This window comes from Sceloporus occidentalis, unplaced genomic scaffold (genome assembly GCF_023333645.1).
Source record: "Sceloporus occidentalis isolate IW3139 unplaced genomic scaffold, rSceOcc1.0.p SCAF_2, whole genome shotgun sequence".
Lineage (NCBI taxonomy): Eukaryota > Metazoa > Chordata > Lepidosauria > Squamata > Phrynosomatidae > Sceloporus > Sceloporus occidentalis.
Genome location: NW_028316982.1, coordinates 1,190,487 through 1,261,338, shown reverse-complemented (window position 1 = coordinate 1,261,338; position 70,852 = coordinate 1,190,487). Strand labels below are relative to the sequence as shown.

General features: G+C 46.7%; 1 protein-coding gene across 2 annotated transcripts; it reads left to right on the top strand.

Annotated features, from left to right (window-relative positions):
* The first annotated feature begins 17,009 nt into the window (after positions 1–17,009).
* Positions 17,010–70,649, top strand: ABCF3 (ATP binding cassette subfamily F member 3). 2 transcript variants are annotated; one of them, XM_089508553.1, is made up of 21 exons: positions 17,010–17,210; positions 23,349–23,496; positions 24,014–24,093; positions 31,164–31,216; positions 31,866–31,963; positions 39,430–39,552; positions 41,098–41,364; positions 41,490–41,570; positions 43,617–43,676; positions 44,274–44,330; positions 46,320–46,342; positions 47,463–47,518; positions 47,825–48,025; positions 56,211–56,287; positions 57,566–57,610; positions 58,738–58,870; positions 62,350–62,438; positions 64,099–64,190; positions 65,210–65,342; positions 68,799–68,886; positions 69,477–70,649. In XM_089508553.1, exons 1-21 carry the CDS (start codon positions 17,111–17,113, stop codon positions 69,633–69,635), a joined length of 2,163 nt encoding a protein of 720 aa, XP_089364679.1. In that variant the 5' UTR covers positions 17,010–17,110; the 3' UTR covers positions 69,636–70,649. The 2 variants fall into 2 exon arrangements, with proteins under 2 accessions (XP_089364679.1, XP_089364680.1); XM_089508554.1 differs by lacking the exons at positions 17,010–17,210; positions 23,349–23,496; positions 24,014–24,093; positions 31,164–31,216; positions 31,866–31,963 and adding an exon at positions 37,835–38,588.
* The last annotated feature ends 203 nt before the right edge of the window (positions 70,650–70,852 follow it).

Sequence of the window (70,852 nt, the reverse complement as noted above, 5' to 3'; positions counted from 1 at the left end):
GCAGTAAAAACGGTATGAAACTGGATTGTCTCTGGAGTGAGTTGGGTCCAAGACACACTGCAGAAATAATCCAGTTCAAAACCGTTTTAGCTGCCCTGGCTCAGTGCTAGGGAACCCTGGGAATTGAAGTTTTCTGAGAGATTGAGCCTTCTCTATCAGAAAGAGCTCTGCTGCCACAACAAACTACAGTTCCCAGGATTCCCTAGCAGTGAGCCAACGCACAGCCTCAGGGTCACAAGGCACACACTGAGCTTTTCTGGGGGGTGGGGGCAACCACTCCCCTGTCTGATTGGCTGAAAACCGTGAGCGTGACTCCAAGCAGGATTGGTTGCTCCGTAGCCTCTCGCTCTCGGGGCTGGCGCTGAACGCTCCCTGAATCTTCCCGGAATGGAGCCAGACGCGGAAATCAAACGGGAAGCACTTAAAAATCCCGATTTCCAGGAGAAACTCACAAAATTGGCAACGCTCTTAAGGACCTCCGAGGAAGGAGACCCCCCCCCCAAAAAAACTCCAAGGAAGTGCTGTAGGGCCCCCCTCCTGTGGCTCCATTTGCAAACTACAGCCTCCGGAGGAAGGAAACAGAAACTATTGCCTTTTGTACAGAGGCGGGATATAAATACATTTTATTAATAATAATAATAATAATAATAAAATAATTAAAATAATAATTTAATTTAATAATCATTTTCCGCATATTTCTCAGTAAAAAACATTAAAATGTTAAATACTCAATTTTCCTCCTCATGAAGCATTATTGTGCCTTTTCGCCAAAGTGGCTTCTCCCGGGGCTGGAACCGGTAACCCAGCTGCGCCACTTCTGGCCAGGTACGCCAGTGCGCCCTCATGGGGTCACCACTAGCCAGGCTTCTCCTGCTCTTCCGTCTCTGACCTCACTGGGAAAAGGCGCTTCATTTCTTGCTCTTGGCCGCCCTCCTGTGGCTGCTTTTGAGTTCTGCAGCCTCCTGAGGCAGAAAATACCAAATTAAAAAAATAATGAAATAAAAAATAAAATACAATTTAAAATTAACATTAAAAAATAAAATGAAGAAGAAAATAAAAGAAAACATAAATTAAAAAATCTAAAATAAAAAATAATATAATATAAAAATTAAATTAAAAATTAAATTAAAAATAAGAAATAAATTTAAACATAAAAAATAAATCAAATAACCAAAAAACGAAAGAGTAAAAACAAAAACATTATTTTGTGTCTCTTTATCCTTATTGCCTCTTGTCTCGTGTCATCCTCTTCTATTTTAATTATTTTCATCCTTCTTTACTTCTTTTTCTTTTACCTTCATTCCTCCTTTTTCTCCACATTTAGTTTTAACCTTCTTTTTTTCTTTATGTCTTGCCTTTTACATTCCTACTTTGCCTGTTTCATTCTATATTTCTTACTTCCGCCCTCCCTCATTTTATTTCCTGTTTTCATCAGTTTGTTTTATCTGAGCTTCTCTTTCATTTATTTCTTCCTTCTTATCCGCCTTTTCTTTCATTTTTCTCCTTCATTCTGTTTTTTAATTTCTTTTTGTATCAGTCTTTGCCCCATCTGATTTCTTTTATTTTACATTCCTTCTTCTTTTACTTAGAAGTTGGGTATAACACTTCAACATTTTATTTATTTATTTATTTATTTTGTTACACCTATGTTTTTTATTTTTATTTTATATTTTATTTCAATATTATTTTATTTTATTATATTTTTATTTTTCATTTTCCATTTTATATTTTACTTTTTGTTAAAATTTTATTTTATTTTTATTTCATTTCATTGTTATATTTCACTTTTTATTTTTATACTTTGCTTATATTTTTATTTCATTTTATGTTTAAATTAAACCAGGAGGTTTAGTCCTAATCCCTGGGGCTTTCTGGGAGCAGCTTCCACTTGTCCTCCTTGCCTTTCAATGTGGAGCAGGGCTGCTGTGGCTGGGTTTCCTAGTTCCCCCCCCCCCCCAAAGCGAAGGCTGCTGCTGGGGGCCAAGGAGGGGTCCCTCTCTGACCCCCAACTCTGGCCCTGGGAACCCCCTGCTATAGGGCTTCCCATCATTCAGGCCCAGCTTCCTGGGCTTCCCAAACTGGACCATGACCAGAGCAGTGGCTGATGTCTATGGCCAGGGGGCTTGCCTGAGCCTGAGCCAATGGCAGGCTCTGGGGACGCAACGTCATCAGTTGCCGGGCAAGGCAGGCATGGCACCTGGGAAAAACCAAACAAGGAGGCTTCTTCTTCCCATCCCTGGACAGCCTTCCAGGCTCCTCCATCAGGAGGAAGGCAGGCAGGCAGGCAGGAAGGGGACCTTCACCCCCCTTCTCTGAGAGCAAGACCCCTCTGGAATCCAAAGAGCATGCTATGAGCAGCATCCTCCGGGGCTCACCTTGGTCCCTTGGACCCACATTATAGCTCTAGGAGGCAGAGAAAGGCAGCATCCTCTGCTCAGGCCATTAAGCAGCTTCCCACATGGACCCCTCCCAGCCCCACGGAGAGAAGGATGGGGGCTTTTAAGGAGAGGATGGGTGGCCATGGGACGTACTAAAACAAAGGACAGTTCTTGCCCATAGGGAAAGCATACTTGCCCATAGAGATTCAATGGAGATTGCTTGCCCATAGGAAATAATGGAGATTGCTTGCCCATAGAGATTCATTGGAGATTGCTTGCCCTTTGGGAAACATAGTATTTACGTGCCCATAGGGAAACATAAGAAATTGCTTGCCCATAGGAAATAATGGAGATTGCTTACCCTTAGAGATTCATTGGAGATTGCTTGCCCTTTGGGAAACATAGTATTTACCTGCCCATAGGGAAACATAAGAAATTGCTTGCCCATAGGAAATAATGGAGATTGCTTGCCCATAGAGATTCAATGGAGATTGCTTGCCCATAGGAAATAATGGAGATTGCTTGCCCATAGAGATTCATTGGAGATTGCTTGCCCTTTGGGAAGCATAGTATTTACCTGCCTATAGGGAAACATAAGAAATTGCTTGCCCATAGGAAATAATGGAGATTGCTTGCCCATAGAGATTCAATGGAGATTGCTTGCCCATAGGAAATAATGGAGATTGCTTGCCCATAGAGATTCACTGGAGATTGCTTGCCCTTTGGGAAACATAGTATTTACCTGGCTATAGGGAAACATAAGAAATTGCTTGCCCATAGGAAATAATGGAGATTGCTTGCCCATAAAGATTCATTGGAGATTGCTTGCCCATAGGAAATAATGGAGATTGCTTGCCCATAGAGATTCATTGGAGATTGCTTGCCCTTTGGGAAACATAGTATTTACCTGGCTATAGGGAAACATAAGAAATTGCTTGCCCATAGGAAATAATGGAGATTGCTTGCCCTTAGAGATTCATTGGAGATTGCTTGCCCATAGGAAATAATGGAGATTGCTTGCCCATAGAGATTCATTGGAGATTGCTTGCCCTTTGGGAAACATAGTATTTACCTGGCTATAGGGAAACATAAGAAATTGCTTGCCCATAGGAAATAATGGAGATTGCTTGCCCATAAAGATTCATTGGAGATTGCTTGCCCATAGGAAATAATGGAGATTGCTTGCCCATAGAGATTCATTGGAGATTGCTTGCCCTTTGGGAAACATAGTATTTACCTGGCTATAGGGAAACATAAGAAATTGCTTGCCCATAGGAAATAATGGAGATTGCTTGCCCATAGAGATTCATTGGAGATTGCTTGCCCATAGGAAATAATGGAGATTGCTTGCCCATAGAGATTCATTGGAGATTGCTTGCCCTTTGGGAAACATAGTATTTACCTGGCTATAGGGAAACATAAGAAATTGCTTGCCCATAGGAAATAATGGAGATTGCTTGCCCATAAAGATTCATTGGAGATTGCTTGCCCATAGGAAATAATGGAGATTGCTTGCCCATAGAGATTCATTGGAGATTGCTTGCCCTTTGGGAAACATAGTATTTACCTGCCCATAGGGAAACATAAGAAATTGCTTGCCCATAGGAAATAATGGAGATTGCTTGCCCATAGAGATTCATTGGAGATTGCTTGCCCATAGGAAATAATGGAGATTGCTTGCCCATAGAGATTCATTGGAGATTGCTTGCCCTTTGGGAAGCATAGTATTTACCTGCCTATAGGGAAACATAAGAAATTGCTTGCCCATAGGAAATAATGGAGATTGCTTGCCCATAGAGATTCATTGGAGATTGCTTGCCCTTTGGGAAACATAGTATTTACCTGCCTATAGGGAAACAAAGAAATTGCTTGCCCATAGGAAATAGTGGAGATTGCTTGCCCATAAAGATTCATTGGAGATTGCTTGCCCATAGGAAATAATGGAGATTGCTTGCCCATAGAGATTCACTGGAGATTGTTTGCCCTTTGGGAAACATAGTATTTACCTGCCCATAGGGAAACATAAGAAATTGCTTGCCCATAGGAAATAATGGAGATTGCTTGCCCATAGAGATTCATTGGAGATTGCTTGCCCTTTGGGAAACATAGTATTTACCTGCCTATAGGGAAACAAAGAAATTGCTTGCCCATAGGAAATAGTGGAGATTGCTTGCCCATAAAGATTCATTGGAGATTGCTTGCCCATAGGAAATAATGGAGATTGCTTGCCCTTTGGGAAACATAGTATTTACGTGCCCATAGGGAAACATAAGAAATTGCTTGCCCATAGGAAATAATGGAGATTGCTTGCCCATAGAGATTCATTGGAGATTGCTTGCCCTTTGGGAAACATAGTATTTACCTGCCTATAGGGAAACAAAGAAATTGCTTGCCCATAGGAAATAGTGGAGATTGCTTGCCCATAAAGATTCATTGGAGATTGCTTGCCCATAGGAAATAATGGAGATTGCTTGCCCTTTGGGAAACATAGTATTTACGTGCCCATAGGGAAACATAAGAAATTGCTTGCCCATAGGAAATAATGGAGATTGCTTGCCCATAGAGATTCATTGGAGATTGCTTGCCCATAGGAAATAATGGACATTGCTTGCCCTTTGGGAAACATAGTATTTACGTGCCCATAGGGAAACATAAGAAATTGCTTGCCCATAGGAAATAATGGAGATTGCTTGCCCATAGAGATTCATTGGAGATTGCTTGCCCATAGGAAATAATGGACATTGCTTGCCCTTTGGGAAACATAGTATTTACGTGCCCATAGGGAAACATAAGAAATTGCTTGCCCATAGGAAATAATGGAGATTGCTTGCCCATAAAGATTCATTGGAGATTGCTTGCCCATAGGAAATAATGGAGATTGCTTGCCCATAGAGATTCATTGGAGATTGCTTGCCCTTTGGGAAGCATAGTATTTACCTGGCTATAGGGAAACATAAGAAATTGCTTGCCCATAGGAAATAATGGAGATTGCTTGCCCATAGAGATTCATTGGAGATTGCTTGCCCATAGGAAATAATGGAGATTGCTTGCCCATAGAGATTCACTGGAGATTGCTTGCCCTTTGGGAAACGTAGTATTTACCTGGCTATAGGGAAACATAAGAAATTGCTTGCCCATAGGAAATAATGGAGATTGCTTGCCCATAAAGATTCATTGGAGATTGCTTGCCCATAGGAAATAATGGACATTGCTTGCCCTTTGGGAAACATAGTATTTACGTGCCCATAGGGAAACATAAGAAATTGCTTGCCCATAGGAAATAATGGAGATTGCTTGCCCATAGAGATTCATTGGAGATTGCTTGCCCATAGGAAATAATGGAGATTGCTTGCCCATAGAGAATCATTGGAGATTGCTTGCCCATAGAGATTCATTGGAGATTGCTTGCCCTTTGGGAAACATAGTATTTACCTGCCCATAGGGAAACATAAGAAATTGCTTGCCCATAGGAAATAATGGAGATTGCTTGCCCATAGAGATTCATTGGAGATTGCTTGCCCATAGGAAATAATGGAGATTGCTTGCCCATAGAGATTCATTGGAGATTGCTTGCCCATAGGAAATAATGGAGATTGCTTGCCCATAGAGATTCATTGGAGATTGCTTGCCCATAGGAAATAATGGAGATTGCTTGCCCATAGAGATTCATTGGAGATTGCTTGCCCATAGGAAATAATGGAGATTGCTTGCCCATAGAGATTCATTGGAGATTGCTTGCCCATAGGAAATAATGGAGATTGCTTGCCCATAGAGATTCATTGGAGATTGCTTGCCCATAGGAAATAATGGAGATTGCTTGCCCATAGAGAATCATTGGAGATTGCTTGCCCATAGAGATTCATTGGAGATTGCTTGCCCATAGGAAATAATGGAGATTGCTTGCCCATAGAGATTCATTGGAGATTGTTTGCCCATAGGAAATAATGGAGATTGCTTGCCCTTTGGGAAACATAGTATTTACGTGCCCATAGGGAAACATAAGAAATTGCTTGCCCATAGGAAATAATGGAGATTGCTTGCCCATAGAGATTCACTGGAGATTGCTTGCCCTTTGGGAAACATAGTATTTACCTGCCCATAGGGAAACATAAGAAATTGCTTGCCCATAGGAAATAATGGAGATTGCTTGCCCATAGAGATTCACTGGAGATTGCTTGCCCTTTGGGAAACATAGCATTTACCTGCCCATAGGGAAACATAAGAAATTGCTTGCCCATAGGAAATAATGGAGATTGCTTGCCCATAGAGAATCATTGGAGATTGCTTGCCCATAGAGATTCATTGGAGATTGCTTGCCCTTAGGGAAACATAGTATTTACTTGCCCATAGGGAAACTTAGCTGACAAGGCACTCCTTGAGTCTCTTTTGAAGGCTTACGGAGTGGCAATAAGTGCAGCAAAACATTTGTTTTATGCTGCACGTATTGCGTCCGCGGAGTCGCGTCCGGCAGAGCTGTTCAGGGTAGTGAGGGAGCTGACACAACTGCCCCCCTCCCCGAACCCTATTTTAGAACCATCGGAAGCCTGCTGTGACGAATTTAACAACTTCTTCGCAGATAAAATCTCTCAGCTAAGGGCTGATCTCGACGCCAGTATTTCTCCAGATCCTATAAAAGAGGCTTCCAGAGCTTCCGTGGACTCCATTAAACTGGATCACTTTGAGTTTGTGAGTACCGAGGAAGTGGACAAGATTCCCCGAAGTGTTAGGAAGACAACATGCTCTCTCGATCCCTGTCCTTCATGGCTGGCGGCTCAGGGGGGGATGGCGGTAACTTCCATGTTACGCCGTATAATTAATTCATCCTTCAGGGAAGGGCGTTTTCCATCAAGCTTAAAATCAGCAGTAGTAAAACCTCTGCTAAAAAGCCCTCCCTGGACCCCCTGATTCGGAAGAATTATTGGCCTGTTTCGCTGCTGCCTTTTCTGGGGAAGGCGATCGAGAGAGCAGTTGCTTTCCAGCTTCGAGGGATCTTGGAAGAAACAGATTTTCTAGACCCATTTCAAACCAGCTTCCGAAGTTGAGACTGCCATGGTCGCCTTAGTCGATGATCTCCGTCTGGGCATGGACAGGGGAAGCGTGTCCCTGTTAGTGCTCTTAGACATCTCAGCGGCTTTCGATACCATTGACCATGGTATCCTTCTGGATCGCCTGGGGGAGTTAGGTATCGGGGGCACTGTGCTCCAGTGGTTCCGTTCCTACCTCTCGGGTAGATTCCAGATGGTGCAGCTGGGGGACGTCTGCTCCGATAAGAGGGCCCTTACATCTGGTGTCCCTCAAGGAGCCATTCTGTCCCCCATGCTATTTAACATTTACATGAAAACGCTGGGAGAGATCATCCGGAGACACGGGGTGCGGTGTTATCAGTACGCTGATGACACCCAAATATGCTTCTCTGTGTCTCCGACTGATGCAGTGACCAGGGATGGCATCTCTCCTCTAGATGCCTGTCTGGAGTTGGTAATGGGCTGGATGAGGAAAAACAAACTCAGCCTGAATCCAGAGAAAACGGAAGTACTAGTGATAGGCTCTCCCAGTCCGGGCGGCAAAATTTATCCTGAATGGGGTCACGCTCCCCCTGAAGGACTCAGTTCGCAGCTTGGGGGTGCTTCTGGACTTGTCGCTCCAACTGACATCTCAAGTGGATGTAACAGTCAGAAGCGCTTGTTATCAACTTTGGCTGATACGCCAGCTGCGACCCTACCTGGACCGGGGGGACCTTGAAACTGTAGTACATCTTCTCGATTGGATTTCTGTAATGCGCTCTACATGGGGCAACCCTTGTACCAAACCCGGAAGCTTCAATTAGTGCAGAACATGGCTGCGAGATTGGTTGCTGGATGTTCCAGGGCAGACCATGTAACACCTATCCTAAGAGATCTCCATTGGCTGCCTGTTCACTTCCGGGCACAATACAAGGTGTTGGTAATTACCTATAAAGCCCTAAATGGCTTGGGCCCAGGGTACTTGGAGGACTGCCTCTCCCCATATAATCCGCCCCGCACACTCAGGTCAGTCGGGAAGAATCTGCTGAAGGTCCCAACTGCGCAAGATGCGGCAACCTCACAAAGGGCCTTTTCCATCTCGGCCCCAAAAATGTGGAACAACCTTCCCAACGAGCTCCGTTTCACCACCTCCCTGGACCTTTTCAGAAAGAACCTTAAGACCTTTTCCTTTCACCAAGCTTCCCCCCCCCCCATGAGATGCGATATTATGCCCTCTCCCCCTTTTGTGAAACGACTTTTGCAATGTTTTTGGATCAATTCAACCAAGCTGGCTGTGTAATAGCTTTTAATGTGATATTTTTTACATTGTTTTTATCAATATGTATGTATTTTTATGTTGAAATTTTAATCTGTATGCCGCTTTGATCATCGCAGAAAAGCGGGATAAAAATAAAATCTATTATTGGCGGGTTACAGACCGCCATTTAGTATGTATTCTATACATACTAGGGTTAGGAAGGGGCGGTGCTAACCCTAGTACGTATAGAATACGTACAAGATGGCGGCGCCCTGTTCATACGGGTGCCGCCATCTTTACGTATCAGACGCTGTGCGTCCAAACGTGTCGCAGCGCTAATGACATCGCGAATGCGCCCCTGGCGCCTCGCAACGTCATTAGGGCGCCACAAGAAGACGCTCCATTTTGGAGCTTCTTTTTTGCTCCGTAACGGAGCCGCGCGGTTTGGCTGCGACGGCTCCCTTATGGAGCAAACGGTGGCGGCGGCAGACCGCCTCAAAGCAGCGGTCTATAACCCACCCTTATTATTATTATTATTATTATTAACATAATTATTAACATAACAAATTGCTTGCTCATAAGGAATAATGGAGATTGCTTGCCCATAGAGAAACATAGCAATCATTTGTCCTTAGGGAAACATAGTGTATAGATCAAGGGAAGTAATAGTTTCTCACCGTCTTTTTTATATCGTAGGGCCCAGAACTGGACACAGTATTCCAGGTGAAGACTAACCAAAGCAGAATACAGTGGCACTGTGACTTCCCTTGATCTAGACATGATACGTCTATTGATGCAGCCTTAAATCGCATTGGCCTTGTTAGCTGCCGTGTCACACTGTTGACTCATGTTGAATTTCTATTCTACTAGAATAATTATAATAACAACAATATTTATATCTGAGCTCCCCCTATTGGAGGATTGAGGCAGGTGTGGGCGGGGCTGGCAGTCCCTGGGCCCCAGTGGGGCTCCTCCCTTCCATGTTGGTTTCAAAAGTAACATGACGCACGTCCTGCGGTGCAAGAAACTTTAAGGAACTCCAGTGATAATAAGCACACAGGGCCCCGGTCCAACTTTCCCCCAACAAACAAAGGCCTCCCCTACCCAAGAGTTACGTCACTCTCTGGTGGAGGGCTGTTCTCCCGGCCTAGGGCATTCCCCAGCTGGTTCCCATCGATGTCTTTGGTCTTCAGCCTCTTCCACGCTCTCCTGCTCCTTCCTCTCTTCCTTCAGCAGCTCTCCCTCTCATCCCCATCTGGTTACAGCAGGTAACAGCAAACCAAAAAGAGAGATTCATGCAATAAAAAGCCATACAAAAACACACCCTTATTCACCACCATCCTCCAACCATCCCTCCCTCCCTCCCTCCCTTAAAAGACAGTAAAATCATAAAATTCACAACAACAATACAATACATTATAAAAAATGTAAGCCGGAGTGACCATATTAAGAAAGGGGGACAGGAAGATCAGATGGACAGTCCTATTCTTTAGGAGGTCAGTCTGGGAAGGCCCACCAGAAGAGATCCATTTTTATCGCCTTTTTAAAGGCGTCAAGAGATGTGATCTGACGGATCTCTTCCAGCAGGTCTTTCCACATTTTTGGAGCGACAGCAGAGAAGGTCCTCTGGGAAGTTGCCACCAATCTTGTTCTCTTGGCCTGCAATAGGTTCCTCCCAGAGGACCTGAGTGTGTGGGAAAGATGATAACCAGGCTAGGCTAGATTGTAATGACGCAGACTCTGACAGACGCAGGCCAATTGGAGTAGTGTGGGGGAATGGGAGATATAGCGTTAACAGAGTGGGAATGAAAGATGTCTCAAGTCTATCCCATCTTCTACCCACTCTGTTAGCCCGAAAGATCCCAGGGTCATTCCAACCATACCACAGACCCTTACCTTGCTCTTACGTAATGCCAGATCGGTAAAGAACAAATCCCATGTAATCCATGATTTGTTAGAAGAAGAGAACACTGACCTGGCCTGCTTTACCGAAACATGGCTGGGAGAGGACAGCAGCATAACCTGGGTCTGCGGTTCAGGAGAAGGTTAGGGAAAGTGGGCAAGGGGGGGAGTGACCTTGGTCTATAAGAATACCATCACTTTGACCGGGAGCCCTGTCCGGAAGACAGATTACATTGAGTGTGTTTACCTGACCCTGAAGGGTAGGGACAGTCTGGGGAGTCTGTTGGTTTACCGTCCACCCCATAATCTAACAGACTCCCTGGCCGAGCGGACCCTCCTGGTCTCGGAACTGGTGCTGGAGTCCCCCAGACTTCTTGTCTTGGGGGACCTCAACATCCCCTTCGAGGCTGGATCATCAGATCTTGCAGGGGCGGCTGGGGAGTTCATGACTTCCATGACAGCCATGGGCCTGTCCCAGTTAGTCTCGGGTCCGACACATTGTGCAGGTAACACACTCAATGGGGTCTTCTGTATGGAACAGGTAAGCCCATGGGTAGAGGTTATCAACACCTCTGCCCTGTCATGGATGGACCATTTCCTGGTCAAGATTGGCCTAAAAGCCACTACCCACACCCCCCTCGGGGTGGAGGATCCATTAAGCTGATCTGGCCCCAAAGGCTAAAGGAGCCTAAAAGGTTCAAGGAAGCCCTAGTGGGTTTTAAGGTTGGAAATGACGAAGATTCTGTTGATGGCCTGGTTCAGGGGTAGGCAACCTGCGGCCCGTGGGCCGGATGCGGCCCGGCAAGGCCTTGGGATCGGCCCCAGCCCGGTCCTGCCACTGATTGCCGCCGGAGCCTTTGGCCTCTTGCGTGAGGGCGTGGGGCCTTTGGCCTATCAGGAGGAGGTGGGCAAGGGGGGGCAAGTGGTGGGCAAGGGGGGCAATTGTCTATAGAAGCCTCAGAAACATGCATTTATATTTTAAAAAATTTTAAAATCAGCATTTTTTTTGCGTGTCCTCCATTTTTTATAAAAATGTCCTCCATTTGAAACTTTTGTCCTACATTTGTCCCGGTTTATTTATTTAATTAATTTTTTCAAAAAATTATTTAATTGTTTATTTTTTGGCTTTGGCCCCCCAGTTGTCTGAGGGACAGCAACCCGGCCCCCGGCTCAAATAGGTTGCCTACCCCTGGCCTGGTTGATACCTGGGATAATGACCTAACCAGGGCTATAGACAGCATCGCTCCCAAGTGTCCTCTCCGGCTCGTTTCAACTAAAAAAACCATGGTACACTCATGATCTTTGGAAAATGCATTATTTCCTATGGGCAAGCAATCTCCATTATTTCCTATGGGCAAGCAATTTCTTATGTTTCCCTATGAGCAGGTAAATATTATGTTTCCCAAAGGGCAAGCAATCTCCAATGAATCTCTATGGGCAAGCAATCTCCATTATTTCCTATGGGCAAGCAATTTCTTATGTTTCCCTATGGGCACGTAAATACTATGTTTCCCAAAGGGCAAGCAATCTCCATTATTTCCTATGGGCAAGCAATCTCCAATGAATCTTTATGGGCACGCATTCTCCATTATTTCCTATGGGCAAGCAATTTCTTATGTTTCCCTATAGGCAGGTAAATACTATGTTTCCCAAAGGGCAAGCAATCTCCAGTGAATCTCTATGGGCAAGCAATCTCCATTATTTCCTATGGGCAATGAATCTCTATGGGCAAGCAATCTCCATTATTTCCTATGGGCAAGCAATTTCTTATGTTTCCCTATGGGCAGGTAAATACTATGCTTCCCAAAGGGCAAGCAATCTCCAATGAATCTCTATGGGCAAGCAATCTCCATTATTTCCTATGGGCAAGCAATTTCTTATGTTTCCCTATGGGCACGTAAATACTATGTTTCCCAAAGGGCAAGCAATCTCCATTATTTCCTATGGGCAAACAATCTCCAATGAATCTCTATGGGCAAGCAATCTCCATTATTTCCTATGGGCAAGCAATTTCTTATGTTTCCGTATGGGCAGGTAAATACTATGCTTCCCAAAGGGCAAGCAATCTCCAATGAATCTCTATGGGCAAGCAATCTCCATTATTTCCTATGGGCAAGCAATCTCCAATGAATCTCTATGGGCAAGCAATCTCCATTATTTCCTATGGGCAAGCAATCTCCAATGAATCTCTATGGGCAAGCAATCTCCATTATTTCCTATGGGCAAGCAATTTCTTATGTTTCCCTATGGGCAGGTAAATACTATGTTTCCCAAAGGGCAAGCAATCTCCAATGAATCTCTAAGGGTAAGCAATCTCCATTATTTCCTATGGGCAAGCAATTTCTTATGTTTCCCTATGGGCACGTAAATACTATGCTTCCCAAAGGGCAAGCAATCTCCAATGAATCTCTATGGGCAAGCAATCTCCATTATTTCCTATGGGCAAGCAATCTCCAATGAATCTCTATGGACAAGTATGCTTTCCCTATGGGCAAGTACTGTATTTTGTTTTAGTACGTCCTGGTGGCCATGGCTCCCAGAGAGGAGGGCTGGGATGGGGGCTTCCTGCAGGGCAGAAAGTGGGACACACTCCTTCCTAGGCATGTAGTGGAATCTCCCTCCTTGGAGGTCTTTAAACAGAGGCTGGATGGCCATCTGTCAATGGGGATGCTTTGATTAGGATTTCCTGCATGGTAGAATGGGATTGGACTGGATGACCTTGTGGTCTCTTCCAACTGTAGGATTCTATGATTCTATGAATGAGAGACTTATAAATATGAAAGGGATCTAGGAGCCCATATAGACCACAAGTTGAACATGAGTGAGCAGTGAGATGCGGTAGCTAAAAAGGGCAATGCAATTTTAGGTTGCATCAATAAATGTATAGTGTCTAGATCAAGGGAAGTCATAGTGCCACTCTATTCTGCTTTGGTCAGACCCCACCTGGAATACTGTGTCCAGTTCTGGGCGCCACAATTCAAAAAGGACATTGAGAAACTGGAGCCATGTGTCCAAAGGAAGGCAACTAAAATGGGGAAGGGTCTGGAAACCATGAAGCCCTATGAGGAGAGATTTAGGGAGCTGGGGGTGTTTAGCCTGGAGAATATGTCATATTGAGGAGGGATCAAGCTTCTTTTCTGCTGCTCCAGAGAATAGGACCCAGAATAATAGATGCAAGCTACAAGAAAAGGGATTCCAGCTCAACATTAGGAGGAACTTTCTGACAAAGGGCTGTTTGACAGAGGAACACTATCCTTGCTTGGAGTGCAATGGCGTCTCCCTCTTTGGAGGTCTTTAAGCAGAGGCTGGATGGCCATCTGTCAATGGGGATGCTTTGATTGTGAGTTCCTGCATGGCAGAAGAAGGGGTTTGGACTGGATCAGGGCCCTTGGGGTCTGTTCCAACTCTACAATTTTATGATTCTATGCTAAAAAGATGGGCAAGAATCTGTTGGGGTGTGAGTACTATAGTAAAAACAACAACAGAGGTTTGAGGAATTTAACAAAACTTTACTTAACAGAAGTCTCAAAAAAAAACCCTGAAGCAAACAGAACAATATGAACAGCACAGTTCCAAATCCAGATACAGCACCATGCATACATTACCATGAGAGCAGGATTCAATGAATGCTCCCAAGACCCAGTAGATCCACAAGGCAATTATACCTTTCTAATTAGTTAATACAATCAGCTGTTTTACTTGGCTTATTAGCATGGTCTACACCTGCTTGCTCACTAGATTCTCATCCACTCACAACTTATTACCTGGACAGAATCCTCTTTGGGACTTCTGTCTTCATAAGCAGACTTACATCTCTGTGGGAAGGAGAACTGAGCAGTGCTGTAATATGTGTATCTAGTGGAAGTCCACTATTAGGTTGTGTCTGACGTAGGGGAGCTGTCAAAGTGACCGATGCGCAACGGGGCCATTGGCTGGAGCAGGATTCCCAAAGTGGGTGGTATGTCCCCTCAGGGGGCTGGAAAGGTCCAGGGGGCAGTGAGGGGGAAAGGGGGTGTCAGGGCTGTCAGTTAAAGTATTGGTGAGCAAAATAGCCAAGGGGATCCAATTGCCTTAAAGGCCATGCTGGGGATGAGGGTTGTGTGGGTTGAGGGTTCAGACTGTATATTTTAACCTTGTAAGCCGCCCTGGTTGCATTTTGTAGAGAGGCGGCATATAAATAGTTATTATTATTGTTATTATTATTATGCATGAAACTCCTTTTCAGGGTCCCTTAAACCCACCATGAAGCCTCACTGGACACAGCATTATTCCAGGTGAGGCCTGACCAAAGCAGAACAGAGTGGCACTATTACCTCCCTTGATCTAGACACTATATCTATTTTGATGCCGCCTAAAATCACATTGGCCTTTTCAGCTGCCGCATCACACTGTTGACTCCATGGGACTCAAATGGGGAACATCCATAATCCACAAAGCAGTGATGCCTTTGTTTCATTTCATTTATTTTGGCAAATAGACAGCATAGTTTAAAAAAATTGTTTTTTAAATATACATATATTACAATCCAATTGACCAGGTATAGTATATGCACAATTTAAAACCACTTCATCCATCATAAGAGGAAGTTGTGGGGAAACAAACAACCAAATATTTGACAACATTAGATGCCTTTATTGGACAAACCAAAATGCACACAATACACAATGCAAGCATTTGAAGCACTTCTGGCTTCTTCTTCTTCATGAGGCTTAGTTGTTGAAAGCCATGCGTTTATGATGATGTGAAGAGTCAAGATGGTTCTCAGGATGATCTGGAGGGAGTCCATGTCGGTGAAAGAGGCCACTCCTGTCTTTCGGCCAGGAGAAAGGAAGTCCGGGAATAGACTTTAAACTCCACAGAAAAGGGGAAATCCTTTGCCCTCTGGCTTTCTCTGTCCGGTGCAACAAGGCTTCCTGCATCTTCAGAGTCTCTCAAGGATCCTCTGTGCTGCTGCATTTGGAAAACCTTTAGGAGCTCTTTAGGTAAAACATGCCAAGGGCAAGCTCCATTCTTAACAAGTGTCACCTTTTGGGGTGGTTTCGTTATGTGTCTGCAAGTCGTTTCCAACTTATGGCAACCCGAAGGTGAGCCTGTCATGTTTTGGGGGGACAGTTTCTTTGGAGGGAGTTTGCCCTTGCCTTCCCTGAGGCTGAGAGAGTGTGACTTGCCCAAGATCACCCATTGGGTTCCCATGGCCAAGTGGGTCCATAGTCCAACACTCAAACTGTGTGGCTGCTCTCCATTTTACAGTACCAGTATAGAGATATAAAGAAGAGGTAAACGATACACAGAACAATATGCATGGAAGTAGATGAAAACGCATCAGCTCCTAAAACTATGATGAGGCCAGAATCTGCCGCCTGGAAACTCCTGCAAATGCGCTTCCAGGGCACAGCTCCAGCGCTGGCATCGAGTGCCTTAAACCGAAGATGCCAAAGGGAACCAAGACTGCTCTGTAGCCGAGTCCATCAGGGAGGCCATTGGCTGGCCAAGCGAAATGCAGCACAGTCTCCTTGATGCAAGCTTTGGGAGCTCCATGGCTCCTTCTTCTTCTTCTTCATCTTCTTCCTCTGGGAAGAAAAGGGCCACAAACCAAAGAGGAGAGGAAGAAGAAGGCAAAGCACAACCGGAGACGGTGGCCAGAGGCATCATGCAGATGCCGGCCCTTAGGAGTTCATCACGATCTGTCATGGTTTCCTTGCAACGTGCGCCATGGCCGTTCCCTTTTGTCTCTTTCCATTGGTTGTGGACAGCGCTGTGTGAATGCGGCCGAATAATAGCAAGACTCCTCATAATAGTAAGGATGATGTCTTTGCAGCGGGTCCCTCCTCCTTCTGTTCCTGCGGCAAAAGGCAGGTTTGCCAAGTCCATCTTCAAGGAATCCATCTCTTTCTCCTCCTGTCTGTTTGGTGACCTCTTTCTTCCCTGAGGAGGAAGAAGAGAAGCAGCCGCAGCAGCCATGGAGCTTCCAACCCTTGCTCAAGTCTACTGGGCCTTTCGGTTGGCCAACCAAGGCATCTCCCTTTGGCGGGTGTTTGCTTGCGGTTGCAAAATGGCCGCCACAGCTGCCCTGAACCATGCTTTCCATTCAGCCGCATCATGTGCTGCTCACTCCCAGGAGCTGCCTCTGGACACAAAAGAGGGGACACTATTCCCTGGGAGCTTCCAGGCATCTGGGTTCCAAGGAGAGTCAGGCTTCACCCTCAGAGGCTTCATTTCATGCCTTAGAATCAAAGGGACCCGGGGCTTTTAGCAGATTCCACCTCAAGATTAGGACTAGGAGCTTCCTGACAGGAAGAGCTGGTCAACACGGGAAGGCAGTTGGGGACTACGTTTCCCAGCCTCCTTCGCGGCGAGCCTACACAATGGCGCCGCAACGCCCGCTTTTCCTCCTCCTCCTTCCCCCGGCGGACTACGTTTCCCAGCGCCCTTCGCGGCGAGCCTACAAAATGGCGCCGCGTCGCCCGCTCTTCCGCCTCCTTCCCCCGTCGGACTACGTTTCCCGGTAAGCCCCGCGTGGTCGTTGTCGTCGGCGTGGCTCCGGTGCTCCGGGTGAGAGCGGGGAGGCGATGGCGATGGCGGCGTCGTCGTCGTCGTCGTCGTCCTGCGCGGAGATCCTTCGGCGGGAGTTCCCGGAGCTGGACGGGGAGATGTTCGAATACGTGACCGGTGAGTCCCCGGCGACTGAGGCCAAGCGGGCCTGGGCCTGCTGCCGCCTTGCCTCCGCCGGCTTTCCTTCGGGGCGGCCTTGCGATCCCCGCTGGTTCCTGCTGTTGCTTCCTCAGCGCAGAGCAGAAGCGGGCAGATCTGGCGCCTGCTGGCAAGGCCCTTCGACGCTCCGCAGCAGGCGAGGCGGTTCCGGAAAGCCTTGTGTCCCGCCAAGAGACCCTTCCAGCCAGCAGCCAGGGCATGCCTTCCTCCCCGGTTCCCGCTTAGCATCGGCCTCACCTCCTCCTCCGTCCTCCGTCATCCTCCTCCTCTTCTTCAGGCGGCTCTTTGGCCGCTTCCCCAGTCCTTTTGCCCGTATTGCCCTCCTAGAACCATAGAAGCCCAGACTTGGAAGAAGAGAGCCCCAGAAGGGCCTGATCCAGTCCCAGCCCTTTCTGCCGCCTCTCAAGGCATCCGCCTGCAGTGAGCCCTTCCCCACCAAGCAGCAGCATCCCATCCTGGCTCCGCCGGGCCTTTCGCCGCCCTCAGCCCAGCTTCCTTGGCTCTTTTCCATCCCAAAGCAAGCTCTTTCGGGCGGCTTTTAAAATTGCTCTAGTTATTGCCTTTATTCACAATAGTAAGAATACCGTGACCTTCATTTATATTTATTTATTTTAATCAACAAATATATTTATACTTGTTTATCCATATTTATCATCTATTTATTTTTAATAAATAAAATATTTATTTATTAAAATAAATACACAATAAATATAAATAAACAAATATAATTATAAATATTTATTTATTTCTATACTTCTTTGCTTATATTTATTTATAGCCACTTTAATAAATAGATTTCATTTGTATTTATTTTTATTTATACTTGTTTATTTATATTTGCTTACATTTACTTACTTTAATGAAAATATTATATTCTTTCATCTATAATTTATATAGTTCTTTTAATAAAATATTATTTATATTTGTTTACCTTTATTTTTATTTATTTGTTTTTAAAAATAAATATAATTTCTATCTGTTTATTTCTATTTATTAATTTATATTTATATTTATTTATATCCCATACTTTTCACAAAACTGGGACTTTTACAATATATTTTTTTAAAGTACAGTTAAAAGCATTCAAAAAACGCATAGAAAAGCATTAGAATCATAGAATCAAAGAGTTGGAAGAGACCACTAGGGCCATCCAGTCCAACCGCCTGCCATGCAGGAAATCCAAATCAAAGCATCCCTGACAGATGGCCATCCAGCCTCTGTTTAAAGGCCTCCAAGGAAGGAGACTCTATCACCCTCCGAGGAAGGAGTGCATTCCACTGTCGAACATCCCTTACTGTCAGGAAGTTCCTCCTAATGTTGAGGTGGAATCTCTTTTCCTGTAGCTTGCATCCATGGTTCCGGGTCCTGTTCTCTGGAGCAGCAGAAAACAAGCTTGCTCCCTCCTCAATATGACATCCTTTCAAATATTTAAACAGGGCTATCATATCACCTCTTAACCTTCTTTTCTCCAGGCTAAACATCCCCAGCTCCCTGAGTCGTTCCTCTTAGGGCAATCGTTCCTCATAGGAACCCTTCACCATTTTTGTCGCCTTCCTTTGGACACATGGCTCCAGTTTCTCAATGTCCTTTTTGAATTGTTCTGCCCCGAACTGGAGACAATATTATTCCAGGTGGGGCCTGACCAGAGCAGAATAGAACGGCACAATTACTTCTCTTGATCTAGACACTATACTTTTATTGATGCAGCCTAAAATTGCATTGGCCTTTTTAGCTGCCGCATCGCACTGTTGACTCATGTTCAACTTGTGGTCTACTTGGACTCCTAGATCCCTTTCACACGTAGTTTCATTCAGCCAGGTGTCTCCCATCCTATATCTGTGCTTTTCATTTTTCTGCCCTAAGTGCAATACCTTACATTTCTCTGTGTTGAATTTCATTTTGTTAGCTTTGGCCCAGCTTTCTAGTCTATTCAGGTCATTTTGAATCTTGATCCTGTCCTCTGGGGTATTAGCTATTCCCCCTAATTTGGTGTCATCTGCAAATTTGATAAGTATGCTCCCAATTCTGTCATCCAGGTCATTGATAAAGATGTTGAATAGCACTGGGCCCAGGACAGAACCCCACTGGACACTCCACTGGTCACTTACCTCCAGGATGAAAAGGAGCCATTGCTGACCATCCTTTGGGTTTGTCCGGTCAACCAATTACAGATCCATGTAACAGTTACTTTGTCTAGCCCACATTTTACAAGCTTGTTTGCAAGAATGCCATGGGAAACCTGTCAAAGGCCTTACTGAAATCAAGATCTACTACATCCACAGCATTCCCTTCATCTACCAAGATGGTCATTTTATCAAAGAAAGAGATAAGGTTTGTCTGGCATGACTTCTTTCTCTGAAACCCATGTTGACTTTTTGTGATGATGGCATTGCCTTCTAGATCTTCACAGACTCTCTGTTTAATGATCTGCTCCAGAATCTTTCCTGGGATTGATGTCAGACTAACTGGAGGATCATTGTTGAGATCCTCTTTCTTCCCCTTTTTGAAGATGGGGACAACGTTTGCCCTCCTCCATTCTGCTGGGACTTCTCCTGTTCTCCAGGAGTCCTCAAAGACTATTATTGCTAATGGCTCTGATATTACATTTGCCAGTTCTTTTAATGCCCTTGGATGGAGTTCATCTGGTCCTGGAGACTTAAATTCATTTAGATTAACAAGGTTTTCCTCTACTATCTCTTTACTTATTCTGTCCTCTGCTCCATTATCCTCAGGTTGAGCCCCTTTGCCTTTTCTGAGAAGACGGAGGCAAAGAAGGTCTTGAGGAATTCTGCCTTTTCTCTGTCTTCTGGTAGCATTTTGCCATCTTCTCCACGCAGTGACCCTACCCTTTCCTTTTTCTTCCTTTTGAACTATTAAAACACATTGAATGTCTGGACATAACACAGATTAAAAAGATCAAAGAAACAGTTATAACAATTGTTGTTCCTGCCTCAATCCATTTGTTTGTTTGTTTGTTTACTCCGAGGAGAGGAGCAAAAAATTGTTTTTATTAAATGTTTATTGAAATTTTATTAAATGTTCATTAAAATTTGAAAACAACACATTTAAAGTATTAAAAATAAATAAAAAGTAGCATACATACATACATACGAATCATCTAATTATCTGCTTGTGGAAACTGTGGCTGAACTCAGACGCCTACAATCTTGTTCAGTCCTTCTCCCTTACAGACCAACAATTCCGGTTGATCATGGAAATCTTTCACATTAAGGAGAGGATCAGAGTTCGAAATGAATTGGACAAATTGGAACATGTTCAGAGAAGGGTCACCAAAACGGTGAAGAGAAATCGTGAAGCCCTTTGAGGAGAGACTGAGGCCCGTGATAGAGGGGCCTAAAAGTGCGCACTCCACGCATGCTAGGGTTAAAAAGGGGCATCCTTTCCAGACGCCCCCAACCCTAGGGCACGCAGAGCGCGCACAAAATGGCGGCGGCCATTCCACACGGCCGTCGCCATGACTACATCACGACCGCGCCGCCTCTAAACGGGGCAGCGCAGTTGTGACATAGTGGGGCCGCGTGAGGGCGCCTAGTGCACCCTTTCCACGGCCCCGGAAGGATCTCCATTTCACACCTCCTTCCAGGTTTGCGTCGCTGGGCGCAGCCTTTACATGGCTGCACCCAGCAACGCAGAGGAGAAAGGGGCCAAGCGGTCCCTTTCTCCTCCTCCCTGCCGCCACAGGGTGTCCTTGGGGCTTGAAGCCCCAAGGACACCCCTTTCCAGGCCTCCGGGAAGCAGCCTTTTGCTGCTTCCCCGCGGCCTGGAAAGCGGCAGATTGGGGCCTCAGTGGCTGCCGCTCTGGCCACTGAGGCCCCGATCCGGTGGGGAAAGGGGTGGGTGCAGGCCGCCGCTTTTCAGCGGTCTGTAACGCTCCTGAGGGAGCGGGCGATGTTTAGTCTGGAGAAGAGATGCTTAAGAGGTGATATGATGTGAGCCCTGTTTAAGTATTAGAAGGGGTGTCATCTGGAGGAGGCAGTGAGCTTGTTTTCTGCTGCTCCAGAGAATAGGACACAACTGAGCAATGGATGCAAGCTCCAGGAAAAGAGATTCCAGCTCAACATTAGGAACTGTTCGTCAGTGGAACACACTCCTTCCTCAGATTGCAATTGAGTCTCCTTCCTTGGAGGTCTGGATGGCCCTCTGTCAGTGGGGATGCTTTGACTGAGAGTTCCTGCATGGCAGGGAGTTGGGCTGGATGGCCCTCGGGGTCTCTTCTAACTCTGTGATTCTATGATTCCATCACTAACCTGTTGCATTTCCCACTATCAAATAGCTCTTACTGTCAGGATGTTCTGCTGCTCCAGAGAGTAGAAAACGGAGCAATGGATGCAAGCTCCAGGAAAAGAGATTCCACCTGAACGTTAGGAGGACCTTCTTGATAGTAAGGGCTGTTTGACAATGAAACCCACTCCTTCCTCAGAGATTGTGGTGGAGTCTCCTTCCTTGGAGGTCTTCAAACGGAGGCTGGATGGCCATCTGTCAGGGAGTTCCTGCATGGCAGAAGGGGGTTAGACTGGATCAGGGTCCTTGGGTCTCTTCCAACTCTGTGATTCTATGTAATGCTTTGTGTGCTCAAATGCTGGATAATAGAAATGCTGGGAAAGAGACATGCTGTCAGACCTCTTTCTCAATGGCACAGATATGGCCTTTCCTCTTCCTAAGGCTTCTTCACTTGAGTATTGTTTTTTTTTTTTTCCCTGCATGAAAGTGTGCATTTACATTTTTCAGCCCTTGACCTCTTAAGATGAGGGATCTTGTGGAATGGACCCACGTTCCACTTATATGTATTGGAGAAGGGAAAGTGATGGGGGGAAATCCACGTAAATCTGATGGGATGCGGAAGTATTTTGTACTCAGGTTTGTACTCCTATTATGTGGAGTAGCTCATCAAGTATGTTGGTCTGTATATTCGTAGCTCAATATCTGACGCTCTGCTTTTCTTATGTCTGTCATTTGCACCAGATGATCCTAAACCTGTTTAAATGCCCTTGACTTCAGTTGGAAACGTCCTCTGAATGCCTGAACGTCCTCCAGCTGGTCCTTGTCGTTCCAGACTGATAAAGCGCTTGGCCGCTCACTTTCCCTCTTTGCCTTTTCCTCTTTCTCCAAGGGCTTGCTCTCTTCCTGGGAAACCCTTGTAGAATTCCTATTGGCCAAGACCAGTAGCAGGAAGGCACTGATCCTCAAACGGAGGCAGCTTGGGAAAGTAAATTACTCTTCTCCCTCCACATTCGCTGGGGCTGGGGGCATAGTACCCCCGTGAAAGTGAAAAGAACCAGCAAATAAATAAACAGTACTTTTTTAACCTGAGAGAACACCTCTCTAAGAATTTCTCGGTCCTCCGACAGAACTCTTTGCTCAACAGCTGCCAGAATTTGACCACAGAATCATGTTGCAGGGCCTACACATGCCTAGACACATGTGTTCTCTGGGAATCTTTAGCTCCTCCAGTGCAACTCTATGGTCACCTTCCATCAGAATTCCTCTGGTGGACCTAGAGATTCCTAGAGAAAGCATATTAATCAAATCTGCAAAAGTCAAAGCCACAAATGTATAGATAACTGAACCACGTTATAAACTACATAGACACGATCATACTTATTTTACTCTGGGTCAAATAACTATTCTTTAGTTCTGTTTTCATAATCGGTATTATAGTCTAGATATGCATTCTCACTGGAAGAGATGTTTGGTTGAGAATTTGGTTGAAAATTTAAGGCCCAGCCCAAAACAGCAAAAAATAGCTCTCAAAACAGTGACTTCTGGTTTCCAGAATGTCCTTTTCATGTCTGACAGTGAAAATGACAGTGGTATGTCCCACCAAGGATCAGGAGGACCCAAAATGGTTCTCTGGTCCTTGGAGCACCTCAACCTAAGGGTCAACAGATGAAGGCCCTGGGCGCTTTTCCTGCCCCATCCCTCTACCCCCATTGCTCCTGAGGAGAAGCAAGATGAGTATGTGGCTGACCAGTATGGGTTGAGTGAGGGCCCTGTTGGAACTGGTTACAGACCAAGACCAAAAATGTGGCCCAGGACTGGCCGATGCCTTAGTGGTCTTTTGTGTTCCCTTGGCAGGGATTCTGCATAGCGGCAGCGCAGACTTTGAATCAGTGGATGATCTGTTTGAAGCTGTTGGGGAGCTCTTGCAGGATGTCTCCAGAGACTCCAAAGATGATGAAGACATCCGCGCTATCTGCCAGCGAATGTATAATACCCTTCACCTGTAAGTTCTCTCTGGCGGACGTTGGGCAGATGGGAGGCCTCAGGTACTCTTCACGAGGAGCTATGAACAGGCCCAAGGGATGGAACTAATGCTGAGAACTTAATATATGAAGCTGCCTATGGGGATCCACATTGCCCTGTTAGAGAGCCTATGTAGTGTAGTAGGACTTGGAAAGACTAGGTTTCAGATCTGTGCTCAGCCATGGAAGCCCACTGGGCCACCTTGGACAAGTCACCCTGACGCTCAGCCTAGGCAGAAGGCAATGGGAAACCTCTGAATAAACTTTGCCAAGAAAACCAAGGCTGGAGTTACTGTAAGTTGACTTGAAGGTACTTAATAGCTAGTGTATACTGTGTGTGTATATCCTCCATTGCTTGACAGGTTTTAAGAACAAGATAATGGTCTATATGACTGTTATCCTGATCAGTTTTGCTTCAGACCCTTATAGGAATTTATAACATATGAGTGGAAGATAACATTTCTCAGACTACTCAGTTTATTCTTTTATGTCTTCCAGGGACAGTGAAAACTCTGGAAGTAACGCACAGGTTCTCCTGGATGCCCCAATTCAGATTTCTAAGATCGCAGACAGTTACGGTGAGTAGTACTAGCAGGCAAGGGCCTGTGGAACTATACCCTCCAGAGCATAAAAAGAGCAGAACTTGGAAAGTTTGTTTTTGAAGGACGACAACACTCAGAATCCACCAGCACCCATAGCCAATGGCCATGCTGTCTGTAGGATTTTGAGAACTGTAGTCCCAAAATAACTTTGCCAAGTGCTGTCTCAGTTTATTTCTTCTTCTCCTTTTTGCTGGGGTGAATGGAAGACCTTTCTGGAACGCTTTGGGGCCATTGCTGTTGGGAAGAGGTAGCTGCTAAGAAAGTCCAAATGTTGCCTTACAACCTGTGAAACTGTCTTTCCTTGCCCCCTGTGCCCATTGGGGCCCTTTTACACAGTACAATTGTAGCAGTCTGATTTCCCAGCAGAGAGGGTCCTGACCTCCTGTAGCCTGGGTTATGCACCTCCCATTTGCTCCTATAGGCAGGGACAAAGAAAAGAGACCGGCCCCTATATAGGGAGGAGCGAACCCCCCTGGGCCTCAGTCTTGTTCCTGCCTACGCTCCTAGCAGGTCACGCTCTTCTGCCAGCAAAGTTCGTCTTTTTCTTCCTTCGAAGCGGTCTGTTTTTTGGCTTGGCCTCCCTGCTCCCTCTCCCCCTGCCTTTCCCCCTCTTGGTGGTGGGCTATGGCAGATGACCCTAGGCTTACGGATGAAGGGACCTCCCTGGTTCAAGTTCCCCCCGCCCAGGGTCTACCGGCTCCCCAGGGAGATACGGTGGCAGAGGTAGAGCCAGGAGCTCAGCCAGAGGAGAGCTTGTCCCTCAGCCCCCATCCCTCCGTCTGGGCTGCCCAGGACCCCAAGACGTCGAGGAGGCCCCTGCTACACCCACCCGCTTCGAGGTGAGTTCCCTCAGGGAGCAGGGGGAATTCGTGCGGGCTGTGTTCGCCCACGAGGCGGCTAATCTCTTGGGGATGGGAGAGCTCCCCCTGGGGAGACAGACTGGGGGCCTTCCCGACCCCGCACCCCACCCCGGGGCTAGCGGAGCCTCCGCAGGCCCCCCCTCCATCGCACTCCTGTCGGTCAGGGGCCAAGGCAGAGCCTCCGCCCCTGCGGAGAGTGCACAGGGACCCGGGAGTGGGCCCTTCCTCCACACTCCCCAGTCGCCCCCCCTCCGTCGGCTTGGGGGGCCTTCAGGCCCTGGTGTCGGCGCTGGGGACCAGTTGGGTGTCCCAGCCGCAGCTAGCGGCGGCCCGCAAGCCGAGCCCCTGGCTGACTTCCCCGCTATGGAGCCTGCCCTTGGGGCGGCTCCATTCTACGACGAGGGCGGGAGCGCACCCTCGGACGGCGGGCGCCATTTTAGATCCGGCCATGGGGGCCACCATCTTGAGTGACCCGACGAGGGCCGCCATCTTGACCACGTGGATGGCGGCTGCCATCTTGGGGAGGTCCATGGGGGCCGCCATCTTGGAGGCGGCCGTGGGGGCCGCCATCTTGAGGACCCCCAGGCAGCCCCCACCTCCTCTGTCGCTCGCCCCCGAGCCAGCCGCGGCCCTGCGGAACCTTCCTCCGCCCAGCTAGGGCAGGCCGGGCTAGAATTAAGGAAGGCGCCCAGAGAGGAGGATGAAGTCTCTCTCTCTGACTCTGAGGCCGATTCTGGCGCCTTGCGCCCCCCCAAGAGGCGCAGGCGGCCCTCACGCCACTGCAGTCAAGCCGACCTGGCATCCTCAGACCTAGAGGGAGATGCTGAGGCAGAGGCCAGAGGTGATCTAGAAGAGGGTGAGTTGTCAGGGGATGAGGAGACCGGGGATCCAGATCCTCCAATTGTCTCGGCAGGTCTCTTTAAGGCAGATGATTCCCCCAGGCTACTCAAGAAGACCCTCAAAACTAGCTATTGCTCCTCCAGTGGAGAGCAAGACCCCCCAAGAGTCTGAGCTGCCCAGGGTGGGAGAGGGGCTATTCCCTGTCCCTTCCGCACCCATGGCTGAGATCCCTTGCCCAGCTAACCTCATGGAGGTCATTAAGGCCGAATGGGACAGGCCGGCTGTCTCGGGGCCATTCCCCAGCGCTCTGAAAAAGCTTTATAGCTTCCCTCCATCTGTGATGGAGAAGTTCCAGGTCCCGGTGGTGGATGCCCCCGTGTCCGCCTTAGTTTCCTCTGCCGTTTTTTGTAAGGACGGGGAGGACACTCTAAAGGTGCCAGAGGACAAAAAGGCAGAGACAGCTCTCAAAAAGGCTCATGAGGCCATGTCAGTGGCTATCAGAGTGGTGGCTGCAGCCTCCATAGTGGCCAGAGCCTCCCTCCAGTGGACGAGAGAGCTCCTCCAGGAAGTGCTGCTCCATAAGCCTCACCTCAGGCAGGGCCTGAATAAGATAGCTTTGGCGGCAGCTTACACAGCCGATGGGACATTGGACTCTGTCCAATACCGCGCCAGGGCCCAGGCAGTGGCGATCATGGTCCACCGCCAGCTCTGGCTCAAAAATTGGAATGTCGACGCCAAATCAAAGAACAATCTGGCTTTCACCCTCTTCCTTGGGGCTAAATTGTTTGGCGAGTCGCTCGACCAGGTCCTGATAGAAGATAAGGACAAGAGGAAGTCCTTGCCAGGGGGCCGCAAATCTGAGGCAAGGCCTAGGACTAGATCCAAAAGACGGTTTTTTTTGTTCCTCCAGACCCTTCTCCTCCCCTCCCTCCTCCTCCTCCTTCCAGTCCAGAGACTCCAGACCCTTCGGACAGCGTTGGAGTGACTCCAAATACCAGCCCAGACAGTCCCGCCCGCCTTTCCAACAGAGAGGCCAGTCCGGAGGCGGTAGAGGAGCAAAGAAGCAACACCAACCATGATGGGGCGCCCCAGGGGGGGGCCGGCTGAGACACTTTGTCACTATTTGGGAACAGTCCACAAAAGACCAGTGGGTGCTGAGCACCCTGAGATCGGGTTACCGCATAGAGTTCCGTCGCTTGCCCAGCGAGAGGTTCATCCCCTCCCCAAAGACAAAGGACTCAGCCAAACATCGCCTCCTGCTGGACGCCATCAAAGACTTGCTCCGCCTGGAAGCCATCGAGGAGGTCCCGACCTCTCAGTGGCACAGAGGCTGCTACTCCACTTTCTTTTTAGTGCCAAGAATGGTACCTGGAGGACGATTCTAAACTTAAGACGAATCAACTCTTTCGTAATCGTCAAGAAGTTCCGGATGGAGACTCTCAGATCAATCCTAGAGGCCCTTCAGCCCAGGGACTTTCTGTCCTCTCTAGACTTGTGGGATGCTTATTTTCATATTCCTATTCATCCAGACCACAGGCACTACCTGAGGTTTGCTTATGACAACCGCCACTTCCAATACAAGGCGTTGCCCTTCGGCCTGTCGTCAGCCCCGAGGGTATTCACAAAGGTTTTGGTGGCGCTAGTGTCTCACTGGAGGTCGAAGAGGATCCACGTCTACCCATACCTGGACGATCTCTTGATCCGGTCTCCGTCGCTACACCAGGGCCGGGCCGATGTCCGCCAGGTCCTTCGCTCCCTGGAGGACCACGGCTTCCTGGTCAACATGATAAAGAGCTCCACGGAACCGGCGCGTCAGATTCTCCACCTAGGGGCGTGCCTCGACACGGAGAGGGGTTTGATCTCCCTCACGCCAGAGAGGGTCCAAGCCATCTCCAGAGCGGTCGCCCAAGTTCTGGACCACCCCAGGGCCAGCATTTCCCTCCTGGCACATCTTCAGGGCCTCATGGTAGCAGCGAGGGAATGCGTCCCATGGACCAGATTCCATTCCAGGCCCCTCCAATGGTTCCTCCTCCCACACCAGGAGGCCATAGTGACAAGGTCCAACACCAAGACATTAGTTACACCTCTAGTTCTCGACTCGCTACGATGGTGGATCTCTCCGGCGATCCTCCGGGGTCGTCTAATCTGGTATCTCCAGAAGATTCAGATTACAACTGACACAAGTCTGAGAGGATGGGGGGCCCACTGCAGCCCTCAGATGGTTCAGGGGAGATGGTCGCCCAAGGAACAGGCCATGCCCATCAACTGGCTGGAGCTGAGGGCAGTCAGGCTAGCCCTTCTGGCCTTTCGCCAGTCAGTTCACAACAGGCCGGTCTTAATCAGGACAGACAATGTCACCACCAAAGCTCATATCAACCACGAGGGCGGGACAAGGTCGAGAGATCTGATGAGCGAGTCACGTCTCCTGTTTCAACGGGCCGAGGCCAACCTCATCTCCATCGAAGCGGAACACCTTCGAGGGGAGCTCAACTCAGTTGCGGACTGGCTGAGCAGATCAGACGTCGACCAGGGCGAATGGTCACTTCATCCGGAAGTGTTCCAACAGATAGCTCTCCAACCGGGTCAGCCACAGGTAGACATGTTCGCCTCTCCCATAAATGCAAAACTGCCCAGATTTGTGTCCCGGTTCCAGTCAGAGGGCACCGAAGTGGTCGACGCCCTCAATCTCCAGTGGCCCAGGACGCTGGTCTATGCCTTCCCCCCGCTCCCACTGCTGTCCAGGTTGGTGGCCAAGATCCGAAGAGACAACGCCGACGTGATCTTGGTGGCGCCAGCGTGGCCCAGGCGGGCGTGATTCTCCGAGATCCTGACCATGGTGTCAGCCTCCATGGCTCTTCCCCACCGCCAAGATCTCCTGAGTCAAGGCCAGATCCTACACCCCGCCCCGGAGTGGCTGAACCTTCACGCCTGGAGGCTGAATGCGACAGGTTACAGCAGTGCGGATACTCAGCGGAAGTAATAGTCTCCATCCTGGCTTTCAGGTGCACGTCAACCAACCGTATCTACGAGGCCACTTTCAGATCCTTCAAAAGATGGTGCAAGTTGAAGCACATCAGCTACCTCAATTTCTCTGTTTCAGACTTGCTCCAATTCCTTCAGGATGACATTAATAAACGCCTCAGGCCTAACACAGTCAGGAGACAGGTTCCGGCCGTCACCTCGGTGTTGCCCCACAAGAGGGCTTCAGTGATGGCGGCCCACCCTCACATTAGGAGGCTACTGAAGGGCGTCTCCAACAGGGCTCCACCCACCAGACATCGTTTCCCCACTTGGGATCTTCACACGGTCCTAAAGGCTCTGACCGTGGGGCCATTCGAACCTATCCGTGAGGTCTCCTTAAAACATCTCACCCTAAAGGTAATCTTCCTTACCGCCATTACCTCAGCTAGGCGGGTGTCGGAGCTCAGTGCTCTGTCAGTCCGTAAAGACCTGTGTATGTTTAGACCGGACTCTGTTTGCCTCCGGCCGGACCCTGCCTTTCTGCCAAAGGTTAATTCGTCCTTTCACATCTCACAGGACATTTTGCTGCCCTCGTTTTGTCCTAATACCCAAAAAGATTTAGAAAGGATCTGGCACACCTTGGATGTACGCAGGGCTCTCAAGGTTTACATCAAAAGGACTGCAGCGTTTAGAACATCCGAGGCCTTGTTTGTCTCCTTCCGCCAGGGGTCCTGGGGACGCAAGATATTGCTTTCCACACTGAGTAGATGGATCAGGACATGCATCATTGAGGCCTACAGGGCCCTAGATCTCACTCCCCCGGAGGGAGTGTTGGCCCGTTCCACGAGAAGTGCTTCCACTTCAGTGGCCCTTTTCACCAATGCCTCCTTGGCTGAGATTTGCTGGGCGGCAACATGGAAGTCTCCCTCCACCTTTATTAGACATTACAAGCTGGATGTGTTTCAATCCGCCGAGGCGGCCTTCAGTAGGAGGGTCCTCCAGCAGGTGGTAGCTGAGTCCGCAGGTTCTGTCTAGGCACCTCCCTCCCTTCTTGAGAGGGCTTTTGTAAATCCCAGATTACAGGAGGTCAGGACCCTCTCTGCTGGGAAAACGAATGTCGGGTACTTACCGTGATACGTTCATTTCCAGCAGAAGAGGGTCCTGGCATCCTGCCCACACTTGGTGCCACCCTGCAGCCCAGCTCGACCTGTTGATGGACCCCCAAGTTTCTCTGTTGGCTGGTTGTTTGTTCTCTATGAGGGCTGGTCTCATTGGAGACAGTCCTATAGGATAGTTTTGCCTATGTTCTCATTGTTACCGATTAAAGGTCTTGATTTTATCTGCTACTCGCTTGGCTTGTTATTGACTGAGGCCCAGGGGGGTTAGCTCCTCCCTATACAGGGGCCGGTCTCTTTTCTTTGTCCCTGCAGATGGGAGGTGCATAACCCAGGTTACAGCATGCCTGGACCCTCTTCTGCTGGAAATGAACGTATCACGGTAAGTACCCAACGTTCATTTCCATTCTAACTACTGTAATAACATCTTGGGGTTTGTAGTTTGCTGATGCAGTAGAGATCTCTGACTGAGAATTGTAAATGCCTCTCCCAGTATTCCATAATGTGTTGCCATGGCAGTTAAAGTGGAATAATACCACTGTAATTGTGCACTGTGACCAGGCTCCAGAAGTGAAGTAAGCTGTAAGCTGGCTGTAAGAAACTGGCCAAGACCAGTCTCTCTCTTTGCTTGAGGAGACACTCTGTGGATGTAGTCTCATCCTCATCTCCCTGTCATGTACCAGCATGACAGGTCAGAGATTTATGGGCACAACGGAAGAGCATTTGTGTATGCGTGTGTGCGCACACATGCATGTGTGCATCCAAGTATGGACAGAGTTCAGGAATGAAATAACCTATATGTTTTAAATGTATGTTTTAAACCTGCTTTGGAGGTTTGTAAACAGAGCTGGATAACCATTTGGCGGGAGTACTTTGATTGTGTCTTCCTGAATGGCAGAATGACATTGAACTGGATGGCCCTTGTGGTCTCTTCCAATTCTATTATTCTATGAATCTATGATATGTGTATTTAATTGTTTTTAACCATAGCTTTTAATAATAATATTGTCATTTATTCCTTTTTTAACTTTGGTAAAATAAGGCTTTAGCTTAATCTTATTCTAGGACTGTAGGCCGTACCTTTGAGCCCATCTTGGGAGAAAGGTGGGATATAAATTCAGCAATATGAGTAACTATGTCAAAGGCATTAGTTAAGATTTTATATCTCTTGTTCATGGGATATGGTGTTTTCCTAAGAGGAAGGTACTGGAGATTGGTGCTGTGCTGATGATGCTGGGGTTAGTTAGTTCACTGCCTCTTTTGTTTGCAGATTCCGGCTTGGACCTCATACCAGGGCTGCTGCTGAAAAGAAACTACAACTCGGTAAGGGCGTGGTAGGGTTAGAGGACCCTGTTGCTGTTGACTCCAGGTTGCTGAGATAACACAGCAGCTTGTACAGCTGGGATGACAAAGACCCTCCTTTCCTTTACTACGGCTCCCAGCATACATCACCATTAACTGTGCTGGTCACTGATGCTGAAATCTGCAGTTTGCTCACCTCTTCTCTAGAAGCTCTTTGGGTTCTAGCTTCTCCTGTTATGCTTTTTCCAGGAGAGATCATGTGGCACCTCTTCCTTCTTTTGATATGAAGACTAAGGGCATATCTGCACTATAAATATTATAACAGTTTGATACCATTATAACCATCAGCTCTCCTTCCTGTGGATCCTAGGATTTGTAGTTTAATGAGGCATTTAAGACTTCACTGTAGACAAGCACTAGATGTCTTCATTAGAGAATTCTGGGTATGACATCAAACTGTAGATCCTTATGTAGTGCAGCTGCCTCTTCAAACTGATCCTTTTGTTGTGACCACTACTCAAGACGCAAGGATCAGTTGTGTTGGTATTGTTGCTCTTGTAATTGTCATAACTGTACCAGTGAAACAAGGAGGTCCAGATAATTCAAGCTAGCAATTTGTTCTTTCGGAGATGATGACAGCTTCTAATGTTTGATCTTGCTCCATCTCCAGATGGTGAATGCCAAGAAGCTGGAGAAGGCAGAGGCTCGCCTCAAGGCAAAGCAGAACAAGAAGCAGGAACGAGATTCTTCCAAATCTGGCAACCCACTGTGAGTAAGGGGACTATTATATTCAAGCAAGAGGGCTTGGTTGCTGCTTCTCAAGAGCAGGGGTCATCCTAAGAGTCTGGCAGCAAGCAAATACAATGGACTCTCCACATTCGCTGGGCTTAGGGGCACAGGAGACCTGTGCAAGTGAAAAAAATACTTTTTTTTAACCTGAGAGAACACCTCTCTAGCAATCCCTGGGCCCTCCATGGCCATTCTGTGGCCAAGATCTGCCAGAGGTTGGCCATGAAATTGTGCTGAAGGACCTACAAATTGTTCTTTTTAGGAATCTCTAGTTCCTCCAGTGTGACCTCTGGCAGAAGTTGACAACAGAGAGTCACACTGGAGAACCTAGAGATTCCTAAAGAGAGCATATTAATCACATCATCTGTGAATTATCAAATCCATAAGTCAAAGCTACAAATATGGAGGGAACTGTACCTTGTTGCTGGAGTTGGGTAAAGTTTCCATTGATGTTGGGGGGGGGGGTGTTTGGGGTTTGGGGTATCATATCTTTTTCCTCTCCTTTGGCAATAAGCCCCATTTCCCAGCAGACGAGGGTCCTGACCTCCTGAATCATGGGTTATGCACCTCCCATTAGCTCTTGTAGGCAGGGACAAAGAAAAGACCGGCCCCCTATATAAGGAGGGGCTAACCCCCCTTGGGCCTCAGTCTTGTTCCTGCCTAAGCTCCTAGCAGGACGTACTTCTTCGCCAGCGAATACGTTTTCCTTCATCGAAGCGGTCAGCGTTGTTTTTTATTGGCCTCCCTCTTCCCTGCCTCCCTTCCCCTCTTGGTGGTGGGCTATGGCAGAGGACCCTAAAACACGGGTGAAGGGCCTCTCCAAGTGCAGGCTCCCCCAGCTCAGGGTCTGCCGGCGCAGCAGCGAGAGCCAGCAACAGAGGGAGAGGTAGAGGGCCAGCCAGAGGAGAGGGTTCCCCTCCATGGCAGTGATCAGGCCCCATCCTTCCGCCCGGGCCTCCCAGGTCCCCAAGGCGTAGAAGAGGCCCCGGCGCCAGCTGGTCTCACCGAGGTGAGTGCGGACCGGGAGCTAGGTGACTTTGTCAGGGCCATTTTCACCCGCGAGGCAGCGAGCTTTGGGGCTGGGAGACATTTCCCAGGCAAGGCAGGCCTGCCTATGCCCCTACAAGATGTGTCTCTTCGAGCCAGCAAGGTTTTTCCTTCTCCGAAAGTGGTTTGAGAGTTTTCTTGGCCTTCCCTTCTCCTCTCTCCTGCCTTTCCCCCCTTCTTTGGTGGTGGTTATGGCAGAGGACCCCAAGACCATGGGTGAAGGGCCATCCTTAACCCAGGTTTCCCTAGCTCAGGGTCTGCCAACTCAACAGAGGGAGCTGGCTTCAGAGGGAGACTCTGCAGCTTCTTCACTACTGCCACTCCAGTCCTTTTCTTCTCTTGCTGCCTTGGGAGCATGAAGAAGGGCTTAATATGGCAAGGGCTCCCAGGATTGGAGAAAGGTCTTGGCTTTGCCAATGACTCTCCCTCTCCTCCAGGTTGCCCCCCTTCTCATGGTGGGAGCACAGAAGATTTCTGCAAACAGCATTGCAGCATATGGGAGCCGTGGGAAGAGATGGTGAGGGGTATCCCCTCCATGTCTCTGTTTCTCCACATCACCTCTGCCCAGCCTGTTTAAGGCCAGTGATCAGTGATTAAACTGGCCAGAAGTCATGGAAACTTCCCTCCTCAACATCTCTGCCCAGCCAGAGTTCAGAGGACAGGCCAGCCAAAGCCATGGCAAAGGATTTCTCTGCATCACCTTTGCCCAGCCTGTTTAAAGCCAGGGATCAGTGAGGAAACTGGCCAGAAGTCATGGAAACCTCCCTCCTCAGCATCTCTGCCCAGCCAGAGTTCAGAGGACAGGCCAGCCAAAACCATGGCAAAGGATCCCTCTGCATCACCTCTGCCCAGCCTGTTTAAGGCCAAGGATCAGTGAAAAAACTGGTCGGAAGTTATGGAAACTTCCCTTCTCAACATCCCTGCTCAGCCCACTGGGGCCAGAGTACAGAGGACAGGCCAGCCAAAAGCCATGGCAAGGGATTTCTCTGCATCATCTCTGCACAGCTTAAAACAGGGCCAAGGTCAGAGAGGCAAGCCAGCCAGAAGACACAGGAGAACGGTGAGTACCAGGGGCCCTCTCTCTCCAGCCACCAAATAACCGTTGCCAGATCTAATGCCCTCGCTCAGGGCAGGCATGGCCCTGAGGCCTCTGCCATGGCCATTGCAGGCACTATGCCTAGCATAAGGTTTGGGACTCTGCCAGGGGGGCAGATGGGGGCATAAACCCTTGGTCTCCCCCTTCCTTCCCATCTCTGCCCCCAATAGCGCCCAGGACCCCAACAGGCGTGGGGGATCCTTTGCAGACTGGAAAACACACGGTGGTGTTGCCAGGGCTCCTACACTTTCATTTTGAATTCTTATAATGAGATGGTGTGTAAGGAGACAGAGGACCCCTCCTCTATGTTGTACAGCCGCATGGTTGTTAAGGAAGCTGGACTTGGCCTAGCAGGAGCTGAAGCTTCCAACTCTAAAATGGTCTTTTTGGCTGCCACAGAGCACCCCACAAAAATCACAAAATGGCTTCATGTCCTCCACAGAGAGAGCATGGCCTCTGCCACCCACTTCTAAACAGAGGCTGGAGGGCCATCTATTGGTTATGCTTTGATTGAGAGTTCCTGCATGGCAGAATGGGGTTGGACTGGATGTCCCTTGGGGTCTCTTCCAACCCAAAGATACTATGAGAAAACACATGGATACTAATCCTCCTGTGTTCCCTCCCAAATATTACAACAACAAAAAGGGTTAAACCTCTTGTGGATATCATGGGTGGAGAGTTCCCTTCACCCCCAATTGTGTTTGGCTGCCCCAAACTATGGCACTCTTGAGAGAGCAGCTTGAGCGCTTGGCCTCTCCTTTCCATCAGAGATTATCCTTCTCAGGATACAGACATACCTCAGGTAAATGGGGGGCCATGTCCCACAGCAGCCCCTCTGCCCTCCCCAGCTACCTATGCAAGTGGGAAGGGAGTTGAGGACCAAGCTGGCTTCTGTCTTGCAGCCAGGTTACTATAAAGCCTGCCTGAGATTGAAAGGGCTAAGCTTCTAACCCCAGCTTGAAGTTGGGGCTGTCTCAAACATAAATAAAACAAAGTGCCCTGTGAGTATCAGGGCTACACTACAGGCCATATGCAGCTATCTACCCATGGTTCCAAATGGTCTTCAGTCACTGCTAACTTAAGAGCAGTTTCCTCAGTGCCTGAAAAAGCTACTGCCCAGACAGCCTCCCTTGATGGGTCAAATAAAAGAGGGGAGAGCCCCCACACCAAGAGGTCTGGCGGCTCAGATTTACAAGAGATACTGGTTAACTTTTTCTGGTGTTCATTTATTACTGTTAGCCCAGAAAGTTTGAGTGGTGCTGTTTCTGCTCACCCCCCTCTCCTTTCTCCAGGCCAGAGAAGATGCCTGGAAACTAATTCAACAAGGGAAGGGGCTAGTCATAAGCCAACATGATGATTTTTCTTCCTTCCTCATGGGCCTCCATCTCTGTCTCCCTTGGGGCCAGAGCCTTTTTTGCCTTAGCTGGAACAGTCTAAGACAGGGGTAGGCAACCCTTTTGAGCCGGGGGCCGGGTTGCTGTCCCTCAGACAACTGGGGGGCCGAAGCCAAACAATAAATAATTAAATAATTTTTTAAAAATTAAATAAATAAATAAGCCAGGACAAACGTAGGACAAAATTTTCAAATGGAGGGCACTTTTTAAATAAAAAATGGAGGACACGCGAAAAAATTTCTTGATTTTTAAAAAAATGTTAAGATAAATGCATGTTTCTGAGGCTTCTATAGACAATTGCCCCACCATGCCCCTTGTGTGAGACGCCAAAGGCCCCGGCGGCAATCGGCGGCAGGATCGGGCTGGGGCCGGTCCCAAGACCTCGCCGGGCCGCATCCGGCCCGCGGGCCGCAGGTTGCCTACCCCTGGTCTAAGACATAAGATGACCATATGGTTCTACCTCCTTTGTTATCAGCCATAGCACTTCTCATTGAGAGCATAAGCTTTAACAATACAGGTTCATTTAAATGCTAAGGGTGGCTCAAGCAAGGAGAAGTCCTCTAGTCACTCAGTAGACCTCTAATGCTTACATGCATTGAGGATCTTTGGTAAAAACATCTCATGAGAGGTGATAGATATATTGGATTAAGGTGACCAACCAAGCTCCACTTTATTGTCATAATGGTTATGTTCCTGTTATAAAACACAGGGAACCTCAGTCAGCTAGCCTCAGGAGAGGTGGCTCCCCTTGCCTTCCCTTCTTTCATAGGAGAGATGTCTATTAAAGGGAAGAAGCTAAAAAACAAAAAACAAAAACAGTTTCTTCCATGAGCGGGTTCTCCCTCACTAATTCAGGGGGTTAAGAAAAATTCTTTTCAAAACAAACAAACAGCCTCCTCTCCATGGGGAAGAGACCCCCCCCTTCCTCCATGAGTGTTTTAAAACAATATAATCAGGGTTTTCTGCTAAGGGGTTGCTTCAAATCCCATTCAGACATCCTGCAGAGCCCTGAAGAGTCTGCCACAAAGATCACAATTACCTCTTACCTTGGCTAGATAGTTACTTTTTAAATAACAATGCCTGCTGATGGACTTGCCATTCAGCTGCTGCCTGGCTTTTAAGACCTATTTTAACTATGTCTATCATTCATATTGTGAGTTGGGTTCAATGACATGAAGGTTAATGCTGCCAATCTCTTTCTTTTAGCAGTCTCAGGGTGCTACACAATTCCTTTGCATATTGTTGGGCATGCCTTGATTGTGATTTCCTGCATGTCAGGGGGTTGGACTTGATGTCCCTTGTGGTCTCATCCAACTCCATGATTCTATGATTTTATTGCTATAAGGTTAGCTGCTGTGGGTGAGTGTCTTATCCCTGACTGGGATATGCCAAGGTCTGGCCCAAATAACACCATTGTCCACTGCCTTCTGAGGCTGGTAAAGTGGACTTCCTTGTTTTTTCTGCTAGCACAGCTTGTTTTCAAATTTTAAGTGGAGGTCAGACATTAACATTCCTCTTCGGAGTGTTAAGTCTTAATCGCTAGTGTAATTATCTTAATATCACCTTCATTGCTATAACCAGTTGACAAGGTGATCAGTGATAGGCTGGAAGCGGCCATAGGTCCAGATTAGATCAGGCTCCATTCTGATTGATCACATAATCCACCGCTTTAGACAAGTTCTCATCAACTGCTTCAGGTTTTCAGTGGCTGACCTGCTATAGTCCATCCAAGATGACATTAAGAAGGGACTTGACCCGACATGGTTATAAGGCAGGTGTCGGCCATCACGTCGGTTCTGCTCCATACAAGAGCAGCTAGAATGGCAGCCATCCTCACATTAATAGGCTATTGAAGAGAGTCCAACAGGGCCAGCCCACCAGACATCGTTTTCCAACCTGGGGTGTGAACACGGTCTTAAACGCGCTGACGGTTGGGCCGATCAAGTCCCTTCGGGAGGCCTCCCTCAAACACCTCTCCCTCAAGATCATCTTCCTCACAGCCATTACCTCCGCCAGACAGAGCTGGGGCCCTGTCAGTAGGTAAAGACTTGTGTATTTTTAGGCCGGTCTCAGTGTGCCTTCATCCAGATCCTATCTTCGTGCCTAGGGTCAACTCAGCCTTTCAGGTGTCAGGACATTCTCCTGCCTTCATTCTGCCCTGATCCTAAGAAGGACTTGGGAAAGACCTGGCACACATTGGATGTGAGCAGACCCCTCAAAATCTACATCAAGAGGACTTCAACCTTAAGGTCATCTGAAATGTTCTTTGTTTCCTTTCTTCCAGGCTCTTTGGGGTTCAAGGTATCTGCCTCGACTCTGAGTAGGTCGATCAGGTCTTATATTCAAGAGAGCTACCTTACTCTTGATGTCGCTCCACCTGAGGGGATGATGGCCTACTCTACGGGAAGTGCATCCACTTCGGCGGCCTGGTCACTAATGCCTCTCTAGCTGAGATTTGCAGGGCGGCGACATGGAAGTCGCTCTCCACCTTCATTAGACACTATAAGATGGATGTGTTCCAATCCGCTGAGGCGGCCTTCGGAGGGGAGTCCCCCAACAGGTGGTGGCTGGGTCCGCAGGTTCTAGCTAGGCACCTTCCCTCCCTGATTGAGAGGGCTTTGGTAAATCCCATGATTCAGGAGGTCAGGACCCTCTCTGCTTGGAAAATGAACGTTGGGTACTTACCGTGACACGTTCATTTCCAGCAGACGAGGGTCCTGGCATCCTGCCCACACGGGGTGCTGCCTGCGGTCCAGCCCGGCCTGTTGACTGTCTCTGCTTAATGTTTTCTGTTTGCTGGTTGTTTGTTTCTTTCAGAGGCCTGACTCCCCGGAGACGGCCCTTAGGGTTCATAATTGTTGTACTGTTTCTCACCAGTAAAGGTCCAGGTCTTGGTTTATTTGCTATTCACTTGGCTTGTTATTGACTGAGGCCCAAGGGGGGTTAGCCCCTCCTTATATAGGGGGCCGGTCTTTTCTTTGTCCCTGCCTACAGGAACTAATGGGAGGTGCATAACCCATGATTCAGGATGCCAGGACCCTCGTCTGCTGGAAATGAACGTGTCACGGTAAGTACCCAACGTTCGTTTCTCCTACACCAGTGGTTCTCAACCTTCCTAATGCTATGGCCCTTTAATACAGTACATCATGTTGTGGTGACCCCCCAACCATAAAATTGTGGTGTCTTGGTTCCTAAGACCATCGGAAATATGTATTTTCCAATGGTCTTAAGGTGACCCCTGTGAAAGTGTCGTTTGACCCCCCCCCCCCAAGGGGCTGTGACCCACTGTTTGAGAACCACTGTGCTACACAGAAACCCTGAAGAAAGAGATGACGCCAGCAAGAACTCTGAGGCAGGGAATGGGGGTGTTGAGCCAAATGCACTATGCCATGGAGCAGGTGATTTTGCTTGTTACTCTTAACCTTCCCACATATCCTGCTTGCAAAACATTTTAGAGGTTAAAAACCACCTAAAGCCATCCTAGACAAAACTGGCTGTATACATTAGAGCTGTATACATGTAGAGCTGTTGGGAATTGTCATTTTCCCATTCAGGCCATGGCTTGGAGACAGAGTGAGCAACAGTGGTAGCAGGGTGACCATGCGGAAGGAAGCAGTAGCAGCAGGTTGGCAAACGTGTGGAAGCAACACAGTTACATTTGTTTTCTCCAGATTTCTAAGCTGCTGGGGAGAAAAAGTTTGAGGACACAAAGCTTTGTTTTGTGGGCAGACATTCTGTCCCGCAAGCCCACACCTGCAGTGTGAAATGAGAAAGCCCAGAAGGAGGCTTACTGTCTCATTGAGAACTGGTGGTATTGTGCATGGGAAGGCCAGTGCATTCCAAGTAGTGGGAAGATGTTTTTGTGTTCCCCTGAGCTGAATGATCTTTTGTTTTGTGGCTGGAAACAGGGTGCTTGAAGAGGCATCTGCCAGCCAAGCTGCCAGCAAGAAAGAGACCCGCCTGGAGACGTCAGGAAAGAATAAGTCCTACGACGTGCGCATTGAAAACTTCGATGTGTCCTTCGGTGAGCGGTGAGTCCTAGTGAGCAGCCAAAATTGGGATGTAAAACAATTGGCTGTGGACAGGAATCTCTGAATGTAGACTTCATCCAGTAGGCTTATATTTTAGAGCAGACCTGGACAGGGCACAGAGAATATGTCTCACTCCTGCTGGAATAGCTGTTCTCTAAAGTGTGGCAGGCCATGTTTCAAAGTGCTTCTGCTTTCTCTTTACACTCTGTAAGACCTAGAACCTGGATTCCTAAAGGACTGCTGAGTCTGGGTAAACAGTCTAGTGTCCACTTGGTGCTTTGGTTGCAGTTCCCATCAGCATAAGTACTGTAGCCATTATTCAGGAAGTTGAATGTAAGCCTTGCTGCACTTGCATAATTGGAGAGGCTGTCGAGAGAACAGGAGCATCAAGAGAAATGACAGAGAAAATGACTGCGGAGAGAACCTCCTTGGTTGTGGATCCCAATTTATGGGATGGCTTTATGGTGGCAGGGAAGGATCGTTTTATTTTGTAGGACTTTTTAAAAAAACATTTATTTCTGTTCCACAAGGACTACTAAATCAACAGCAACAACAAAATGTTCAAATAAGCTTAGGATATAAGGGATACTTAACAGGCAATTTCATTAGAATAATTATCTGGATGCTGTTCATAATAGGGTAAGATTCAAGCAGAATGTGTTAAAAGGATGGACTGAAAGAGAAAGAAGAAACAAGGCACTAAGAACATTTTCATTAAGGCATCACACCCTAAAATGGAAAATTTAAGAAAGCACCGTGATTGCAATTTGTTCTTCATCCACTTGGTGAAGGGATTCTAATTACGAGGAATTAGGGGAGTGTTGTTGCCTGAGCTTCTGTGGGCAGTAGGACCCATCCAGGGAGTCCTTAAGCACTTCATTGGTGTTGCCCCAATTATTATCCTGTAGGAATTTGAATAGAAATAACTTTGCTACCTCTTTTTTATTCTGTTACTTTGTTTGTTGTTTTCTTGCCTGTGTATTATGTCTTCAGATACTGTATTCTGTTAGCCAATATAGGGGTGTTTTGCACCAAAGAAGGGGTGTATAAATTCATAACATAAACCAAAAAAAGGAAGAACTAATTTCTTGTAGGTTATTTGTTGAACAACTGAGGAAGTAATACTAACCTTAACCTGATGCCTCCTGATGTTTTGACTGCTAACATGGCTAGTGAAATGTCATGGGCATTGAAGGCCAGCCTTTCCCAGTTTGGGGAAGACTGAGCTAGGAGCTGGAAGGAGTGGCTGAGGAGGATCAGCATTTGGGTCAAATGTTGAAGGGAGACAAACATAGGGTAAAATGTCTGGAGTGGCTTGCATCCAGAGCTTAAATTTTCTGCTTGAGGGTGTAGTTGATGCTTGGGAAGCAATTAAAGTAGATTTGTCCATAGGAACCAAATTGTGGCTCCTCTCACGTGGTGTAATGTCATTGTTCCTGTTGCACTGAACTCCAAGTTTGCTGATGCTGTTTTATGAGGGGCCATGCTTTGGGCTAGTAGGGCAGAATCAGGCTGTTCTAAGACTTGGACGTTGCTTTGTTTCAGTGTCCTCCTTACGGGTGCAGACTTGAACCTGGCATATGGACGGCGGTATGGCCTGGTGGGCCGGAATGGTTTGGGTAAGACCACCTTGTTGAAGATGATCGCTAGCCGTAGTTTGCGCATCCCCTCACACATCAGTATCCTCCATGTTGAGCAGGAGGTGGCAGGGGACGATACACAAGCCCTGCAGAGCGTGCTGGAATGTGACACCAAACGCGAGAGCCTTCTGAGAGAAGAAAAGGCATTGACAGCCCAGGTCAATTCTGGAAGGTAACTCTTTTGTCATGATGTATCCTGCCCAGCTCACCTCACCTCATGCATAGATGTTCTTTGTACAGAGCTGAACTTACCTTGCTGTGTACAAACTGCCAAATTGTCATCCTGTCCTGTTTCAGAGTAGAAGGCACTGAAGGCACCAGACTGTCTGAAATCTATGCCGCCTTGGAAGAGATTGAGGCAGACAAGGCCCCAGCGAGGTAAGATAAGGTTCCTTTTATAGAAACCAATGCACATCTTCAGCCTGAGTGGAGATGTCTAAAGAGTGGGGCAATCTCTAGTAAAATTCAAGCATGCTATTATATATCTGTCTCAGGGTCCAGGTTATAAAACAGCAACATCTGATGTGCCTAAAATGCTATTTGTAAATTTGAAACCCAAAGGCTACCAAGAAGAAAAAAAAAAACATTCTCCCACACCAGCACACACACACACACACATGGTGCCAGTTTCCTATTCTAAGCCTGGTTTAGGTTAAAACTGAGTTCTAGCTCTCACATCATGGATATGTCAGTCCCCAAGTAACTGATGGCTGGAATCCTGTTGGCTCATCCCAACTAGAGTAGATCCTTTGAATGAATTGTCACTACGTAGGTTAATCCTATTGATTCAGTGAGTCTCCTCTAGTCAGGACTAGCAATAAGATTTAGGCTGCTTTCTCCAAATTCAATCTTGATAGATGCAGATGGGAGAGAGAGGTGGGAAGAAGAGAGAGGATGATTTCTAGAGAAAGGCGGGAGAATAGGTATGACCCCTTTTTCTTGTCCAGGACCACACAGCTAGGTTCTGAATGATCTCTAGTTGAAAAAGTTGTGCATTCTTCAGTTAAAGGTTCAAGTGTATTTCGGTCCTTTGGCCAGTTTAGAAGGGTTGGAATGTAGTAACTTTAAAAGCTGGCACAACTTTACTGGGGTAATTCCTTAAACTGTCATCTAAATCATGCAGCCATATTGGTAACCCCCTCTCCTCAAAGATTCAGTTATATTTCCTCTTAACAAACTCTTAATGGCTCATTTGCAATTAGTCTCCTTCTTTCTCTCCTCTCCTCTCTTTGACAAAGATAGATTGAAGGTTTGGGAAAACTAATCTATACCAACTCACAGATGTATTCAATGAAATGTGTGTGTCTGTGCCTTCAAGTCACTTGTTGACTTAAAGTGACTCTATGGCTTTTCTTAGATAAGGAATACTAAGAAGTGGCTTGCCATTGCCTTCCTCTGAAATATAACCTACAGCACCTGGAATTCCATGGCAGTTTCCTACCCAAGCACTACCCAAGCCTGTCCCTGCTTAGCTTCCAAGACTACAGACCAAAATCTAGTCCTCAGCTCAAAGAAAAACTAGGAGACACTCACTCATCCTGGTTGCAGATTTACTGAGCATTGCTTGTGATTTCCTACCCAGAAATCGTATGTTTAGAAAACTTAGCAATTTTGAAGTCATTGTTAAGCATTCAGCTGGAACTGCTGAGGCACTCCAAAGAAAACTCTGCACTTTAATGATGGAAACCTTTTACTCTAGATCTGTGGGGACATTCCCCTAAGAGAATTAGGGGTAGAAACTGTGGACTCCAGCCTCAGGGTTGGAAGCCTCTCCCCTTCAAGTCTATTTCTTCTGAGATGAGAGAACACTCCCTTAAAGTGGTATGGTATCATTGGTATTTAGCACCTGTATACTTAAGCTACTCTGATAAGCAGTCAGAAGATTTGTGTTGGAGAAATTGTGCCTCAGAACACCTATATTCACATGGGACAGAGTTGACTCTGAGTATCAACATTTTTTAAGAATATCTATGCTCTGGTCAGTAAAATTACTAATGAAACTGTAATAGCCTCTCCATCTGTAGGCTTACTGGCTCTGTTCTTAGGCTCACATAAACAACTTCAGCATAAGGAGATGATTATTTTCCTTTGTGTAGCAGCCAGATTCAATGCAAACAACTAGAAGAACGTGTTTATCTATTGAAAACTGCACTAAAATATTTTTACTGTAGCCTAAGACTAATGAAGGAAGATTCACACAGACTCAGAGCTTACAAGCTTGGTTCCGATTTATTGACTGCATCAGTCACAATATTGGTTCTTTGCCCCAGCCCAAGACAGGTCTTAATCTCAATTGACTCTATATCTGTCTCATCTGATTGTAAAGTTCTTGACTGCTGTTTATGCAATGCTGCATTGACAAAATCTACAATAAACTTAAATTATTAAAAACCCAACTGTGTCTCCCTTTCCTCCTCTCTGCAGAGCATCGGTTATTCTGGCTGGGCTGGGATTCAGTGCAAAGATGCAGCAACAGACAACCAAGTAAGTGATCCCTATTGCAGGTGACTGTGACCTGAGCAGTTGGGAGTCCTACTTTTCAAAAGGAAAGGACCTTGACGGTGCTTAGGTGAAGGGATTTTGATGGCCTATATTGTCACATTACAGTTGGCTGAGGCTCAAGAGCAAATGGCCAATATACTTTCAGTCTAAATTCATGGTGCTTGTGATGGACTTCTGTGAAGGAGCACCTCTGTCTAAGGACTGAAGTTTTCTGGAGAGACCCAAGTACATAGTTTGAAATAGCTCTAACCTTTGAATGATTTCATAGGTCTTTAGTCTGTGTAAATGGTTTTTTATTGTTTAAAATGTTTTATAAGTCTTACATTTTATTTGTCTTAAATGTTATTATATCCCATCCTGTATCATGAGATCTTAAGGCAGTAACCTTAAGGTCTCATGATACAAGGTGGGATATAATATTTTAATGAATAACAATAATAATAAATAAACTGAATCAAGACAACTGTGGCATTCTTACATAAAAGCATTCATAAGATCTCCTTTATTTAACTGTAACCTGACTGGCGCATTCATTTGGCACAAGGAATCTGATACCTCCTTTGATTTTTCTCTTTCCAGAGAGTTCTCAGGAGGCTGGAGAATGAGGCTGGCTTTAGCTCGTGCCCTTTTTGCCAGGTATGTCATATTGGTTGCAGTCAGGTTCATATCTTGAAACTGCATTCATAACGGAGTTTAAGCAGGTTTGGATCCTTAGTTTAAATAGATGTGGCAGTAGTGTGCAGCACCAAGAAATGCAGACAGCTGTACAAGTATATATTGAAGTGTGGAATTCTTGCATATCAAGCTGGAGACACGGTGCTTGTGTTTTGGATTGTGGTTATTGTTGTGTGCCTTTAAGTCGTTTCTGACTTATCGTGACACTAAGGCAAACCTATCATGGAGTTTTCTTGGCAAGATTTGTTTAGAGGGGTTTTGCCATTTCCTTCCCCTGAGAAGGCTGAGAGAGTGTGACTTGCCCAAGGTGATCCTGTGAGTTTCATGGCTGAGCTGGGAATCAAAACCTGGTCTACAAATTAGTAATCCAACACTCAAACCACTATGGCTCAGTGTTTTAAGTAGCCTTAGCAAACTCATTCTCTCTCAGCCTAATAAAAGGGATCCTACTGCAAATCAAGCCTAAAGCCAAGATGGAGAAACTGAGTCTGTTGTACTTTAGCCATATCAAGAGAAGACATGACTCACTAGAAAAGACAGTAATGCTTAGTAAAGTAGAAGGTAGTAGGAAAAGAGAAGCACCACTTTCCAGATGGATAGCCAAGAAAGCAATAGTCATGGAGGTCTCTCATTCAAAGTTGTCAAAGTTGTCTTGATGGCAGTTAACAACAACAGCAGCTTAACAAGGGCGAGGAAGCGTAGTGCATTGGGGAAGTAGTCTTAAAACTGATGTCAATCATAAATTTGAATCCCCTTGTGGTTCTTTATGAGACCTGGGGTCTTTGGATTAGGGTGGGATTACATATGAAGAATCTATCCATGTTTTAAAATACTTTGTTTGCATATTTATAAACAATATGCTAGGTTTGGGGTAGCTTAAAATGTAGTTAAAGTGGCACTTTCAGAAATTAGCTTTAAAAAGACAAGCTGCCAAAGCTGAGTGAAACAGCAGTAAAAACAAGAACCATAGAAGCATAATTTTAAGCAGCCAGTCACCATTTATGTCTTATGATTTTGGAAACAGTAGTGCTTTAAACCATTGGCATTTTCTACTGCAAGCACTGTGAATAAAAACAGAGCGGCCTTTGATAGCCCTCTTTAAGTATCTGAGGCACCCTCATCACGTGCAAGGGTTGCCTGGTGGGCGGAGCGCCCACATGCCCGGCAGCCCTTGCATGTGATGAGGCCACCGCAACTGCGGCACGCCCACCAGAAGGGGCACTTAATGGCGACATCGCAGCTGCGCCGCTTCCAGACAGGGTGTTGCAGCTGTGACGTCATTGTGATGTCTCTGAAGTTTTGTGGTGTCGCAGCAATGCCGCAAAAAGGAGCCACTTTCAGGCATTCCTTTTTGCTCCGCAGCAGTGCTGCACAATTTGGTTGCTGTGGCGCTCCTCCGGAGCAAAGAGAGGCACCGGGGAGGCGCCTCTTTCTGGCGGTATGCTTCCTTCTTCAGTCAACACAATCCCAGTCCTAGACATCTGGTTCTTGTCTCTGATTTCCTTTCCTTTGAATGCCAGCCACTTCTTTCCAGATTGAAATGAATTATAACTTCAGATTTTTGAAAAGCCAGATAGCTGCAAAGTTTGAACGATGTCTGCAAATTAAAAACCTGCGCAGTTTTTAAAACATGGCTTTGAATCTACCAGTTATAAATGTGGGAATACTTGAGCAGTGAGACAGACTTCTTGAGTATATGATGTACAACTGTACAAAAGCCCAAGCAGGAGTTGCTAGCAGAAGCAGTTCTAGGATCTCCAAGCAAAAAATAACTAATGCTAGTCAGGCTTGGTTTGGGGGGCGGGGATGATTTTGTAAGGCCATGCTGTCAGAAATAGTTTTGTTGGAACAACTGTATAGTAGCCTTTAGTTGGAGCATCAGTATTGATGTGCACTTCTTTCTTTGTTTCCCCACTCATCTCTGCGTCCTGCTGGTTGCAATTCCCTCAGGCCTGATCTCCTCCTGCTTGATGGTAAGTCTTTTCTGGAAACATGGGAGGAAGGAAAGGGGGCAGTGCTTGAGGTACATCAGAATGCTAAATGTTGAGCAGACATATAGTAAGGGCTTGCATGCTCCATGGCAGTTTCCAGTGTGACATTTGAATCAGGCAAGCTTTGGTTAGCAGCAGTCTGAAAACTTGGGCCCCATTTTGGAGATCACCCCTCAATTAGATAACCTGTGATGTGCATAAGCTTCAGCCTTCTTGCATTGCATGAGCCAGAGAACTACGATTAGCCCTACTTTCTATTCCATCTACATAAGGAATTTTAATTATTGGCTTCTGAACAAGGCAGAATATAAGACTATGAATTAAAGTTGGTGTCCAGATCCTGGCTTGTTTGGAAACCATTAACCATGGTATAATGGAAAGTGTACATTTAATTTCTTTGAATCCTAGAGTTGCAAGAGACCCCAAGAAGGGCCCTGATCTGATTCAACCCCCTTCTGCCATGCAGGAAATTACAATCAAAGCAACCTCTTTGACAGATGGCCATCCAGCCTCTGCTTAAGGACCTCCAAAGAAGGAGACTCCACCAGACTCCGAGGAAATGTTTTCCTCTGTCAAACAGTTCTTACTGTGTGGAAGTTCCTCCTAATGTTGAGGTGGAATCTCTTTTCTTGTCACTTGCATCCATTGTTCCATGTTCTAGTCTCTGGACCAGCAGAAAACAAGCTTGTTCTGTTCTCGATGTGACACTCCTTCAGATACTTAAAGATGGCTATCATATCACCCCTTAACCTTCTCTTCTCCAGGCTAAACATACCCAGCTCCCTAAATTGTTCCCTAAGTCATGGTTTCTAGGCCCTTTGCCATTTTGATGGTCCTCCTTTGGACACACTCCAATTTTTCAACATCCTTTTTGAATTGTGGTGCCCAATTGCAGCTTCCCTTCCAAACCTGAATGAAGGGAAGAGCAAACGGACTGAACCTAGGGCCTGTGTGTGTACTGTGTTTGCCTTACCACAGAGTTATAGCCTGTTAGCTAGACATGCTACTCTCTATTTGAAAAACATGGCTACTGTTCCATGTGTTTGATTGCTGTTATTTCTTAGGTACTGAGCTCCTTCTCAAAGAATTTCTTCATTTTCAGAGCCAACCAACATGCTGGACGTGAAGGCAATCATCTGGCTGGAAAACTATCTGCAGGTCTGTTTGGCAGTTGAATGCAAAAGGCATATTGTAGCCTTTCCCAACCTGGTGACCTCCACATGTTTTGGCCTATGACTCCAACCATGCCCATAACTCATAGTCATGGAAGGCTTAGCTCTGATCTTCTGGAGGGCACAAAATTGAAGACGGCTGACACAGCTTTCCTTCTGATTTTGACTGGGAGAGCATGTTAAGTCAAGGCTATGGTGTAGCTCTCTTTGGGAACTAATTTGTTTTGTTTGATCAGGTTGCAATGTCCACCCTGCTGGACTAAGTTTCCTTTTTGGTTGCTGCCTCTTCTAGACCTGGCAGTCAACTATCCTGGTGGTCTCCCATGATCGGAATTTCTTGAATGCCGTGGCTACTGATATTATTCACCTGCACTCGCAGCGGCTAGACAGCTATCGCGGCGATTTTGAGAACTTTGTCAAGATCAAAGAGGAGCGGCTGAAGAACCAGCATCGCGAGTATGAGGCACAGCAGCAGTATCGGGAACACATCCAGGTAAAAGGGTTTGTGGAGGAACAGAATAGGATTACGAATGGGGTCAGTGCACAACATCCAGCACAGCTGTAGGAAGAACTGCAAATAGCAAGATAGCAGAAGTAAAGACAGGACTGTGGGGGGGGGGGGGGATATCCCCGTGTGTGTGTGTGTGTGTAACATGGGCGGGGTACAGACCGCCCAGAAGGGACGGTCTCCCAGCACCTACTTTTGGACCGCAGGAAAGCCGCAGACACCAGTGGCGCACTCACGACGTCATAATGGCACCATGACATGGCACGTCATAATGGTGGCGCCCATCTGTACAGTGCGTTGCCATTTTGATGCCCTCATATGAGGGGTGTCTAGATGCGCCGCCCCAAGGCACCCCTCGCACGTGACAAGGGTGTCCTTTTCCCAGCAGAGAGGGTCCTGTCCTCCTGTAATCTGGGTTTAGCTCCTCCTATTTGCTCCTGTAGGCAGGGACAATAAACAAAAGACCGGCCCCTATATAGGGAGGAGCTAGCCCCCCTGAGCCTCAGTCTTGTTCCTGCCTATGCTCCTAGCAGGATGTTCTCTTCGAGCCAGCGAAGTTTTTCCTTTCTACGAAAGCTGTTTGAGAGTTTTCTTGGCCTTCCCTTCTTCTCCTCTCTCCTGCCTTTCCCCCCTTCTTTGGTGGTGGCTATGGCAGAGGACCCTGAGAGCATGGGTGAAGGGCCATCCTTAACCCAGGCTTCCCTAGCTCAGGGTCTGCCAGCTCAACAGAGGGAGCTGGCTTCAGAGGGAGACCCATTGGGATGTGTTTGCTGTTGCTCTGCAGCTTCTTTACTACAGCCTTGGAAGCATGAAGAAGACTTAAAATGGCAAGGGCTCCCAGGATTGGAGAAAGGTCTTGGCTTTGCCAATGACTCTCCCTCTGCTCCAAAGCTGTCCCCTTTCATGGTGGGAGCACTGGAGATTTCTGCAAGCAGCATTGCAGCACATGGGAGCCGTGGGAAGAGATGGTGAGGGGTATCCCCTCCATGTCTCTGTTTCTCCACATCACCTCTGCCCAGCCTGTTTAAGGCCAGGGATCAGTGAGGAAACTGGCCAGAAGTCATGGAAACTTCCCTCCTCAGCATCTCTGCCCAGCCAGAGTTCAGAGGACAGGCCAGCCAAAGCCATGGCAAAGGATTTCTCTGCACCACCTCTGCCCAGCCTGTTTAAGGCCAGGGATCAGTGAGGAAACTGGCCAGAAGTCATGGAAACTTCCCTCCTCAGCATCTCTGCCCAGCCAGAGTTCAGAGGACAGGTCAGCCAAAAGCCATGGCAAAGGATTTCTCTGCACCACCTCTGCCCAGCCTGAAATGGCCAAGGTCAGAGAGACATGCCAGCCAGAAGTCACAGGAGAACGGTGAGTACCAGGGGCCCTCTCTCTCTAGCCACCAAAGAACCTTTGCCAGATCTAATGCCCTCGCTCAGAGCAGGCATTGCCATGAGGCCTCTGCCATGGCCATTGCAGGCACTATGCCTAGCATAAGGTTTGGGACTCTGCCAGGAGGGCAGATGGGGGCATTATCCCTTGGTCTCCCCCTTCCTTCCCATCTCTGGCCCCAATGGCACCCAGGACCCTAACAGGTGTGGGGGATCCTTTTGCAGACTGGGAAACACATGGTGGTGTTGCCAGGGCTCCTGCACATTCCTTTTGAATTCTTATAATGAGATGGTGTGTAAGGAGGCAGAGGATTCCTCCTCCGTGTTGCACAGACACATGGCTGTAAAGGAAGCTGGACTTGGCCCAGCAGGAGCTGAAGCTTCCAACTCTAAAATGGTCTTTTTAGGCTACCACAGAGCATCCCACAAAAAAGCACAATATGGCTTCATGTCCTCCCCAGAGAGAACAGGGCCTCTGCCACCCACTTCTAAACAGAGGCTGGAGGGCCATCTATCGGGAATGCTTTGATTGAGAATTCCTGCATGGCATAATGGGGTTGGACTGGATGGCCCTTGGGATCTCTTCCAACCCAAGGATTCTTTGAGAGACCACATGGATACAAATCCTCCTGTGTTCCCTCCCCAAAAATTACAACAACAAAAAGGGGTAAACCATTTGTGGATATCATGGGTGGAGAGTTCCCTTCACCCCCAATTGTGTTTGGCTGCCCCAAACCATGGCACTCTTGAGAGAAAAGCTTGAGCACTTGACCTCTCCTTTCCATCAGAGATTATCCTTTCTCAGGACGCAGACTTACCTCAGGTAAATGTAGAGCCATGGCCCACAGCAGTCCCTCTGCCCTTCCCAGCTACCTATGCAAGTGGGAGGGAGTTGAGGATCAAGCTAGCTTCTATCATGCAGCCAGGTTACTATAGAGCCTGCCTGAAATTAAAAGGGCTAAGCTGTAAACCCCAGCCTGAAGTTGGGGCTGTTTTAAACATAAATAAAACAAAATGCCCTGTGAGTATCAGGGCTACACTACAGGCCATATGCAGCTATCTACCCATGGTTCCAAATGGTCTTCAGTCACTGCTAACTTAAGAGCAGTTTCCTCAGTGCTTGGAATAAGCCACTGCCCAGGCAGCCTCCCTTGATGGGGCAAATAAAGGAGGGGAGAGCCCCCACATCAACAGGGCTGTGGGCTCAGATCTACAAGAGATACTGGTTAACCTTTCTGGTGTTCATTCTATTAATGTTAGCACATGAGGTTTGAGTTGTGCTGTTTCTGCTCACCCCCCTCTCCTTTTTCCAGGCCAGAGAAGATGCCTGGAAACTAATTCTTCAAGGGAGGGGCTAGCCATAAAAGCCACATGATGACTTTTCTTGCCTCCTCATGGGCCTCCATCACTGTCTCCATTAGGTCCAGAGCACATGGTTCTACCTCCTTTGTGCAAACTCCAGCCATAGCACTTCTCATTAAGAGCATAAGTTTTGACAATACAGATTCATTTAAATGCTAATAAACAGGGTGACTCAAGCAAGGAGAAGGTCTCTGGTCACTCAACAGACCTCTAATGCTTACATGCTTTGAGGATCTTTGGTAAAAACATCTCATATGAGGTGATAGATATATTGGATTAAGGTGACCAACCAAACTCCATTTTAGTGGCAAAAGGATTATGTTCCTGTTATAAAACACAGTGAACCTCAGTCAGCTAGCCTCAAAAGATGTGGCTCCCCTTGCCTTCCCTTCTTTGTTGGAGAGATGTCTGTTAAAGGGAAGAAACTAAACAAACAAACAAAAACAACACAGTTTCTTCCATGAGATGGTTCTCACTAATACAGGGGGTTAAGAAGAATTCTTATCAAAAACAAAGAGACAGACTCCTCTCCATGGGAGGAGAAACTCCCCTTCCTCCATGAGTGTTTTAAAACAATATAATCAGGTTTCTCTACTAAGGGGTTGCTTCAGATCCCATTCAGACATCCTACAGAGCCCTGAGGGGTCTGCCACAAAAATCACAATTACCTTTTACCTTGTCTAGATTGTTAAATTTTAAATAAGAATGCCTGCTGATGGGCTTGCCATTCAACTGCTGCCTGGCTTGGAAAGCCTATTGTAACAGGATCTATCATGCATATGATGAATTGGGCTCAAGGCCATGAAGGTTCATGCTGCTAATCTCTTTTCTTTAGTGGTCTCAGGGTGCTGCAAGATTCCTTTGCATATTGTTGGGCATGCTTTGATTGTGATTTCCTGCATGGCAGGGGGTTGGACTTGATGGCCCTTGTGGTCTCATCCAACTCCATGATTCTATGATTTTATGGTTATAAGGTTAGCTGCTGTGTGGGTGAGTGTCTTATCCCTGATTGGGTTTTCATGGCATGGTCTGGTCCAAACAACTCCATTGTTTACTACCTTTTGGGGCTGGAAAAACAGACTCCCTAGTGCCTGTGCCTTGTTTTCTGCTAGCAAAAATGCTCAGATTTAATATACCATACAGCTCCATATAGAGACTTACACCAGCCACCTTTATGCCCACAGCTTTTATATATATATATATATATATATATATATATATATATATAACAACAAACAAAACAAAAATACAACACAGCAAACTAAGATTTTACTATTTTATATAGGAGACTCCATTTTACTATGTGATTATATGTTATGTGCCTTGAGCTTCCATGGATTTGGTATCCATGCAAAGTCCTAAATCCAACTCCAGTACATATCAAGGGCCCACTATACTATTTTAAATTTAGGTTTGTGTTCCTTTGACAGATCCCTTTTGTGGAGAAGATTCTCTCCTCGAAATTAGATACCAGAGGGCTATCCTTGCCAAGCCCCCTGTTCCCATTTCATGACTCCTTAATCAGCAGTTCATTTAGCCGGGAGACCCCTCAACCTTCATACAGGTTGATGATAGTCTGCTACATGGAGTTGGGGTGATTTTTGAAGTCTCTAGACAAGTTCATCCTCAAAAGAAATCAGACTTAATTCTGACCACAGGCCCTGTTAACACAGAGTGCATCTATGCTTCTGCATGGACTCACCAATGTCTGCGAGATAAAGGTTAATCCAGTGTCTTCTTTGCCTAACCATGGGATTAGTCTTATTTTACACAGGTTCACAGATGTTCCAGTAAAGAACTGCACATTGTTTTGAAATTTTAATTGGAGGTCAGACATTAACATTCCTCTTTCAGAGTGGTAAGTCTTAATTACTACAAATGAAATCACCTTAATATCACCTTCATTGCTATAACCAGTTGACAAGGTGATCAGTGATAGGCTGGAAGCTGCCATAGGTCCAGATTAGATCAGGTTCTATTCTGATTGATCACATAATCCACTGCTTAGGCAAGTTCTCATCAACTGCTTCAGGTTTTCAGTGGCTGACCTGCTATAGTCCATCCAAGATGACATTAAGAAGGGCTTGACCCAACATGGTTATAAGGCAGGTGTCTGCCATCACGTCGTTTCTGCTCCATACGAGAGCAGCTAGAATGGCAGCCATCCTCACATTAAGAGGCTGTTGAGGGAAGTTTTCCAACAGGGCCTGCCCACCAGACATCGTTTTCCATCTTGGGACGTGAACACGGTCTTAAAGGCTCTGACGGTTGGTCCGATCAAGTCCCTTTGGGAGGCCTTCCTCAAACACCTCTCCCTCAAGGTCATCTTCCTCGCGGCCATTTCCTCCGCCAGATGGGTGTCAGAGCTGGGGCCCTGTCGGTACATAAAGACTTGTGTATTTTTAGGCCTGTCTCAGTGTGCCTTCGTCCAGACCCTACCTTCGTGCCTAGGGTCAACTCAGCCTTTCAGGTGTCACAGGACATTCTCCTGCCTTCATTCTGCCCCGATCCTAAGAAGGACTTGGAAAAGACCTGGCACACATTGGATGTGTGCAGAGCCCTCAAAATCTACATCAAGAGGACTTCAACCTTAAGGTCATCTGAGATGTTCTTTTCCTTTCGCCTGGGCTCTTTGGGGTGCAAGGTACCAGTCTCGACTCTGAGTAGATGGATCAGGTCTTTTATTCAAAAGAGCTACTGAACTCTTGATCTCACTCCACCTGAGGGGTTGATGGTGCACTCAACCAGGAGTGCATCTACCTCTGTGGCCTTGACCACTAGCGCCTCCCTGTCAGATATTTGCAGGGTGGCCACAGGGAAGTCGCCTTCGACCTTCATAAGACATTACAAACTGGACGTGTCTCAGTCCGCTGAGGCGTCATTTGAAAGGAGGTTCCTCCAACAGATTGTGTCGGGGCCCACAGTCTCCTAGCAGCACCTCCCTCCCAGTTCGAGAGGGCTTTTGTAAATCCCAGATTACAGGAGGACAGGACCCTCTCTGCTGGGAAAAGGAACGTTGGGTACTTACCGTGACACGTTCATTTCCTGCAGAGAAGGGTCCTGGCATCCTGCCCACCCGGGTGCTGCCTGCGGCCTCCGACCCTGGCTGCCTCTCGGTGGACCTGCCTTGTTCTTCTTGTTGTTGTTGCTGGATTGGTTTTTCTGAGTTCTAGTTTGTTCTTGGACTAGTTTTTTCTAAGGTGTTGTAGTTAACCCTTAGCTGATGTTACTAAAGTTCAGTTCCTTGATTTACCTTACTAGTCGCTTGGCTTGTTATTGACTGAGGCTCAGGGGGGCTAGCTCCTCCCTATATAGGGGCCGGTCTTTTCTTTATTGGCCCTGCCTACAGGAGCAAATAGGAGGAGCTAAACCCAGATTACAGGATGCCAGGACCCTTCTCTGCAGGAAATGAACGTGTCACGGTAAGTACCCAACGTTCCTTTTTGGCCCGTTTGGACTGGGCCATGCACAGTTCTGGGACCATTTTCACCCCCAGCTATTTCAGAATGTCCCAAATAGGCACACAAGCAGTTATTTGTCCTCTCCTCCCTCAGGCTGGCCCAACAATTTTCAGTCTTTTTCTTCACTTGGATATCATCCCAAAGTGGCAACCGGAATTTAAAACAGTTTTAAGCACACACAAAACTTAGTAATAAGATAAAAGTACTGCACATTTTCTTTTTTAAAAAAACCCTGCCACAGCCTGTTAGTAACCAAAGCCTGCTTTAAATTGTTTTAATACTTTAATAGGTTGATTCTGGTTTTATCTTTTTCATAGTTTAAGCTATATTGTAAATTGTTAAAATTGTATATTGTATATTTGTGAGCCACCTTGGGTTTCAACTTGGGAGAAAGGCGGGATAAAAATAAAATAAATAAATAAATAATAAGTAATAAATAATTGTTAAATAAATAGATATTCAAAGCAGGGTGGTTTTATGGTGTAGGTGGGTTTTTAATTTGTTTTCAACTTGTATATATTTTATGTGGTTTTATAATGGATATAGATGTTTTAATTGTTTTGAATGTTATTGCAATTTTCTAAAGGCTTTCTTGTGAGCCGCCTTGGGTCTCTCCAGGGAGAAAAGCGGGGTATAAATGAAATAAATAAACAAATAAATAATTGTATTCATTTTAATTTGTAAGGTCCCTCACAGTGTAAAAGTCATAAATAAAATTAATAACAGGAAGAGGAGGAGGAGGAGGAAGAGAACAACAATAATAGGTATTTGCCTACAGAAAGAAAGAAAGAAAGAAAGAAAGAGAACAGAGAAAGGGAGGTCTTAGTCTGCAGAAATGTCAAAAGGTAGTCTGGTTGTCTTACTAAGAGCCAATGTGGCCTAGTGGTTTGAGTGTTGGACTAGTGGTCTGGGAGATGGAGGTTTGACTCCTCTTTTAGCTAGGGAAACCTGCTAGGTGACTTTGGGCAAAGTACAGTCTCAGAGGAAGGCAAAGGCAAAGGACCTCTGAGTAAATCTTGCTAAGAAGACTCTGCAATAGATTTTCTTTAGACTAAATCAGGAGTGACTTGAAGGCATACACCATCAATAGCTATTAGACTGGATGGCCCTTGTGGTCTCTTCCAACTCTACAATTCTATATGATTCTATGAAATAATAACAGGTATAGTTTCACAGCAAATGAAGAACATCTAGGTATGTGGCAAATGAGAGGAGGCCAGGAATGGCTATTTTTGTGAAAGGACTGTGAGCTCATTTCTGGGGTCCACATTCCTTGGTTGCGATAAATTCAGAAGTTCCTTAAATCTCAGTTTATATAGTTCGCTACCTGATTCTTTGTCCATGGCTGCAGTTGGTACATCTCTGGTTTTCTAAGAAAGAAGATTCCTTGAGCACGAAAATTGCCTGTACTTGATCCTTAAATAAAGGAAGCATTTCCCTTTTTTTACAGACAGATGGAGGGCAGTTTTGATCAACTGGTGGAAACTTATAGATTGAAATTTCTTTAATTGTATAACACCCTTAAAATAAAGACTGCCATGGAAACCAATAACCTGTGCTCAGAGTACACCACATATGCGTTTTGTGTAATTCAATGTCAAAGGTCTGTACCTTTTCCACAAAGAATTGGATACTTTTCCAGGTTCTGGAGTTTTGGAGAGCTAGAAAGATGTTGAAAATTGAGGTGAGGGTGAAATAGAGCGGTGAAACCTTTTCCATCCCAAACCTTTCCTCCCAAGGTTTTACATATGCTTCTGATCTTTGTCTTGGTAAGAGCCACATATATAGCAATCCTCTGTTTAACAAAGAATGAAAAACCTACTTCCCGCCCCGATGACATACTTCAAAAAATCTGCTTATTGGTGTATAGAACACATTCTGTTGTTTTGGGAGTCAGAATCAGTGAGTGTGATCATGTGCTTCTGGTTGCAGCTCCTGCCTGAGAGGCTGTCATCTTCTCTTCCCTGTAGGTCTTTATTGATCGATTTCGCTATAATGCAAACAGGGCATCTCAAGTACAGAGCAAGTTGAAACTGCTGGAAAAGCTGTGAGTATCTGCCCCCGTTGGGTTGTGCATTGTGGGTGGGCAGGGAAGGAGAAGAGAAGATAACGCTGGGACCTGTTTGGGTTTGCACAGTTCTGCCTGAAGACCATAGGATCTACAGATTGGTGAAGAGGGAGATGGCCAGCTTTTAAAAGCAACACCACTAGAGCAGAAAAATTGCTTGGACAAATTCTATAGAATAGAATCTTTTGGAACCTGCAGTCTAAGATAGGAAACCTTGCAGGGGACATACAACTTCTTTTTGAAACAACCTCCATGGCTTCCAGTTTGTTTGCAGGCAGAATTCAACTCCCACAATAGTTGTCTTGAGGGCGGGATGCCTCTCAGTCCTGTCACCTTCACAGGTACATTTGTTGAGGACACAGGAGAGAACCTTCTCAGTGGTTGCTCCCAACCTGTGGAACTCTGCTACAGGAGATGAGACTGGCCCACTCCGTGCTCTCCTTCTGCTAACAGTAAAGACCATTTTAGTTAAAGAAGCCTTTGTGGCTAGCTGGCTATTTGGAGAGCCTTTTAATGGCATGTATGTGCTGCCTTTGTTACTGTTCTTGCCATGGTTTTAGATGATTTTTATTGTTTTAATGTATTGCTGCTTTGACAAGGTAGCTTGTGTAATTTTCTAAAAACTTTTTACTACATTTGATGCATATACCTTGTTTAATTCATGGGCAAGCTGCTTTGGGTCCCTTTTGGGAGAAAGGCAGGATAGAAATTAAATCAGATCTCCTGTTCCTCTGACCCTATTTTATTGGGCTGAACTTTATGAAGCCAGGCTCCATGAGGCCCATCCAATTCAGCCCTTTGCCATATGCAACAAAAGTATTCAGGAACCATGGCCATCCAACCTCTCTTTAAAGACCTCCAAAGAATGAGAGTTTACCACTCTCTCAGGCAATCTATTCTACTGTCAAACAGTTCTTACAGTAAAGAAGTTCTTCCCAGTGTTTAGCTGGCCTCCTGGCCACAAAACAGTCAAAGCGTATTGTGGTTTCTATACTGAACCAATGATAACTATGCCCCTTTGACTTGTCTTTGAAGTCCTAGATAGTCTTGGGAGAGGGCTAAGAGAGCTGACTTGGGGAAAAGGGGCAGGTTCTTCTCAGTGATCCAGATGAGAGTGGGGTGAAGGGTGGCATTCCCCCTCTCAATCTCAATCTGGCTTGAGGTTGTTCTTGCATTTATGTTGATGTAAGTGGGATGCATCCCTGGATACTGCATCCCTCTGGATTGTAACGCCTCTGCCTGCCTTTTCTCTCTTAGGCCAAAACTAAAGCCTGTGGACAAAGATTCAGAGGTGATAATGAAGTAAGTGGCACTTAACAGAAATGAGGGAGCTGGGGAGAGGAGGAGAAGCCCACTACCCCATTAACAAGAACCACTATTCCAGCCACCTTTTCTAAGGGCTAAACAGGCTTCGGGATCGATGGAGCTGTTGCTTGTCAATGCTGCTCTTGTACCACAACTTGCATTTGGCCTCTGACACAAAATCACTAGGTAGCCTTAGGCAAGTTGCTCTTTCTCAGCTTCAGCTGTCCATTTACAAGATTATAATACAGGCCACCCTGACAAAGCTGTTGTTAACAACTGGGAGAAGATAATTTGTTTTGTTATTGAGCTCATATTATTCCTTTTACCTCATGAAACACAAGGTGGCATGCATGGGACTCCCAGCTGTCTCCCATCTAAGTACTGATCAGGCTGCTTTAGATACAGCTAGGTGGCTGGTACATGTGGTTTTGGCTAGCTCCAATGCAGTGCCCTCTAGAAATGTTGAACTAGAACTCCTGTCATCTCCACTGGTGGCTGGGGATAATAGGAATTGTTATCCATCAATTCTATAGACTATAAGCATGTGAAAGGCTGCCTTAGACTGCCACCACTGTGTATATGATATGTCTTCAACAGCAAGAACACTACGGCTGGAATCCTTTTGGTGTTTTACAGACACTAAAGTTTCCTTGCGCATGCAGTTGCACTTTTCAGACTTTTGCATAATGTCTGTATTCAGGTCACAGTTGTATAAGTGGAATTTTGCAAGTGTGACTATTAAACGTGGTTGTACATTCTTGGATAGTGCATATGTAATCATCAGTGCTTTCAACATGCCATTTTATTCACTGGGTTAAATCAGCCATTATGTGTCTACTGGTTACACAGTGGGACCGTGAGCAAGCCATTTGCAGATATAGTTGGTTGCACAATGTCAGCATTCAGCAAATACGTGATGTAGTGGAACTGCTGCTTAACTACATGAGTGTAGATTTGCACTATGCAAGAAGGAGATAGGATATTGGCCTATGAATGTTAAATAGTACTGTTGTCGCCACCAGCTGTTTTCTATAGTGCTGACAATTTGCTAGGAACAATAAATGATACAGAAGGGTATATGCCACCTCCTTCGGTGCTCAGCTTTCTGGTGCTTCTTCCTGCAGGTTCCCTGACGGCTTTGAGAAGTTTTCACCTCCCATTTTGCAGCTGGATGAAGTGGACTTTTACTATGAGCCTGATCACTACATCTTCCGCTCCCTCTCAGTCTCTGCTGACCTCGAATCCCGGATTTGTGTGGTAAAGAGGGATACTTTTTCTTTTTTGGTTGATATTTTCAGCAGAAAAAGAACAAAAATAGACAGAATAATAAATATTATGACGTGAGATCAGACTTACCAGAAATTGTCCTCTCGTATCAGGTAAAACTGACTCACAAAATCCTCGAGTCATTAAGAGACCTCAGAAATCAAAAAGAGATTAGTTTAAGCCTCACAAACCTGACATGCTACCTTATGCATGGTCATATTATCTCACACTTAGATATCCATTCTGTATGAGACTGAGTTTGGGGAGGTGATTTTTCCTACCTGGAGTGAAGCAGTGGGGATCGCATTGATGAAAACACCCAATGTGACACTTTGTGAAAAGGTTACTGGCAAAAGTGTAGATATTAACAATCAATCAGAAACTAGACTGGAAAGGAAAATTCTTAACCAAACACATGGTGATGTGAACCTTCTGCAGAGAGGAAAGCCTTAACTGTGTGTCTGTAAAGGGTTAGAACTTCCCACTCCTCTTCAGATACGTACACAACTGATATGGGGTACAGTCACTGCTTCACATTTGCAGGGTTAGAGACACAGGACATCCACGAAAGTGGGTAAGTGCAGATGTCTCTAGATCCCCAAACAAGCATGCTACAGACTCCAGCCGACAGTGCCAAACCATGACTCCATTTCCCACCTGGCCATCAGCATGCCTTAGCTAGATTTTAAACCCCTTTCCATCCCACAGATCTCCTCACCCCACTCCTATTTGTCCCAATCCACCACCTCTCAATCTCTCATCCTTCCAAAAGAGCCAGTCAAGAGGTCAGTGAGCTGGAAAGGGGTTTAAAACCTGGCTGGCTCTTTTTTGAAGGATGAGAAATTAAGAAACAGTGAACTCAGATGACCAGGAGTGGGGCGAGGAGATTAATGGGATGGAAAGTGATTTAAACACTGGCTGAGGCTCTTTTGGAAGGATAAGAGATTGAGAGGAGGAGGATGAAAGGGAGAGGTCATGCTAGCTAAGCAGCAGCTACAAACTGTGTATATCCCACCTTCTTCCCAGTACGGACTCCAAGGTGCCTTACTACATGGATTAAACCAGTTGGCCGTGTCATTAAAAACCATTAAGGAGCCCTGGCGGTGCAGTGGTCCTGCAGCCACTCACTCACAAACCACAAGGTTGTGAGTTCAATCCCAGCCCAGGGGCTCAGCATCGACTCAGCCTGGCATCCTTCTGTAGGTCACTAAAATGAGTACTTAGCTTGTTGGGGGCAATTAGCTTACACTTTCTAAACAGCTTAGTACATCAGTAAGTGGTATAGAAATGTCCTTGCTATTGCTAAATCAGGTATCAGATTAGATCACTTTAAAAGCATTTTAAAACATAACATGAAAAGTTTGGAAACAATATCACATCTAGCATTGAAAGACCTTTTCCATCACTGCCACCATGGCTAAAGGTCTTTTGGAATGAAAAGGTCTCTGCCTGCTGGTGGACTTAGGGGCTCAACAGATGGGCAGCAAAATGCCACCCCTGTTTACACCGGGTCATTGCCACAGCAACCACACAGTACAGCAATGATCCACTCCCTCTCTGGAGCAAAAAGAAGCTGCTAAAAGCCGCTTCCAAGAAGGGGCGCCATAATAGCACTCACGCACCATGATGACGCCCTTTCCAGCCAGCTCCTTTTGAGTGTTCTGATGCCCATGCATCATCATGGTATCCTTCTGGAACACCTGAGGGAGTTAGGTATCGGGGGCACTGCGCTCCAGTGGTTCCATTCCTACCTCTTGGGTAGATTCCAGATGGTGCAGCTGGGGGACGTTTGCTCCGATAAGAGGGCGCTTACATCTGGTGTCCCTCAAGGAGCTATTCTGTCCCTCATGCTATTCAACATTTACATGAAACCGCTGGGAGAGATCATCCAGAGACACGGGGCGCGGTGTTATCAGTACGCTGATGACACCCAATTATGTTTCTCTGTGTCCCCGACTGATGCAGTGACTAGGGATGGCATCTCTCCTCTAAATGCCTGCTTGGAGTCGGTAATGGGCTGGATGAGGGAAAACAGACTCAGCTTGAATCCAGAGAAAACAGAAGTACTAGTGATAGGTTCCCCTGGCCCTGGAAAGGAAATTTGTCCACTTGTCCTGAATGGGGTCACGCTCCCCCTGAAGGACTCAGTTTGCAGTCTGGGGGTGCTTTTGGACTCATCGCTCCACCTGACTTCTCAGGTGGATGCGACGGTCAGAAGCGCCTGTTATCAGCTTCGGCTGATACGCCAGCTGCGACCCTACCTAGGCCAGAGGGACCTTGAAACGGTGGTACATGCTCTGGTAACCTCTCAATTGGATTTCTGTAATGCTCTCTACATGGGGCAACCCTTGTACCAAACCCGGAAGCTTCAATTAGTACAGAATATGGCAGCAAGGCTGGTCACTAGATGTTCCAGGGCTAACCATATAACACCTATTCTGCAAGATCTACACTGGCTGCCCATTCGCTTCCGGGCGCAATACAAGGTGTTGGTTATAACCTATAAAGCCCTAAATGGCTTGGGCCCAGGGTACTTGGAGGACCTCCTCTCCCCGTACAATCCGCCCCGCACTCTCAGGTCGGTCGGGAAGCATCTGTTGAGGGTCTGGAAGAGGAGATATACATCGACCTCACAAAGGGCATTCTCCATCTCAGCCCCGCAGATTTGGAACACGCTCCCCGATGAGCTCCGTTCCGTCACCTCCCTAGACCTTTTTAGAAAGAAACTCAAGACTTTTCTTTTTCAACAGGCTTTCCCCCATGTATCCTGATATTGTTTTCCCTCGATATGCACATGGTTTTATCCAGCTAGTTTGTATTGGGTTTTAATAGTTGTATGGTTTTAATAGTTTTTAATTGTAATTTTAGTAGTTTTATCATCTGATTATGATTGTAATATGTTATGTTTTATTTTGAATTGATTTGTTTTGTTCTGTTGTACACTGCTTTGATCTATTTTGGAAAAGCGGTCTATAAATAAACTATTATTATTATCATCATCATCATCATCATCATGGTGTGCCTTGTGTGAATGGGTGCACACCAGAATGGTGCACGGGTGGCAAAAGTAAGGCAGGGCACGTGTGGACACCCAGCCCTGTCTAGCCCTACTTTCAGTCCCAGGCCGGCACAAAGTGCTGGTCTCTTTAAGGCCTTAATGTGCCATGGAACTATAGTTCCATCATCTGGGAGCAGCCCCCGCCCCCCCAAAAGCCCTCACCAAACATCTGATGAACTTCCCATTGTCTTGTATTTTGGTGCATCATTTTACTCCACTTAACCTGGATTCACACCTTTAAGAAAAGAAAAGTCTCAGGACCTCATACTGCAAAACACACCTAAACTGAGAAGAAAGGTGACCAGTGGTGTTCACTTGCACTGCACACTGCCTTCTCCACAAGTCAAACCCCAGAACAGGGCTCTGAAGGGTTTGTTGGTCTGCTGATTCAAATGTTCTTTCTTCCTTCTAGGTAGGGGAAAATGGAGCTGGGAAGTCAACGATGTTGAAGATCCTGATGGGAGACCTAGCCCCTGTCCAGGGAATTAGGCATGCTCACAGGTAGCCTCACCAGGGTTGGGAGAAGTATTGGTAGAGATGTGGAGGAGTTGACAAGATTGCAAATCTCAGAAATTGCTGAGTTATAGAAACAATCTAAATTTCTAAGAAGTTTCTAAGGCTGGATGGCCATCTGTCAATGGGGATGCTTTGATTGAGAGTTCCTGCATGGCAGAATAAAGGGGTTGGACTGGATGGCCCTTGTGGTCTCTTCCAACTCTATGATTCTATAATTCTATGAATGGTACTCTGACCTCCTTTGATACTTCCCTGATCCTCTGAACAACTTCCGGTCACTATGGGCCCAAGCTATCTTCAGACCACTTCAACTGCCCTGGCTCAGTGCTAGGAAATTTTGGGAACTGTAGCTTGCTGTGGCACCAGAGCTCTCTTAACAGAAGGCTCAATGCCTCACAAAACTACATTTCCCAGAATACCCTAGCATTTGAAGTGGTCTCAAACTGGATTATTTCTGCAGTCTGTTTTGGCCCTATGTTTCATCTATTGGCCTTTGTGGTATATGGAGAGTAGAGAATCATGTGCCACTGAATCCACTTGAATTCCTATTGGGAATAGATTTTGTAACGTGGGAAATCTCAAACCTCACACCAGTTCCTGCTGAGCTGGGATTTTCTTCCAGTAAGCAATGAAGTATGCCACTTGGTTTTCCAATGTCATTAAATCTTAGCAAAAACTATCCAACAACTTCTAGAGTGTTTTCCTATCCACAACCATAATGACTAGGAACTTGGTCCCGTGATTTATAAAAACCCAAAAAACCACCACCCTAAACCTTCCTAGGATTGTTCCTAGAGAGGCTTCCCAGGCTGACAAAAGGCAGCACTAAGCACTTACAGGTTGAGTATCTGAAATGCCTGGGACCAGAAGCATTCTGAATTTTGAAGTATTTGTATATACATAATGAGGTATCTTAGGGGGTCTGTAAACATGAAATTCATTTGTATTTCATATATGTCAAGCCTGAATGTAATTTTATACAATCTTTCAAATAATTTGTGCATGAGACAAAGTTGAAAGAAGGTTTCTGCCTTATGAACAAACAAACAAGAGTGTCACCGTCTTAAAGCATCATATCAATGCTTAAGGTTTGGATTTTGGAGCATTTTCTGTTTTGGAATAAGGGATACTCAACCTGTACTCTAGATCATAGAATCATAGAGTTGAAAGTGACCCCAAGAAGGGCCATCCAGTCCAACCCTCTTCTGCCATGCAGGAACTCACAATCAAAGCCATCTGGATAGATGGCCATCTGGCCTCTGTTTAAGGACCTCCAAAGAAGGAGACTCCACCAAAAACTCCAAGGAAGTGCATTCCACTGTAGAACAGCCTTTACTGTCAAGAAGCTCCTCCTAATGTTGAGGTGCAATCTCTTTTCTTGTACTTTTCATCCATTGTTCAAGGCTGCATCTACACTGCAAATGGCCTTCTCAGTGGTGATCCTGTCTGTATGGAACTCCCATAGGAACTTCTTTCTTCCATGACTGAGGACTGGGGTTTCCCCATTAACAGCCACCTACTTTCCCACCCCTCCCAGTTAGAGAAGGCAGTCATTCCTTCCATGGGGCATGTTCAGCAAGGGGAAGCTGTCCTTTGAAAACGTCTCAGCCAATAATAGTGTCTTCTCTCTCATCTGGCTTGGCAGAAATCTGAAGATTGGCTACTTCACTCAGCACCACGTGGATCAGCTCGATTTGGACATCAGTGCCACAGAATTATTAGCAAAGAAATTCCCAGGTGAGCTTAGGCATTATTGAGGGACTGGTGTGGAATGCAGGATGAACATTGGCCCAGCTTCAAGGAAGCCAGTTACGAAAAAGACATAGTACTACATCTCACTGCCCTTCAGTTACCCTGCCTCCACTACAACTCAGGCTTTATTTTTTGTGGGTATGCCTAGGCATGCACATGTGTGTCCAGTCCTTTTATGGATATAGTCCTTGAAAGTATTCAGAAAGACAGCTGTCTTACATCTAATTTGCTTAATGTTTTGCTTAAATTTATCATGCATTTGCTAATTCCATCAGTTAATGAGCAGGAAGCCCCAGGTGAACATGTTATCTGCCAAATGTTTGACTGCGACTCCTGTCATCCCTAATTAGCACTAGGGATGATGGAAGTTGCAGCCCAGTAAAGCTTCCTTTACCACACTTTCCCCCATCTAAGGTCAGGCATACAAGCACCCAAGGCCCCAAAAGACACTTTCAGACTACATTGACATCCAGATTCTAGTAGACAAGGCCTTTATTTCCTAGTTTTTTCTCCAGTTCATGTATAATACTATCTGAATTTTCCTTCCTGCTCTTTTTTGAATCCTGCTCCATTCCTTCAATCTGCCACTGGGCCAAGGTCTGTTCATAGGGGCCACATGTAGCCTCACCCCTTTTTAAGGCCCCAAAAGCTCTTCTACTCTGGTAGGGGTTAAAATATGAAGAAATGTGTTCTAGAAAGAGCAGTACTTTTTATTCATGGCCCCTACATACCTTATTCTGTTTTTAAAAGTGTGAAAAGTTTTGTTTTGTTTTTTTAAACTGAAAATAGTCTCCTGGGTATTTCTAGTTTGGGAGGAGGGTTGTGTGTGATCAGGATGCATTTGGGATGAAAAATGTGGATCCAGCCTTTCTGTGTCTGACCCACAAACTCCAAAAATTGGCCCCCATTACCTAGCAAAGCAGCAGTACTGCTGTGCATTAACAACAAAGTGAGAGCCTAAAAATACATAAACTTGTTGCCTCCTTTCTGTGTCTGGGTTCCAGGGAAGACCGAGGAAGAGTACCGCCATCAACTGGGCTGCTATGGCATCTCTGGAGAGCTAGCCGTCCGTCCTGTTGCCAGTCTGTCTGGAGGCCAGAAGAGCAGAGTGGCTTTTGCTCAGATGACCATGACATGGTAATTCTTATGTTTTCTTTAGTGCTGAGTGTGACCTGGCAGTTGTTAACGTAGGAACAAATTCATTCCTGTGCTTTCTACTTGCTGCTTCTGTGCGGCTGTCATGCAGTCAAAAAAAAATGCCAGTCTTCCCTGGAAGAAGATCCAGTGGGCACTCATGTCCTGCATCAAAGCAATGGTCCCACAGCAGCCATTCCTACAGCATGGATGGCTTTGGCGGGGAAGGTTGCCCTCAGTTCCTCCATACTCCCTGGCCTGCCATTTTTATATACTTGGGTTATATTCCCATCACTGCCCAAAGTCAGGCAGGAAGAGCCACAATATTTCCAGCACTCAGCCATCTTGGAGACCAGTACTTCTTCCTGCCTTTGCCTAGAGCTCTGCTTGTTCGCTCTTTTCTCGCAGAGCTTTTATTCTCTCTTAGGCCCTAAACAGACTGGTGATAAATGCCGGCATCGGGGCAGAACGGGGGCATGCCACGCACCCCAAATCCGTCCCCATGCCAGCATTATGCCATGCCCCCCACTGTACGGCAGGAGTTGTCACAGAGCTCCCTTGGTGTAGCATGTACACACGCTGCGCCAAAGGAATGCCGAAAAGCAGCCGTGCCGGTGGGAAGCTGCTTTTTATGCTGCAGACCTGCCATGTTGGAGGTGTGGCGTGCGGTTGCCGTGTCCCAATCCAGCAAGGCCATCTGTAAAGCCCCATAATTGCTCGCATCTAGCCTAATCTGCCTCTTACTGTTCTTATCTAGACATTTTAGTCTTTTTCCTCTTTCTTCTGCCTGATTTCTGCAATGGCTCTGTTAGGCAAGAAGGTGAATTGATTAAAATGAAAGAAGCCTCTCAGGAATCACACCTTGGAAAGGGCCCTTGAGGATCAGGCCAACCAAGACCCCTCTGATCATGGGTCAGGTCTGGCACCTCGGCCACTGAAGCCACTTCAGCAGACGTTGTTGGAGGCAGCTCCCCCCCCCCCCCCCGATTCCCAAAGTGGACGGTATGCCTCCCTGGGAGCAGTGGAAAGATCCAGGGGGGCAGCAAGGGAAAAGGGGGCAGCAGAGCAGGGGGTCTTCAATCAAAGTATTGCTGCATAAGAAAGATAAGAGGAACTAGCAGTCTTTGGGACCATGGTGGGGGTGAGGATGGCACGAAACTTCTTTTCAGGGTCCCTTAAAACCACCATGCAGCCTTGCTGACCACTTCATGTGATGGTATCTCCTGCTCTTTGCCTGCCTGCACAAGCTCACTTCCTTAGGTGTGTCTTTTGCTAGTAATGGCAAGGGTAGTTAGGAAATTCTTGTGTGACTTAGGCACAAGGTATCACTTTTGTGGCCTGGAGGGATGCCATTTTGGAACAATATAGAATCATAGAGTCAGAGGAGACCTCAAGGGCCACCCAATCTAACCTTCTTCTGCCATGCAGAAGCCCTCCTTTTGACCAATGCCATCTAGCCTCTGCTTAAAAACCTCCAAAGAAGGGGACTCCACCATCCTCCAAGGGAGCATGTTCCACTGTCAAACAGTGATGGACTGGAGGAAAGAATTAGAGCATGTGGCAATGGGGTAAAGTGGCAACAAAAAAGAATTTTCAAATGTGAGACCCTGCTTAAGCTTTGTGGGCTTTGCTAGGACTTGGCTGGCAGGTTGGAGCTGCACTGCGGTTTCCGCTTTTTTTATCCAACAGGCCAGGGGAAGAGGCTGCAAAAGAAACAACGAGTGTGCAGGAGACAACTTGCAGTATCACTGGGGAAGGAAGGGGAGTAATATCTGGGGTCAGTCCTTGAAAAGAGTGCTTTGCCTTGGAGTGGCTCCTGTAGTTAAAATATCTTTCTCTGCTACGGCTCCAAAAGCTTGGAATGACCTCCGGAAGAGATTCGCCAATTATCTTCATTGGAGGCTTTTTAAAAAGCGATAAAAACCCTTCTCTTCTGGCAGGCCTTCCCTGAGTGATAACCGCTCAGAAGTGATTCTATCCATCCTTCCTTCTATATCTCCTTGTCATTCACAAATTGTAAAATAATTTTGTGATATTGTATTGCATTGTTATATATTTTAATCATGTTTTATGTTAATTTTATAGTTTGGGAGGGAGGGTTAGGTCAGGGTTTTGTGAGTTTTATTGGCGCATTCCGCACACGCCAAAAGTACGTGCTCAGCACGTACTAGGGTTAGAAGGAGACGTCCTTTCCGGATGCCCCTAAGCCTAGCACGCGCCGAGTACGTACAAAATGGTGGCGCCCATTCTACATGGGCGCCGCCATTTTGACATAGCAGACGCTTAGTGTCCGCACGTCTCGGAACCATTATGACGCCGTAAGTGCACCAATGGTGCTGCAAAAAAAAGCCACTTTTTACGGCTTCTTTTTGCTGCGCGGAGGAGTCGCGTGGTTTGGCCACTGAGGCTCCTCCGCGCAGCAAATGAAGGCGCCGGCAGACCACCCTTTTGGGCGTTCTGGAAAGCGCCATTGTTTTTATATTGTGTATCATAAACTCTGTTGTTACCCGCCTCGATCCCCAAACGGAATAGGCAGGATATGAATAAATATATTATTATTATTATTATTATTATTATTATTATTATTATTTATCTACCTTCCCCATCCACACCAGTTTCCAGTCCAGAGCATGGGGCCTCTGTAAACCCCCTACATACACACTGGCTAATAGGGCTAGAAATTGGCTCCTGGGCCAGCTGCAGTTGCCTCTGTCTGTTGTAGAAGCTGAATCATGGATTTGGAAGAGACCCAAGGGCCATGCAGTCCAACCCCATTCTGCCATTCAGGAACTCACAATCAAAGCATCCCCCATAACAGATGGCCATCCAGCCTCTGTTTAAAGATAGCCTCCAAAGAAGAAGGCTGCACCTTTCTCCAAGGCAGCGTCTTTCAATGTCGAACAACTCTTACTGTCAGGATGTTCTTTCTAATGTTGAGGAGGAATCCCTTTTCCTGTAGTTTGAGTCCAATGCTTTGGGTCCTGTTCTCTGAAGCAGCAGAAAACAAGCTTGCTCCATCTTCAACATGACACCCCTTAAAATACTTAAACAGGGCTATCATATCCCCCGTTAACCTTTTCTTCTCCAGGCTAAACATACCCAGCTCCCTAGGTCTCTCCTCACAGGGCCTCATGGTCTCCAGACCTTTCTCTTCCAGCATGTCTGCAGTCTTCATGCCAGGTGATGAACCAAAGCCCCTGCTCTGTGTCCTCTCTCTGTGAATTGACTGGCGGATGTAGCATTTGCCAGAGATTCTTTCAGTGTACCTTCAGAGCCACATTTCTTCTGCATTGGTGAAGTGATGGCTAGTAAAAGCCCTGGGTTATAACACAGCCTCTTCAGTTTCTGGCCTTCTTCATGTGGGATGCTTGCCATTAGATGGAGGGATGTGTATTCCAAGCTTGCTTTGGGACTTTTCGAAGCTAGTCCCAACTTAATGGAGTCTTCTCTTCCTTCCAGCCCCAACTTCTACATTCTGGATGAGCCGACGAACCACCTTGACATGGAGACCATTGAGGCCCTGGCAAAGGCACTCAACAATTTCCGGGTAAGTCTTCCTTAGAGATGTACTGGAGGACCTAGAGATTCCTAGAGAGGTGTCCTCTCAGGTTATTTGCAGTTTTTCCATATTCATGAGGGTCTTCTTCCCCTAACCCTAGCGAATATGGAGGGACAACTGTATTGCAAAATCTGCAGGGAATGTACCAAGCCCAGTGAGAACAGGGTTTTTAAAAAAATTAGGAGGATATTACAAGGAACTGAACAATGAGATTTGCAATTAAAAAAAAACAAGCAAAATTGTTCTCAAAATATCTAATAGGTCACATTTTTTAAAAACCTTAGCCGTCTAGTTCCTCCTTGCCTTTGTTTGGTTAGTTGTAACCTGCTGCTTACTGCCCCCACAGTGCCACTGGCTGCCTATCCCTTATGAAGGCTTTGCCAGACAGACACTTGCCATGACTTAGATTCGTGGTGGACACCTGTGGCAGATCCAGGGGCCACTTTTCTGTCCCTCCAGAGGAGACTGCATAAACTGCCCTCCTGAGTACCCAAACCAGTGTGGCTGGAAGTCCACTTCTGGTTTTGAAAATATAAGAGTGCTCTGATGTAAGACATTCTTCCTTCATCTTGTTCTAGGGTGGCTTGATGCTTGTTTCCCACGATGAGCGCTTTATCCGACTGGTGTGCCAGGAGCTGTGGGTGTGTGGAGAGGGCACGGTAAAACGCATCGAAGGTGGCTTTGACGAGTACAGAGACCTCCTGCAAGAGCAGTTCCGGAAGGAAGGCTTTCTATAAAGCAGATGCCCAGGCGGTGTGCATGAGCTGGTTTGGAGCGGAAATGGCTGCCCAGCAGCCCTCATCCAACCTGACGGTGCAGCAGGGATTCCACCTCCATCTGTGAACATCAGCTGTGCGTTCTCCTCTTCGGGGAATGCTTCCTTCCCCCAGAAACCAACACCTGCTGGGTATTGCCAAAGGAAAGAGGAAAGGGAACAGTGTTGCTGTGGGATGTGTGCCAAGTCTCTGCTTGGCAGGGACCGGAGGAAGACAGCTGAGGGAAAGGTGGGAAGTGTTCAATGCTGCTTGAGTGAAGAAGGAGAGTGAAGAAGGATGAGGCATCTGCTTCAGCGCAGGCCTTCTTCTCTTTCCATTGGTCTGTAGAGGTGAACCTGCTGCAGTCGTGCTCAGGGAGCATCAGAAGGCTTCTTCGCGTAAATGCTGCTAGATGTTGCACATTTCAGTAGCTTTACCAGGACGTGGGCTGAGACTCCAGTCTGAGGTTTGAAATGGTGGGGATGAGGGATTTTCCTTCTCTCCTCCCAGCCCAGGCCCCCCTGGGAAGAGCTGCAGCTTCTTCGTTTAAGTGTCAAACACACCAGCCAGACTCTCTTCAGAAAGCAGTTCTGGTTCCATAGCTTGGCCTTATATTTCTCTCTTTTCTGCTCAGAAGGCAATGCCTTTGTGTGCTGAAAGGGACCCCTCTTTCCCCTCACACCCAAAAGGGGTAGGTATTGCATAACCCATGGTTCTGGTGGTGGAAGAAGTGCAATGCCGGTTCCCCTCTCTGCCAGAAGGTGACAATCTACATTGGGGCTGGGGCTCCTGCCTTAAGGGTACCACAGACCCACCCAGTCTCTGGCCTCCCAAAGGAGGTCTGAATCCCACGCAGGACTGAGGTCTCTCCCAGCTAACATACACCACGTCTTGGTCATTGAAAGAGGATTAAAGAGTTTTAGCTTGAAAGTCAATTTTTGATTCTCTGATCATCAGCATTGAGGTTGCTCTGTAAATAAAATGGGCTTTCTCTGGCTTTGGACTTCATTGTTTTCCTTGTCACTGTAACTGAACAGGGAAATGACTGTATTGTCGGTTCATGAAGTACACTGTTAAAGGAGCCACAGGAGGGAATCCCTTTATTCTGAACACAATATTTCCTCGTAGGAGTTACCCTCAACAACAGACAAGATAGTAAAATGTGGGCTAGACAGTACAACTGTTAGGTAGATTAGTAA

Excerpts from the sequence above, each read along its gene's own strand:
- ABCF3 (XM_089508553.1), top strand. The coding sequence starts at position 17,111 with ATGGCGATGGCGGCGTCGTCGTCGTCGTCGTCGTCCTGCGCGGAGATC. Across the intron at positions 39,553-41,097 it reads GATGTGTCCTTCGGTGAGCG|TGTCCTCCTTACGGGTGCAG; the intron begins GTGAGTCCTAGT and ends GCTTTGTTTCAG. Across the intron at positions 62,439-64,098 it reads GGAATTAGGCATGCTCACAG|AAATCTGAAGATTGGCTACT; the intron begins GTAGCCTCACCA and ends CTGGCTTGGCAG.